Source organism: Lupinus angustifolius, chromosome LG02 (genome assembly GCF_001865875.1).
Source record: "Lupinus angustifolius cultivar Tanjil chromosome LG02, LupAngTanjil_v1.0, whole genome shotgun sequence".
NCBI classification, from domain to species: Eukaryota; Viridiplantae; Streptophyta; class Magnoliopsida; order Fabales; family Fabaceae; genus Lupinus; species Lupinus angustifolius.
The window spans coordinates 23690086-23759822 of record NC_032010.1 but is presented as its reverse complement, the minus strand read 5'-3'; the positions used below and the strand labels follow the sequence as shown (position 1 = coordinate 23759822).

At 31.8% G+C, this 69737-nt stretch overlaps 13 protein-coding genes across 21 annotated transcripts in view; 6 read left to right on the top strand and 7 right to left on the bottom strand.

The window, feature by feature from the left end:
• Window positions 1-4288, bottom strand: part of LOC109341778 (probable galacturonosyltransferase 15) — a 7241-nt gene extending 2953 nt beyond the window's left edge. For both annotated transcript variants that reach the window (XM_019579750.1, XM_019579757.1), the window contains exons 1-3: window positions 3959-4288; window positions 3070-3113; window positions 565-711 (exon numbers count right to left, since the gene is read on the bottom strand). In XM_019579750.1, coding sequence (XP_019435295.1) covers window positions 565-711; window positions 3070-3113; window positions 3959-4175 — 408 coding nt within the window. In that variant the 5' untranslated portion in view covers window positions 4176-4288. The remainder of the gene's footprint in view (window positions 1-564; window positions 712-3069; window positions 3114-3958) is intronic.
• Window positions 10359-12045, top strand: LOC109341760. Of its 2 annotated transcripts, none has more exons than XM_019579741.1 (2): window positions 10359-10483; window positions 10707-12045. In XM_019579741.1, the coding sequence occupies exons 1-2, from the start codon at window positions 10470-10472 to the stop codon at window positions 11797-11799; spliced, it is 1107 nt and encodes a 368-aa protein (XP_019435286.1). In that variant the 5' UTR covers window positions 10359-10469; the 3' UTR covers window positions 11800-12045. The 2 variants fall into 2 exon arrangements, with proteins under 2 accessions (XP_019435286.1, XP_019435281.1); XM_019579736.1 differs by lacking the exon at window positions 10359-10483 and adding an exon at window positions 10508-10617.
• LOC109341734 (protodermal factor 1-like) lies at window positions 13406-15572 on the bottom strand. 5 transcript variants are annotated; one of them, XM_019579701.1, is made up of 5 exons: window positions 15328-15572; window positions 15043-15124; window positions 14713-14991; window positions 14047-14556; window positions 13406-13944 (listed from the first exon to the last, which is right to left on the bottom strand). In XM_019579701.1, the coding sequence occupies exons 1-5, from the start codon at window positions 15509-15511 to the stop codon at window positions 13614-13616; spliced, it is 1386 nt and encodes a 461-aa protein (XP_019435246.1). In that variant the 5' UTR covers window positions 15512-15572; the 3' UTR covers window positions 13406-13613. The 5 variants fall into 5 exon arrangements, with proteins under 5 accessions (XP_019435246.1, XP_019435265.1, XP_019435256.1 ...); XM_019579720.1 differs by having other exon boundaries at window positions 14047-14404; window positions 14483-14556; window positions 14713-15124; window positions 15328-15571; XM_019579711.1 differs by having other exon boundaries at window positions 14047-14440; window positions 14519-14556; window positions 14713-15124; window positions 15328-15571.
• LOC109341771 (taxadiene 5-alpha hydroxylase-like) lies at window positions 18739-20458 on the top strand. The gene is made up of 3 exons (XM_019579744.1): window positions 18739-19741; window positions 19848-20035; window positions 20159-20458. The coding sequence occupies exons 1-3, from the start codon at window positions 18778-18780 to the stop codon at window positions 20453-20455; spliced, it is 1449 nt and encodes a 482-aa protein (XP_019435289.1). The 5' UTR covers window positions 18739-18777; the 3' UTR covers window positions 20456-20458.
• Window positions 21575-22284, bottom strand: LOC109329300 (transcription factor PAR1-like). Its single transcript, XM_019562978.1, has one exon. It carries the CDS (start codon window positions 22193-22195, stop codon window positions 21767-21769), a length of 429 nt encoding a protein of 142 aa, XP_019418523.1. The 5' UTR covers window positions 22196-22284; the 3' UTR covers window positions 21575-21766.
• LOC109341722 (mitogen-activated protein kinase 20-like) lies at window positions 27375-33065 on the bottom strand. The gene is made up of 10 exons (XM_019579684.1): window positions 32549-33065; window positions 31075-31483; window positions 30671-30798; window positions 30477-30536; window positions 30047-30196; window positions 29790-29945; window positions 29402-29613; window positions 29181-29282; window positions 28148-28305; window positions 27375-28070 (listed from the first exon to the last, which is right to left on the bottom strand). Exons 1-10 carry the CDS (start codon window positions 32573-32575, stop codon window positions 27610-27612), a joined length of 1863 nt encoding a protein of 620 aa, XP_019435229.1. The 5' UTR covers window positions 32576-33065; the 3' UTR covers window positions 27375-27609.
• LOC109341718 (protein MEI2-like 2) lies at window positions 40220-46999 on the top strand. Its single transcript, XM_019579671.1, has 13 exons — window positions 40220-40445; window positions 40964-41024; window positions 41125-41268; window positions 41361-41830; window positions 42489-42647; window positions 42736-42852; window positions 42971-43122; window positions 44319-44407; window positions 44518-45463; window positions 45574-45658; window positions 45736-45804; window positions 46039-46218; window positions 46458-46999. The coding sequence occupies exons 2-13, from the start codon at window positions 40979-40981 to the stop codon at window positions 46539-46541; spliced, it is 2541 nt and encodes an 846-aa protein (XP_019435216.1). The 5' UTR covers window positions 40220-40445; window positions 40964-40978; the 3' UTR covers window positions 46542-46999.
• Window positions 47237-50576, bottom strand: LOC109341703 (ribose-phosphate pyrophosphokinase 4). 2 transcript variants are annotated; one of them, XM_019579654.1, is made up of 7 exons: window positions 50386-50576; window positions 49548-49863; window positions 48486-48581; window positions 48258-48326; window positions 48053-48181; window positions 47621-47717; window positions 47237-47542 (listed from the first exon to the last, which is right to left on the bottom strand). In XM_019579654.1, exons 1-7 carry the CDS (start codon window positions 50511-50513, stop codon window positions 47403-47405), a joined length of 975 nt encoding a protein of 324 aa, XP_019435199.1. In that variant the 5' UTR covers window positions 50514-50576; the 3' UTR covers window positions 47237-47402. The 2 variants fall into 2 exon arrangements, with proteins under 2 accessions (XP_019435199.1, XP_019435207.1); XM_019579662.1 differs by having other exon boundaries at window positions 47237-47536; window positions 50386-50572.
• LOC109328459 (glycerol-3-phosphate acyltransferase 1-like) lies at window positions 51146-53032 on the top strand. The gene is made up of 3 exons (XM_019561934.1): window positions 51146-51871; window positions 52105-52901; window positions 53011-53032. The coding sequence occupies exons 1-3, from the start codon at window positions 51164-51166 to the stop codon at window positions 53030-53032; spliced, it is 1527 nt and encodes a 508-aa protein (XP_019417479.1). The 5' UTR covers window positions 51146-51163.
• On the bottom strand, window positions 53268-56425 carry LOC109341690 (glucan endo-1,3-beta-glucosidase 12-like). 2 transcript variants are annotated; one of them, XM_019579644.1, is made up of 5 exons: window positions 56005-56425; window positions 54381-54890; window positions 53798-53828; window positions 53524-53700; window positions 53268-53444 (listed from the first exon to the last, which is right to left on the bottom strand). In XM_019579644.1, the coding sequence occupies exons 1-4, from the start codon at window positions 56063-56065 to the stop codon at window positions 53529-53531; spliced, it is 774 nt and encodes a 257-aa protein (XP_019435189.1). In that variant the 5' UTR covers window positions 56066-56425; the 3' UTR covers window positions 53268-53444; window positions 53524-53528. The 2 variants fall into 2 exon arrangements, with proteins under 2 accessions (XP_019435189.1, XP_019435181.1); XM_019579636.1 differs by lacking the exon at window positions 53268-53444 and having other exon boundaries at window positions 53497-53700.
• LOC109341677 (pentatricopeptide repeat-containing protein At2g42920, chloroplastic) lies at window positions 58812-61032 on the top strand. The gene is made up of 2 exons (XM_019579621.1): window positions 58812-60473; window positions 60919-61032. Exon 1 carries the CDS (start codon window positions 58850-58852, stop codon window positions 60464-60466), a length of 1617 nt encoding a protein of 538 aa, XP_019435166.1. The 5' UTR covers window positions 58812-58849; the 3' UTR covers window positions 60467-60473; window positions 60919-61032.
• Window positions 60771-61867, bottom strand: LOC109341684 (AT-hook motif nuclear-localized protein 16). The gene has a single exon (XM_019579629.1). It carries the CDS (start codon window positions 61692-61694, stop codon window positions 60915-60917), a length of 780 nt encoding a protein of 259 aa, XP_019435174.1. The 5' UTR covers window positions 61695-61867; the 3' UTR covers window positions 60771-60914.
• LOC109341658 (probable WRKY transcription factor 71) overlaps window positions 69084-69737 on the top strand; it is a 2032-nt gene continuing 1378 nt past the window's right edge. Inside the window, exon 1 of the mRNA XM_019579603.1 lies at window positions 69084-69729. Within this exon, the coding sequence (XP_019435148.1) occupies window positions 69296-69729 (434 nt within the window). The 5' untranslated portion in view covers window positions 69084-69295. The remainder of the gene's footprint in view (window positions 69730-69737) is intronic.

Genomic DNA, 69737 nt, shown 5'->3' with positions numbered 1-69737 from the left:
ATATCATATCGATCGTGCCAATCCAGATTTTTGGATGAATTTCATGTGATAACTAACTAATATATAACAATTGCTAGTACGGTACTACTGAATTTTAGACACTGATTTTTTTTGTTGCTTGCCTGTTTTATCCTTTTTTTCGCAGAGTTTAAAGAACCACTTGAATTTGATTTATTCCAAGACAATGCAACCAACTTCTGGAATAATTAATGGTACAAAGGTTTTACGTTCAAGGATGAAAGCTGCTAGGGACAAAATGGTGTTGACTTGGATTCAGAGTCCAGAGCCTCCTAAGCAGAAGAGATAAAGGGAGAATTGGGAAACTTCTTTCTTGTTTTCATTCTATTTATCCCATCTTGGTATTTAACAACCTAGAGAGACAATGACAAAAGTTTAAGGTTCAATGATGAAAGCTCACATCTAGTGTAAGGTTTGGTTTGATTGTTACCCAACAAAAAAAGAATCACAGGGGAAACGAACTAACAAAACATCATTATCATTACTACCTATAAGATTAACTAGCAAAAGAAAACAGAATAAATATTGCTAAAAAAGATTATGTACCATGGCTTTGGTGTTGAAAGCAAATGCCTTAAGGTCTTGTTTTGATGCCATTACATTCACAAGCTCATTGAATGTATCTGCTCCTCTTTCATTAACATTACCATCATTTGCCTCCATTAGCGCTCTGATCAGCTCAGCTCTGAGTTTCTTCATGCATGCACACGCATTACCACCGTAAGAAAACAGAACGCATATACCAGAACATAAAATATGATAAAACTCATATACTGTCATTGCATACATTTTTTCTCATTTATTATTATTATTTTAAAAATGCCAAATAAGGTATCTTACTATATGTATTACAACTTCATTTAAAACACTGTATTGTCCTGTGTTTAATCTAGACTATTTAGTAAGCTGTGTCCATTAATCTCCTTTGGAAAGGTGGTATGTTGATATTTGATAGAAGATTTGAAGAAAACAATTTAGAAAATTAACATTAATAGGAATCTTAAAATATGAGGAAATGTGAGTGTTAGTTTTAGAAAGAATGTCAATTTTAGATGTAAAATAACTTTTGTCCTACTCCCTCTCTTCTCTTATTCTTTTCATTAATGGTATTTTTTAAAACTTTATCATGTTCTTAGAAATGTTTTATTTTAATCAAACAAATGGATAAGGAGACACCTTTGTTAGTATCAAAATAATATCAAACCTAAAAAATGTAAGTTATGTCCGTATCCGATTCTAAAAATCATGTGTGATTTATTTATTTTCAAGCATATTTGACCAAACCTGATATGTATGCATGCATACGTTTTCTATATTAAAATTTAATGTTAATTTTTATTATATTTATTAGGTAAAATTTTATTTGTTTGCTTAGACAAAAAAGTTAATAGTATACAAAATCATATTATTCCGTATAAGATAAAAAAAATAATTTTCCTTTTGTCAAATCATTCTCTACAAATTATCCTCCTCATTCCTTAGGATGTCACGTGTTCAAATATTATTGCTTATGTTTTGTAAAATGTTATATCTTTTTTTATAAATTTCTGTAAAAATCTCCTTACTTACTTTGATGGTAACATGTTACTGACAAAAATAAATCAACTACCAATGAGAAAAATGTCATTTTGTCTTATGAAGAAATGTTAAGTCCATCACTCCAAGTGTGACAGGATTTATAGACTAATATGTTAGGGAGATTTATTTATTTATTTCATTTTTCATTTAATTATTTTATTTCCATGATAAACATAAGCTGTGTGAGAAATGCTCTGCGACCTTTTCCTATTTTTCCTTTCTTTGACACTCCCATTGGAAGGCCTTTTTACGGGCCTTCAGATTAAGTAGCAGCTATAGTTACAATAATTTCATAAATTCAATATTATAATTATTAAATCCACTTGCCTTTCATTTAGTTATTTCTAAGTTTCAAGACATTTATTTTTCATTATTATCTTAATATTTCAAATTATATGAAAACTATATTTTTTTGTGCTCCAAGAATGTCTTCCTACTAATAATCAGGATTAATCACTTTCCAGGTGGAAAGATGATAGAATATTTTCTTTCGAATTATAGCAATTGAAACCACTTTTATAAAAAATTAAAAAAAAAACTGACAAAATGATTAATCAGATTTGCATTTATATTTTAAAAAGGATATAATGTGGAGAATGGTGGTCATCTATAGAGAAAAGAGCTCAAATTTAGAGGGTATTTATTTGACATAATTTTGCTAAAAAGGGTCATTAGGGACTAAATATGCATAATTCTATTGTTGATGGTGTTTGATAAAGTTTTAATCATAATCCTAAAATTGTTTTTATAAATATACACATAGTTCTTTAACTTTATTTTTTATCATTCGGACTATCTAATTATTAATAACTTGAACCAAACACGTTCTTAGTCGGAGGATTATAAAGTTTCTGGTGGTTACAAGTTGAAAATTGAGAGCTGATAAATTAGTTGATTAAATCAAACATGTTCAAAATTAGGTGACTAAATCAAACATAATGAATATTCGTTGATTAGCTTCTTCCTATGTTAAAATAAAATTAGTATATAAGTTATTGACTTATATGACTGTAACGTATTAACTCCATTTATTAAATACTAGCATATAACGTATTTATTTTTGCCACATAAACTAGTTGAACAATTTATAAGCTCCTTTGTGATATTACTAAACAAACCAAAAATCATGTTATGTGATAAGCTACCAAGGAATATTGTCAAATTAACTTTTATGTGGGGTTTTTTTCAATATCATGTTTTGTACCCGTCTATCTGAAATTTACTATCAAACAAATATTAGTAATTTTTTATGATAACTATAAATACTTTTATAATCTCTAATGAAAATGAATTTTTTTTCGTAATTCGAGTGGTAAAATCTCAAAATCAATTTTCAGGTAGAGAAAGTAAATGAATTACACCAATCATACTAAAGAGGCACTCAATTTAAGAAGAGAAAGTAATAAATGAAAATAGAATGAATTATCGCAAAATAGCATAAATGAAGTTTGTAATTGGAGTTGGAAGACTTACCATTGTTGTGTCACCATTGCTGAAAAACCTCCATCCTAAGCAATCTGCAATAAATATTAAATAAACAAAATTATAAAATACTTCAAAATTATCATCATGAAATTTTCATTCAACATATTAAATGATTTCTTTTAAAATGACACACAAAATTATTTTCTCTATGATTTAATATATATATACTCACTGTGTAAGTATTTTTTACACTATCGACAAATCATGGACAATTATTTTATTATCTACTATTGACTTTCAAAAAAAATAATACATACAAATCAATAATAAATAATATACTAACAATATAAAAAAAATTATACTACCCATTTTAAACTCTTTTCCTTATCCATAAAATCGGAACAGCCACATTTGAATTTGCCTATCAGAAGACAAGTATTGAAAACAAGACCCCACTTGTCAGTATGTGGACCCGAAGAGAAAACAAAATCAGCCACAAACAAACATCTTTTTATTTATTTTTCAGAAATAAATAAAAAAACTGAAAATAAACTATGAATTCATTTATCATGGAACTCATTTTTCTTCCACAATTTATATTATTCCATGTGTTATCAATTAAGATTATTTATAAAGATATTTTTTTAAAATTAAATCTTTACTTAAATATATATTTTTAACCGATTACAATAAATTATACATTGAATAACATATATGATAGAAATTCAAATGTGTTCCCTTTTGTATTTGGTACTCTAGCTGTACACTGAAAATCATATACCTTGTTCTTCCAATCAGAGAAAATAAAATTGACTGAATACCAAAAAGAACTTGCCACTAATTTCTATATCGGATTAATATAGCTAAATCATATCGACTTTTACATAATAATTTATAAAAAAAATAGAATTCGAAATCGAAGAGAAATGTTATTTACCGAAAGATGAACAAATGAAAGAAGAGTCCAACGCCAAAACCGCAACCCTCAAAAAGGCGAAAATCGACAATATCCCTAGCACCACCACCGCCGGAATCACTGTCCGGTTAGAAATCCGGCGTCCAGTAGCAGCAGCAGCCGCCGCCGCAGTAGCAGTGTTCTTAGGTGATCCATTTCCAACTCTCTTTATCCCCTTTGTAGATACATAGAACTTCATCTTCTGAATTCCATTCGTGTCTTTCTCCTTTCTCTAATCCAATCAAACACAAGAGATCTGAACTCTGAAGCTTCACCAATACTTTATACTTTACTGCGTCACTCACACTACTTGGATATTTATATATATATATATATAGTGAGAGAAAAAAGTGGTTATTGAGTTTGTAATGCAATGAGATCACGGGTTTCGAATTTTACTTTGGAATATATTTTCTTGGAGAAAACAAATACCTGACCCGAGATTTTGTTTAAAAAGTAATATGTAACACTTAAACCAATGACCATTTATTATGAGAATTTGATTTGATTATTTATATCATTCGCTAGTTATAAATGTATTTTTTAATTGAGAAAAAGAAAGGCCCGGGAAATGGTTAGAAATTAGATCGAGACGATACAGTGGGAATTATTCTATATGCTACGCGTTTTGTGGGGATTTAAGTGCTTCATACACGCCACTGCTTTTTAACTTTATTTACACTTTTGACACTGTCTCGCCGACACCTCCCTCAACCTAATATATACATTATTTCTCAACGTTAACATAAGTGTAAAAATATATACATAAATATTAAATCATGTCTAGTAATTCAAATGAATGATGGATAATATATGGATTGTGTATAAATTTTTACACTGATAATGTATAGATATTACTATTTGATGAAGATGTTGGGAGAAGCAAGGTCGGCTCAATTAATTTGTGTAACTATTTGGTACGGGAAATATATGGCCTTAATTAAATGGTTTGGTAAAGCAGCATAAATCTCAATGCAAGAGAGAAACCATTACATTTTTTTATACGCACATGTTATTTCATTATTAATAACCAACTTTGTGACTTTAGCGTTTGTAAGAAAACATAATTGCAGCAGCAGGGTTTATTTATTTGTTGAAAAAAAGGATTATTGTCAGTGACTGTTTGCCTAAAATGGTTCAGTGATTGTTTACCAAAGAATTGAATTGAGATGTGAAAGAAGTGAGGACTATGATGCACATCTCATAGATACAATTAGGGGTGAGCATGGAAAGGATTGGGGTAAGTTAAGGTTTATCATTACCCGATTTTAAAGGTTGGTTGGGTCATTACCTGACACTGAATATGGACTCGACCATAGATTCGAAGTTAGCCTAACCTTAAATATTGATCGAGTTAGTTTTTAAACCTGAATTTGACCCTAGACATGAATATGTAATTTGACATATAAAATGATATAGCTATATATTATTAATCATGTATTTATCATGAAAAAAGAGAATTAGTGATACTTTCGACCAAAAAAGTATTATTACTTTGTACACATTTGAATAAAGACATATACATACATTATGAGTGAGTGACTATGGATCAAGTCCGACTGGGCCATATTGGGCCATACTGGTCCATATCCGACTATAAATATTAACCGTGTCTAATTTTTGAACTCAAACTCAGTCATAGACCCGATGAGACCTCATCCTATTTAGATTCGATCATGATTGGATCGTAACGGGTGAGCGAATAAGGTTGGATTTTGTTCACTCATGTATACGAGACACTTACACAACATTTGGGGCATGAACAATATTTATATCATACATTATATACTATATGTAATATAAAAAATATAATTATTTTCCACAGGTCTTTTTTTCATGGGAGAGTGAATGAGGAAATTGTACGAATATCATGATTTGAACTTCATTATTCCCACTTTATGTCCATATTGAATATAAACATCACAACAAAAGTTGAGAATCAATATTTTCATATGATAATGTTCTATACAAAAAAAGACATCACTGTTTTGTTACTTCACAAAAAAATCACAAAACACATAATAAATATTTTTTTCATTTTTATTCTTAAATCTAATTATATGATATTTTTTGTCTAAGTTTATATCACCTTTCCATTTTGTGCCATTTATCAAGTCGGTGAGCCCAATTTTTTATACATAAGCATTTTGTCATTTTGTGTGAGAGAATATTTCTTGCATCCATTAAAAAAATTCCCATACAATAGAAAAACTAACTATTTATTGTTATCACCAAATTTTATACATCATTTCTATTTACATATTAAATTATATCCAAATTTTAGTAACTTTACACCCAAAATTGTAGACACTCTTTATTACTTACATCTACTATTTCCCTTTCCCTTGTTCTCTCATCTCCCATATCAAACTATTATCATAACATTCATCACTTCACTACAAGATACACCATTGTCACCATGGTGAGATATTAGGAAGATTTTGAAGAAACAAAATAGTGAGAAATAATGTGCAAGTGTGAGTCATCTCCTGAAAATACCTAATTAATTAAGTTTTTTTCTAACTAATCACAACTTATTATACATAAAGTAGTATAAACTATGAGATAGAAGATGTACTCTCATTTCAATTTTAACATGATTGAGCATGCAAGACTGTCAAATATGAAGACAAAAATAAGATGATAATTGCATTAGAAATGTTATCCATCATTGATACTATAAATAGAGAGAGACAATTGAAGGGAACAATAGAATTAATGGTTGTTGTTATATGCTATGCTGTAAATAACATCAAAACAAGGACAGGTTTTATCTCATATACATATTTGTTTTCCCACAAGTTGTACCATTATATATATCATAAACTGTAATTGATCAGAAAAATAATTAATTATTAATATTTTAACTTAAATATATTTTTTCAACTAATAATAAACCAATAATACATGTAGTTACATAATTTATAAGATAACAAATATGGTTTCTTTTATCTCTCACATAGAACAAATGAATATCCTTTTTCAAACTCAATCCACTTGCCCCCTTGGATCTTTTCTCACTTCCAAACTCTGAAATCTCTTCCTAAGTTTGTCTCCTGCCCGTCTACGCATACATAATCAATAATATATTAATTGTATATAAATTTTTATATTAATAGTGTATAAATATTATATTTTCTTCTATATGAGATGATTATAAATCCTTTATTCTTCTAAGTAATCATCCCAACTACTCCATGTTTTTTGTTACAGTTAATGGAAGAAGAACTGGTCCATGTTTATATTTATATGTCGTGTTTGCAGAATTTTTTTCACTTTTGTTTGTCACATTTTGAAACAAATGTGTTCTTAGTTTATTGTTATGTATTACTCTTGTGTAGGTGATAGAAAGAAAATAAAAACTATAAAGAGATAAGGGATATATTTAAAAAATTAAAATAAATTTAATATTTTTTTGGGTATAAAATAAATTTAATATAAACCAGCATAATATTACTTTTGTTAAGAACTGTATCTTTGTAGTAAAATAGATAAAATACAAGAAAATTAGATAAATGGTGATGGAGATTTGAATGTTTTATATTCTCAATTTTATAAAATATGTGATTTTTATTTAAATTTTACTCCAGAACAATTATATACCTTTATATCACATTTATTGTTAATGTTGAACTCAGCTGTATCTTTGATTCTTTGCCACTGTTTCCGGTGCTTTGATGTATTGTCTTTCACCACCAATAATAACATTGCTTGACTTTTGATGTGTTATAAATAATTATTCTTTGGACTTTATGATGTCACCATTTACCTTAGTTATTACGGTGTGTAGCTTACAATGTATTTTTTTGTAGTAACAAATGTATCATTTCACTATTTTGAGTAAGGAAATAATTCTTTTTAAGATTCGTGGTTGATCTCAGGAATCAAACTTTTGACATTTTAATCATCATGTGATATAGCAGAACTTTATATCATTATTATTAGACCGACATCTTGTTGGTTTGGAGACTTATGATTGAAGACTAAAGAATGTGAATCAAACCAAGTTTTAATAATGTCTTGACTTAAATAATGTTTATGAATAGCAGAATTAGAAGACTAAGCAATAGCAGAATTAGAAGACTAAGCAATACCAAAAGTTCATCTAGTATAGGATAAAATATGATTTTTTAGTATTGTATTTGTATAACATCAAATCGCAATTTTCAAATTTTGAAAACGACAATTATTGAAATGGACAGTAATAATTCTTGGAAGGAAATTAATCCCTCCTCCAAAAACCAAGAAATATCTTCGTAAAGACATAAAAAAAAAGACCAAACAAACAAAAAGTGAAGTTGATTTGGTGCATTTTTAAAAGTAAAAAAATATTTAATGGTTTACAATAACCACGGGTGAAAAGGGGAAGATAATGGAGGGCATAAAGTCAAAAGCAAAATTTATGAAGGAAAGGTGAAGGTGGATTAATGAAGAATGCACATGCTTGATTTGAGGTTTGGGAATCATATTTTATATTCCATAAAAATCAATCATTTCATAAATCATTTAATTATTAATTTTTTAATTTAAATATATTTTCTTAATTAATCAGAAACTATGATATATAAAGTGACACAACGTACTATAACCTATTTCTCACGAGGTTTGGTGATGTTGTGTTTAAAGAGATAACATGCCATGTCCAAGTGGACCTACTAACTCTACTCCCCCTTTGTTTGGCCTAAAAATAGTACAAATAGTACATGTTTGATTCTCGTTAACCAAGGTCTTAGATTCAAGTCTTGTGGATGAGAAAACTATTTACTGAATTAACCTCACATAGTTGTGAATGTTTCCAATTCAAACATAATTGTCTCCGATATAAGAATGCATATCACGTCCAAGTGGGCCTAGTATCTCTACTCCCCTCTTTGTTTGGCCTAAAAATAGGTCAAGAGGACATGTGGCACACTTTAGGCTATACGTCCCAAGATCAATTTAGAGATACATTTCCCACCACATTTTTTCATTTGGAAACAAAATATTTCTGTTCAAAATTTTAAATTATTAAATTTGTAAATAATTACTTGTAGTTTTTCAAAAAAAAATGTTCGTCATTAATATAGTTTACAATGGTAGGTGACTTGAATCAACGTTAATATTGGCAAAATGGTCATTTAAAGATGAATCAAAATTAGAAGTTGTGGCAATGAAAAATGTTTTAAACTTTTAATGGCAAATAAAAGGTATGTGAATGAGGAAGTCATGCAAGTATTATTGCATAGAGGAAATATTGAAAAATAATAAATTATAATTTCACTAATTTTAGAATTAAAATATCCATGAAAAACTACAAAGCCACATATCAAGAAAATGTGAAGAGACTATGAGATGATCTATCTCATGCATTATTTCTTTTGTAAGCAAATGTAATATTACTTTTACATAGGCATTGATTTCTTTTACTTTTATCGTTTCTTTAGTTTAAGTTGTTATGAATATTAGCCTCTATTAGCTATGATGTTATATTTTAATATTATATAGTATAACAGACATTTAAACATGTTAATAGACTTTAAATAGGTCAGACTTAAACTTTAATTTTTTTTAAACATGTTATACCCAAGCCCCTACATGCTATATAAGTTGGATCTGTTTATGACAAAATCTGACCTAGCCTAACCTAACTTGTTTCTACCCTGATAAAATTAATTAACAAATGATAGACTATGTATAAATATTTAGGATGCAACATAAATTACAAGATTAAATATTGGATTCATAAAAACCTAAACTAAAGAAACGATAACAGTAAAAAAAATGAATGCCTATGTAAAAGAACATGTGATATGTCTCTCATCTAACAATCATGAGAGCTTAGATACTGCCGACATTTTAAAACTTTTCTCTAAAAAACGAAAATTTTGAGACAAAACATGAAAACATAAAAAGACTCAAATTATATAATAGAATGATTGATACTTAATGCAATAATTACAATGATGAAGAGGATTTGAAATTCATTTGTGAAGAATATTGATAGTTTGACACGCATAACATGATGTGTTTCTCTTAAATATATAAAAGTAAAAAAGAAATAGATATTTGAAATATCAACCATTAATATAGATTATTGGATATTTGATAGCTTAATGGATTATTCGAGTCATGGGATACTGACCTTTATGGGGAATCAAATACTACAAGAGTATTTAAGCTGATGGGTCGCATGTCAGAACTGAAGATGTTACATTAAAAAACTACAATATAAAATGACTTGAAACGTAGGGCAGAGCCCAAAATGATTTTGACCATGTGAGGCCCAACAAAGCCCAACCCAAAACAATTTTTTGATCATTTTTTCTGAAACTTCCATTTTCCAAATGGCCAAGCTTTGGAGTTCGAGTCAAAATTCACAAAATTCTGATTTAACTTACAAACTTCCATTTTTGATCAATCCACAAAATTCGTTGATTAAGATTTAACCCACTGAATTGTACTTTGAGATTCAACACTCAAAAGGGCCAAAGTTGAAATTTTTGAGTTCGCCCACATGATCCCAACAGAGTATGTTTTCAATTCTGATTTGAATGGTGCAATGCTGTTCCATAACATCAACCCCTTATGTTTTTTCATGTTTTTTTTGCTAAAAAAATGATCTTTTCTGCATTCATAATAAAGGGTTGTGTGACACATTCCATGTAATTAACTCATTCAGTTCTATTTTCCATTGCTCTGTTTTATAGCTTAAATGTCTAAAGCACTTTATTTTATATCCCTTTTTTTGCAGCATGTTGAAGCGTGGACACAAATCAAATCCAAGGAATGGTGTTCAGAATTGCAGGGTTTCGGTACTTGTAATGTCTTTTACATTGATGCTAATGCTAGTGTTTGTTTATTTATTACTTAAGACTGATGGTGAAGAAAACTACACAAAAACAAATAATGATAGTGAAAAACTTAGTTTAGATCATGAACTTCCTAATCCTAAACAACAATTGAATGGTTTTGACTCTTTGGTGCAATTTCATCCAACAAAAGAATTCCGGAATGGAACAGATTTGATTTGGCAAGTACCCGAATCGTCACCTAAGGGTGTTCTTTTTGTAGCTCATGGATGCTATGGTAGGGCCATTAATTTTTGGGACCGGACCCCTGAATGCCCTGATTGCATTGGTTTGCCTGAAGAAAGATTACTTGTTCTTAATGCTCTTGCACGAGGTTTTGCTGTTATTACTATTTCAAGTGCAAGAACATGTTGGACATATGGTAAGGAATTGTTAGTTGTTAAAGACATTATAGAATGGTGGATTAGTAAAAGGAAGCTCGAGAAACTTCCTCTCGTGGCTTTAGGTGCATCTTCTGGTGGATATTTTGTATCTGTGCTTGCTAGTACTATGAAGTTTAATAGTATCGTGATCATGATTGCGGAGGGAATGTTTGAGGAAATGGATGTTAAAAGGGACTACCCTCCTACCCTCTTTGTTCATATGCCTAAAGATTTTGGAAGGAAGCAGAAAATAGACGAGTATGTGGAGATTTTGAAAGACGTGGGGATTGACGTTGGTGTTGTTGAATGCATTGAGTTCCCATTGTCAGCAAACACTTTATCTGATAGAATTCCAGGTCTCGATCAGAATCTGTCTGGAAAATTATTTGAATTCTTGAAGGGAAAAGGCTTTATTGATAAAGATGGATATATGACGAGAGATGGGCGTGCGATAAAATGGAAAGAGGTTCTTGAAGAGAAGAACACTGTTTCACTAGATAAGCATCTTGTTCCTCATATCCAGGAGGAGCTAAACCTAGCATTTGCTTATCATGAGATGACTAGTGTGCATTCTGACCAAATTTTTAAATGGTTTGAATCCCATATTAGTTGATTAGACCTTACTTGTGATGCTCTTGGTATTTAAGTTCTCATCTGCTGTAAAATAATTGTAACCAACAGGACATGTATGCCATTCAAACCATTTGTATTCAAAGAGATTCAGTGAGCACATGTAAAATTGGCTATAGTGGTTACTTTATCATACAAAGGTTCAGTCTCAAGGGCTGGATTTTCTTGATTGAGCATTTCTGTTGGAAGATATCAAATTAAAAGGTAAGCCTATGAACTTTTGCACCAATATCTTATGTGGTTTAGCAATGAGTCTGATGTATGATATCCTAAAACTTTCTTAATATGTTTTTATCTTTCTATTGTTTTTATTTTGCTTTTGAGAGTTGAATCACAAAATTAAACATCGAAATTTGAATACCATGTTTTTTTCTCTTTCATCCCAATGACCAACATTCTAAAAAACTGATCCAACATTCTATGGCAAGCCCAACACTGTCCAAAAAATACAAAACGAAGTATTCCTTAAAGAAACATGTCGGAATTTATGAACAAACCCCATCCAAATCTTGCAGTGCAGGAGAGTATGCTGATTTTCTTCATAAGTGGACTTGATACCACTTCTTAACCCAAAACCTTAAGGCTTTAAGTTTATAGGTCCATACACTTATATACTCCTCATTTTGCTCATTTCTTCTCGATGTGAAACTTCTTTCTCTTTCAACAGAACATCTACAGAACAAATAGGAACATCACTGCAGCTAAACATTTCTTTTCTCTTGGATTCTTCCTTTATGGCTCTCCTAAATATCACTGCAGTTAATATCTTGCTCATATTTTGAAAGTTTGGTAAGCTGAGGGTGTGAGTTGGTGTGTTTCTTTTCAAGCTTTAATGCATGTTCTGACTTTCCACATGAAGTTCTACTCTAGAGTCTTGATTTATTGGGTTTCTTTTTAGCTTTTATGGAACTTCTGTCTTTCCACGTGAAGACTACTCTTGATTTATATGGTTTAGCTATTGATATAATTGTTCTGAACCAAAGGACAGCCTTGTATACTTCCTGTTAAGGGAACTTAAATATGCAATGACTGCACCATCTATGCCAATGCTCTTCAATACATACTCTTCCACTATATTGCTTGAACACTTCCAATTTCATATAGTGACACACACTCTACCACCTTGGACCATGTATTGTCTTTGTTTATATTTACATTGACAACAAAACCATTCCCTTGTGTTTTACTAGGAAAGAATACTACAATAGTAGACAACTTTTAAATCTTACTGAAAAGATTGAAAGAATTCTACTATATTAGACAACTATTTAACTTTTGATAGTGTGGACCTTGCTCATCATCTTAAATGCAGTTCATGTAATAGGACTCATTGGGCATTTAATGACAAAACTTACCATAATTCAATTATCAATAGTCTGATGTACTGAAAACTTACGATAATTCCTCTTGGTTTTAACTTTTTGTTTTGGCACTTCATGTGGTGTACCTAGAACCATTGTAAGTTTTTGTTTGACAAATAATATCACAGATTCTGGTTTTGCTTACCATTGTAATGGAGTTGGAGGGGTTGTTGTATAATTATAAGAAGGATTTCTGAATGAGAATTTACATTGCAACAGTTGTAGGGATTTATACTGAAGATCTTATGTTAACTTTATTCTAAAATAAGAAGCCATAAAAGCTCACATTAACTTGTAAAGTAACATGGTATCCATATTAAGTTAAACTAACATAATAAGAAGCCAAATAACACACTCATAACATAAGTCTTTTCGATATAATAATTTTCTTAAATCTTAACTAAACAATAAACTGACACAAATTGAATTAATCATATCACACTAGTGGCTTCATTTTCCCCTCATTGGCCATCCTGAAGAGGCGAGCTTGTGCTGCCGCCGCCTTGTTTGAGCTAAGTGATGCTGCAAACCTGTCTCTGACTTGCTGAGTTGTGTAAGGAAACTTGTTGTTTACCAAGGAGTTGAGAAAAGAAGCAGTTCCTTCTCTATAGAGTGCTCCAAGCCCATCAGTTCTTGTGTTGGAAAGTGCTTGTGGCAAAGTGAGACTGGAACCGAACCCTGGCATACCAGGGACAGAAAATGCGTTCCCTAAGGTTCCCCACCACCCCAGCAGTCCCCATATTATTCCTGGGTGATTCCTCCAGTAGCTGAAGTTTAGAGGAAATTGTCACAAGGTTAGTTAACAGTGTGGAAAATATGTCATTATATGGTAGTTTAGTTTACAGTGTAATGTAGTGAAAGGAACTTACTTGCATGTACCCGTGAACGGAGATGGTGAAGGAAGGAAAGGTGGTGTGGAGGGGGTTCCTGGGTCAATTGGAGTACTTGGTGGGCTCACAATGATTGGTGTTGGGGGACTATCACCTCCAACAGTTGGTGGAGAGTTATAGTAACCTCCTCCTCCTGAGGGAGGGTTTGACGGTGTTGTTGGGGTTGATGGTGTTGTTGAAGGGTCTTGTGGTGGCGATCCACAGTTGCTACCTGAGGGTGGTGATGGTGTGGGGTTGTAACTTCCACCACCCGAGGGTGTTGATGGTGTTGGATTGTAGCTTCCACCACTTCCACTACCCGAGGGTGGTGATGGGGTTGGATCATAACTTCCACCACCTGGGGGAGTTGATGGGATTGGATTGTAACTTCCACCTCCCGAGGGTGGTGATGGGGTTGGATCAGAACTTCCACCACCCGGGGGAGTTGATGGGATTGGATTGTAACTTCCACTCCCTGCACCTGAGGGTGGTGTCGGGGTTGGATCATAACTTCCACCACCCGGGGGAGTTGATGGGGTTGGATCGTAACTTCCACCACTAGGGGGAGTTGAAGGGGTTGGATTGTAACTTCCACCACTAGGGGGAGTTGATGGGGTTGGATTATAACTTCCATCACTCGGTGGAGTTGACGGAATTGGATTATAACTTCCATCACCAGGGGGAGTTGATGGGGTTGGATTATAACTTCCACCACTCGGGGGAGTTGATGGGGTTGGATCATAACTTCCACCACTCGGGGGAGTTGACGGGGTTGGATCATAACTTCCACCACCCGGGGGAGTTGATGGGGTTGGATTGTAACTACCACCATTTGGGGGAGTTGATGGGGTTGGATTGTAATAACCACCACCTGAAGGTGGTGATGGAGTTGGATTATAACTTCCACCACCTCCATGTGACGGGCTTCCATGAGAGGGTGTATGAGACGGAGTTCCATGAGAAGGCGTATGAGATGGAGTTCCATGAGAAGGCGTATGAGACGGGGTTCCATGAGAGGGTGGTGTGCTTCCATAGCTACCTCCAGAGCCATGATGAGATGGAGGACTGCTGTGTGAGCCTTCAAGAAGTGAAAACAATGTTTATACTATTAGTTTGAGAAAGTAAAAAAATAACATCAAAATGCTTCTTTAGAGACTTTCATCTTTCACACATCAAATATGAAACTGCATGGCAGCTAGAAAAGTTCAAATCCTCATCAATAATAGTATCCATTTTGCATAAACAATGAAGTAAAAGAGATACTACAAGTTAGAGAATTACTATTGTCACACAAGGAGCTAGCTAAACCAGTGTGAGAGGTTTCTGCATGTGGTGAGTTTGTAGAGTAGTAGTTTTTCTTGTCTTCAAGGGTGGTGGATATTACAGGGTTGATAAAATTCTGAGAAAGCAATGCCAACAATGTGATGATGGTGAGAAAAACAGCATAACTTCTTTCCCTCTCCATTATTACACTCTGAGAAAGAAGGGTAGAGAGGAGGGTTTTGAAATGGTTAGAGAGGGGTGTGTGAGTATAAAATGGCTCACATAGTGAAGTAAATATAAGCAGGTGAAGGAGTATACGTGTTAGATGGTTGTTGCAGTGGTGCATTTACTACTATTTACTACATCTTCATGCAATAATGCATGAGTTTTCTAAAATAGTTCAAAAACATAAATATTGAATTGAATCATTGTTTTCATGTCTACCTTTTACTCTACTTAAACTTTGGTCAAGTTTCCTATTGATCATAAGTTTAAAGCTTGTGTGCCATTTGGTATATTATTATATGGTTCTAGTTGCAATTACTCATGTTCTTTAGTTAATCTACAATTTTGGATTCTGAAAGCTAGTGTTACACATCTTTTTCTCCTTCAGTACATGCATCAACATTATAACAAGGGAATCTCCAACACTACTACATTTATAGGGGTTAATGAAGACATGTCTCAAGAAATATATGTGAATATAGCTACATTATGATCATATATATATATATATGTGTGTGTGTGTGAATAGCAATAATAATCTGCAAATGCAAGGTTGGTTTAACATAGAATTAGCATCATTTACCAATTGTTTCCCACCTTTTTGTTGCTTGAAATATATTTCTAGCTCTCATTCATTTTTGATTTATTTTCTATATAGACATTGTTTTAATTTTTGTCTATATTCTTTTCAATTTGGTCTTTATGGTGACCAAGTCATGGAGAATATACAAGTCAAATAGAAAATAAAGTAAAAATATAACTATAATAATGATGGATGATAGTGAACAAATTGAAAAGTAGTGTTTATATAGGGACTACTTTTTTTTCATTTATAGAAACTAAATTAAAATTTTGCTTCACTTATAGGTACTAAAAATGTAATATTTCAACAACTTTTTTTATTATCTTTCTTTTTCTCACACCAGCCTATGAGTTTTACTCATTTGAAAAAAGTCTTAGGGTAGTTCAGTTTTGTATTTTTCCTACTCAAATGTATTTTTGCTTCTTAAATTTCTCCTCATCTTTTTTTAATAGAAGAATAAAAATTGAAATTTCACTTAAAAGTATATTTTAAAGTTTAAACAACTTTTAGCATGCAAGTTCAATATTGGAGGAGAATGTTAATCATTAACAAGTGACACAAAGATATTATTTAATGAGGAGAAAATGGAAATCTTATATTGAAAAATGAATAATTTATATTTTGAAATGAGTCAAATTTAGTAATAATGCCTTTAAAAACTTTTAAGTAATTGCCACATTTCACTAAAATAAACACACATTAAAATAGGAGAATTATAAAAAAATTAAAGGGACCCAAATCTGTGAAATTAGAAGTGATAGTAATTGGGAAGTAAATAAGATTGACAGAGGGTAGGTGAGTCTGCATTTCTTTGACCCTCCATTGAAGACCATGTCCATAAGGTGTCCTCCAATAAGGAAGAATGTGGGTTCAATTTTGGTTTCAGCTTTATCATAGCCACAATTATGAATCTACAAAATTTAATTTACCAAATCAGATACACCTTGTGTGGTCACATAGGATTAGGTAGTAGATTTGGTAAGGTTGTTGAGACTTTCACTAGGACAAATTCTTACACTATTTTACTACATGGTAATAATAATTGTTGCAATAAATTTCAACCAACAACATATATAAATGTATGAGTTATGTAAAAAATATATTGACAACTTGCTTAAGAAAATCATTTTTTTGCAAGGGTGGATATAGAAAAGATGTATACTAAGAATGTATATTACATGCAAATCATTCACGTGTGTTCTTTATGAAGAAACATGCATGCCCACCTCACTTTATAATAAAGTTTATATACACATTCTTTAATTATTCTTATGTTACTTTAATTTTTTCATACTCCACATACATATGTTTTGGATTTTTGACATGTTTTGTAGTAATCCTATTAGAAAGTGGATATGGACTAGTTTAAAACACCACATGGGGTTGGAACATAATACTATATGTTTTTGTTCCATTTAATTATGGTGAAAGTCATATTACTCTTTAAGTTTATTGAAATCATCAAGAAAAATGGAGATGTAAATTGTAAATCTCTCAAAAAAATTGTTGATTATTGAAACCAATTACATGTCATTAAGGCTGATATAGTGCAACCTTTTTTAATACAATTTGAACAATAATTTAAGATTATAAATTAATTCTTCAAGTGGTAATATATTTTCTAATATCCAAGAGCAAATATTGAACTTATATTACATTTACTCATAATAGTACTCATAGTAATATGGAGTTGATTTAATAGTGTCCAACTAAATCATCAAGATGACTAAAATGTTCGATTTTTAGAGTATCAGATACTTATTGGGAATAGCAACTATACACCCGAAAGGGATATGAAAATATCATTTAGTACCAAAAATAATATTACTTCGTAAAAAAGAACAACTGTATACAACCAACTCTTTTTATTTCTTCTGACATGTACAATAAGGAAACATTTTATTATGTTAAATATTAATCCTAGCCAGCAATTGATTCACAAAGTTCCAGCTTTCTAACATGATTATGAATCATGATGCTGATTTATCTTCATTCTGTCTTAGGCGGTTGCAAACAATATTATCTCAAAGATTTATCAGCCAACCTTTTTAATTACTTTAAGAAGATATTGTAAAGTTGATAGTCAAAGACGGTTGATTCTACAGCATTAATATCTACTTCTATTGCTGCAAATATGAGCAATTAATGGTGGCTCAAACAAGTTCCTAAGTCATACAAAAAACTAATAAGACTTTAGTACTTCACCAGATTTTTTGGGATTTCTTGGATAATTAAAAATATATCCTAAGGTTGATCCTTATAGAGATAAATGATGTTTTTCGTTATAGATTTCTCAGGTACTACAAAATGATGATTATTGAGTATTGACATTCTTTTGGGTCAACTAATATATTACTATGAAGAACCATGCATATATATATAGTATTCTTTTCACAAGCTCTAGTGTTATAAGCTTATAGCCTATAGTATTCTTCTGTTTTATTATTGGTTGACCATATCACAGGCTTTCATATAAGAAATTTATTAGTAATGAAGTGACTTCAAAAGCAAGAATGATTAGAATTTTTTTATAAAATTCAATTGGTTTGACTTCATTCATAATCATCCACCTATAAATATGTGAACCAGCATATGATAATAACATCAAGTTAAAGTTGATTTCAAAGTTTTCTAAGTCCTTTATAAGTACAAGTTTACAAATGTTTGTTGATACTAGCTATAATGTTCTATTATGGGCCTTATTTCCCTTGATTGCACTAGTTTCTTTCAGTTTCTTGTGGCACAAGCAATGCTGCAACAAAGAGAAAAGAAAGCTTCCACCTGGAGCCATGGGGTTTCCATTCATTGGAGAGACCAAAGAATTCTTCAATGCTCAGAGTAGAAACCAATTATTTGAAGAGTTCGTTCAGCCTAGAATCCAGAAACATGGGAAGATCTTCAAAACAAGGATAATGGGGTCGCCAACCGTGGTTGTGAATGGAGCTGAAGCCAACAAATTTATACTGTCTAATGAATTCAAGTTGGTGAAAAGCTCTTGGCCTTATTCCACAGTTCAACTCATGGGAAGTGAGAGTATCATGGAGAAAGATAGTGACAAACATCGATACCTTCGCGGCGTTATTGGCACCACCCTCGGCTATGCTGGACTTGAGGTTCTAGTTCCAAAGATATGCAGTTCAGTTCAGTTGTATTTAGCTACAAACTGGAAGGGTGAAGAAAATGTTAGTCTTTATCGTTCGACGAAAGTGCTTACATTTCGCATAGTGTTCGAGTGCTTGCTAGGAATCAATGTGGAGCAAGGTATGCTAGATACATTTGAAAGAGTTCTGGAAGGAGTGTTTTCACCAGCAATTATGTTTCCAGGTTCTAAATTTTGGAGAGCAAAGAAAGCAAGGGTGGAGATAGAAAAGATGTTGACCAAAGTGGTGAAAGAGAAGAAAAAGGAAATGGAAATGGAAGGAAATTTGTTAAGAGAAAAAGATGGAATAATGCTTCTGTCTAAATTGGTGCAAGGAATGATGCAAGGAGAGATTAGTGAAAAAGAGGTAATAGACAATGTAGTTTTGCTTGTTTTTGCAGCTCATGACACAACTTCTTTTGCTATTGCCATGACATTCAAGATGCTGGGTCAATATCCTCATTGCTATAGTAAACTTCTTCAAGGTAACATAGTTTTACATTTTCATGCAGATCAAAATCATTACCCTTCTTTAAAACTATCCAAAGTTTTTTTAGTGGATACTTACAAGTACTTGAACTTTTCATGCAGAACATGTTGAAATAATGAATAATAAAAAACATGGTGAGAATCTAACAATGGATGACATAAAGAAAATGAAGTATACTTGGCAAGTTGCTAGAGAAAGCATGAGAATGTTCCCTCCTATCTTTGGTTCATTCAGAAAGGCCATTACTGATATTGAATATGAAGGACTCACTATACCTAAAGGATGGAAGGTGAATACTACTTACCCTTTTCCTTCTTGAACAAATTGGAACCATGCATATTACTACATTTGCTAATATATGAATTCAACCATATAACTAAAAACTTGGGGTATTTTTTGTGGGATTTTTTAGGTGCTATGGACAACATATGGGACACATTACAATGAAGAATATTTTAAGGATCCTCTTAGTTTCAACCCAAGTAGGTTTGAGGAAGCAATAACACCATATGCATTTGTTCCATTTGGAGGTGGACCAAGATTATGTGCAGGGTATCAATTAGCTAAGTTGAATATCCTCATCTTTGTGCACTATGTTGTGACCCAATATCATTGGTTCTTACTCCATCCAGAGGAGCCAGTTACAATGGATCCTTTGCCTTATCCTTCACTAGGAATGCCCATCAAAATTTCTTCCAAGTATGCATGAGATTATGACATAAGGATTTGTTGTCCCAAACTATGTCCCAAATCATATACCGGACCAATGAAAACATATCATATTAGTTAAAAAATAAAATATTCACTATTTTTTCTATTTTTGCTTCAGTATCATTAGTGCAGAACATGATTCGTAACATCGTATCTTTGTCCAGAGATTATGACCTTAAAATAATTTGTTTTTCCACAATATAAATTAAACCATCTTTGCACACATTAGCAATAAAAAGTGATTAATCTTATTATGTCTCATCTCACCTATGCTGTCTATGAATCAAGGCAAAAGCACATGTTACTTGGACATGAATCAAAAAAATTATTTAATGTCTGAATGAAATGTGTGCAAAAAATATAATAAAATATGTAAATGAGCATGAACGGCTAATTTGAGATCAACTTTTATTTGCATTGTGGATATAAATGACTTACTATAGCAAAAAACAAAAGAATTTTAGTCGACATTTATTCTGAATCATAAGAAACGTATAATTTTAAACAAGTATAAAGAAGAAATTAAATTTAAAGTAGACAAGACCATTTTTTGTATAAGCAATATTATCCATTAGAAATTAATCTCTTTTAGATATATAAGTTCCTATTTAACTTACATTTAGTCTCCACCAAAACCCTTCATATTTCGAAAGCAAAGTTTTCACAACAAAATAGAGAAGAAAGTAACCAATGACAACATTTGCATGTGCCATGTTGCTTTTGACAATGTCTTATCTCATCCAGATTTTTTAGACTCAATAAGCTGGCCCACTAGACCAAGATGAAAAACACTCAGTTACAGTAACACCAAGAAATCCAATTTTTCCAATACTGAACCCTTTAGTACTACAATGTAAATAAATACATATTTTTATAAAATTTAATTTTAATCTAATTTAAAAACAATAAAAAATCTAAACCCTTAATTTTTTTATCACATGTTAAAATCTAGACTAATACTCACTCCAAAAAGTTAAACCACATAGAGATTGATTCCTAGAACCAACTACTCAAAATTCATAAGTACTTATGTAATACTAACCAAACTTCTCTTCATGCAGGCTAAGAATATTAACTATCAAGATACATATAGATAAAATAAAACATAAACTTCAAAAGAATCTAAGAAATGGGAAAAAATTTCCTGGATCCAACCAAAGGTACAAGAACAATAATAAAACCAAAAAGAGGTAATTAAATTAATAAAAAAATCTAACTAATGGGTTTATGGTGAATAATAATGAAACCAAAAGAACCTAACCTATGGTTCCAATGTTTCATGTTGATATTGATAAAGCATGCATATTTATCAACCTCCAAGCTTTGTTTTCTCTTTCTCCAAGTTTTCAAAGAATCCAGCAAGAGTTTTCAATGCTTTAAGCTGAGACTGCAAAGCCATTATATAACCAGCAGTTTCATCAAAAAGCTTATCTATACAAAGTGATTCTCCATTTGGCACAATCTTCTTCAATGCATCAATCTTATTCTCTATCTCTTCTTCTTCTTCTTCTTCTTCTTCTTCTTCTTCTTTGACAACACAAGCTTTGTCATTATTCTCTTCTTTCACTGTCATGACTTCTTCCTTCATCAACTCTCTGGTCCCGCTTCTCCGGCACAGCCTCCGGCTGCGGCGGAGGACATGCAGAGACTTGTGAACACCATGAGGGAGCATAGAAGAATGGTGTTTGAGAAATGTTGGTGTTGGTGTTTGTGTTGTATCAGGGTTTTCTTCTTCCATTGATGAGTGAGAGAAACAAAAGAGAGTTATTATTATATGAATGAAGAAAACGAGGGACAAAAAGGTCAATGCCAACGAAGCTGGGTCCCACTGTCTTTGGATTGGAGTAAGTAATATAGGCGTTACTTTCTGGACAAAAATGCCCTTGCTTTCTATGTTTTGTGAGAATAAATTAGTCATCTCATCAAGAACTTAGTGCCTAAGTTTACATTTAAGTATTTAAGTAAATAATTAAATTCACCCTTATATTCAAGGATCTTATGTTATAAATATTAATGAAAATATATAATTTAATTAAAAAATTAAATAGTCAATATATTTTTTATTTTTCTCTAATATCATTGGTCTAAGACATGATTTAAGACAATAGATCATCGTCCTCTATTCATAAGTTGTTTTCATAATATTAAATGAGTGTTTTAGAAATTATTTCAAGCATATTTTTTGTCATTTCCATGAGATACAAACTCTTGTCTTTTTTAATAAGATATTTTTGGATGATTTTATAAGAGATAAGAAATATGGTTAATATTATTATAAGAGAAAATATATACACCGATAATATAAGAGTTTTATATATTGTTGTTATCGCATTCATTATTCATAATAAACATTATTATTAGGTACTAAGACTAGAATGAAGTTATGTTGGGTTTTGGGTCAAAGTAAGAATGGTGGGATATGGTAGAGTTAAAAGTGAATTGTATAAAGTAAAGAAAATGTGATTGAAAACTATATAACCCCGTTAAGAGGGTTAGAGTGGAGATGTGAAAAAATGGTCCCACAATACACAAAACAAAAGGAGAGAAAGCACATGTGATCACATGAATTTCTTCAACTTAACACCCACCCATGTGCCTCTCCACTCTCTTCTCTTTCCTATGCAAATTCTTATCTCTGCCCATTGCTCCACCCGTATAAAATTTATACATTGTTAATATAAAGATTTATACATAGATAACATATTATTAACTATTCATTTAGATTATTTTTTCAAAAGAGTTAATGATGACTAAATATAAATAGTGATGATACAATGACAGTGTATATATTTTTTTTTCTTCCTTAGTTTGTTTATGGATTTTTCATTTTTTAATGTTTTTCTAAATGTTTTTTGTAAACTCAATACAAATTTATTTTACTTTACAATTATACCTTATTTATAACTTTTCATTTTCACTCCTTAATTTTTCTTCATTTCATTCTAATTCAATTTCCCATATACATTGAATGATGTTATTTTAGTCAAATTGTATTTAAAATTTAGCATTATTTATTGACTTCTTAAACTATATATATTATGTTAAACATCAAAAGTTTTGGAATGAATAGAATACATGATATGCCTAACCATTATTCACATGAATGCCAACGTCTTTTTTTTAAAAGAAAATTTACTCATTTTTTATCCTTCATCCTTCTACAAAACCTTTTTTAATTAACTCTTATTATTCCCTCCAAGATATCACTTCACTTTACAATATACACTCGTAACCAAGCTGATACTTATATTAATGAAGAGACAAGTATTTGTTTCATTTTTTTAATAATAAAAATATAATTTTATTAAAATGATAAATGTATCATTAAAAATTATATTTTTTTATTTTTTGAAACACTAGTCTCTTTATTAATGAAAAGGATTCAAACATTTATATTTAAATATACTTATATTGGTTTTTTATATTGTTACTAATGTTTTTCCTGGTGAATAGTGATTGGCAAGCAGCTTTAGTAATAGTGAACTGTAGTGATGGGAGGCCCTGAGAGAGTGTGGTGGAAATTGAGAGAGGGGAATTTGTGGTGTTTCCAATAAGGAAACCAATCTCCTGATAGGGTCATTGGGATTCTATCACACAGATTTAGTTTTGTTGGACATATGGTACTCACATTTGTTGTTTCACTCTTTTGTGTCATAAGATATGATCGGTAAAAAATATATTTAATAATTACAATTTTAACTTAAATATTTTTCAACGAATCAAAAATGTACATGAAGTGATATAAAAAATTAGACAATAAATGTGTTTCCCCTCTATCTCCTCACTCCCAATCATTTTTTTCTTTGTTCTTGTTACATTCATACACTACATGTCTACATCTCTTTTTTTTTATAAATTAAATTAGAACAATTACAACAATCATGTTTTTAATTATCACACTAGACATAATCTCCAACACAAATCGAATCAAACGACACTATAATATTTTATCATAAATTATATTTATTGACAAAATATTATTCTATAAGTTTTTCTTAATCATTTCATTTGTGATTTTTTTTGTCTCTCTTCCTCTAGAAATTGAACTAACCTCCATTTAGTTTACTCTTTACGAAATTCTACAAATCTTGTCTATATATATCCAAACCATATGAAGCACGAGCCTACAATCTATTCTATAATATGAGCTACTATAAACTTCTTCCTAATGCAATCATTTAATTTAGTACATCCCACTCCATACTAATTTCCAATTTCTTCATTTTTCTTTGTTAATATAATAGGGATCCGTACCCCCAAATTATAGGGCATTGGCACACTATATAATTCAATATGACATATATAATGTAATTGCTTTTGTGTGGAACCCACGTGAGTGTTTCTTTGTGTTCAAAATTTTAGAGCATCCTTTGTTTTTCTGTTTATCTTTTGACCCTTGCTCTTGTTTGAACATGCAAAGATGCCAAAACCATCTTTTGACGCAAGGAAATGAAAGCCTCTCACATGGGAACAGGGATCACCTGTCTCAATTCCCTGTTCCCGCCAATTAAAAATTGACACATAAGTAAATAATTTTTTTTAAAAACAAAATGATATATTTTTATATTATTTGTTTACAATTGATTGGAGCGGGACAGATTTTGGGATAGAGGATATTCGTCCTCACATGGTAGGCCTCTACTCATGCATAATCACATCTTTCTATTTTTTTTCACCATCACTGCAAGGTCATGTGAAGCTAAAAATTGTAATAAAAATATATAATGAATATCTAAATTTTTGTTATAAAGAGCCTTATTTCAATTGAATAAGTTCTAAAATTCACCATGTGTAAATAAAAATAGAGGGCAATATCTCTATGTTATGAGTATAAAGATTTATAACGCAATCAATATTATTTATCATTCATTTGTATTATTTATATTTAAAAAATCAATGATGTGGTTGTAAAAATCTCTTATATTGTTGATGCATATGTTCTATCTATTGTCTTAGTAATGTGTGTCACTTCATATGTCATAAGTTGTGATTGGTTGAAAAATATCTTGAAGTTAAAAATTTAATTATTATTTTTTTAACCAATCACAATTATATTACATGGAGTAACACAAATTGTGGGACAGAAGATTTGCTCATCCGGAAAAAGTTTTACCCAGGTAAAACAAATCTTTAGAAGTTGACTCAAATTAATGGGGGTCCAATGTGACTTATGACAGCAAGCAAGAGTGTTAGACAAAAATATCATTAATATTTAACTTGTTTAATTAACCACAATGTAATGGTTATAACCAAATCATGATATATAATTATGGTGATTAGTCTGACACATTATTTTTGCTAAAGCATTTTTCCTTTTCCACAGTCTACATGGAAAATAGAGCAAAGCTGAATTACTAATCTTTAATCAAAGAACATTCTCTGTATAAATGAACTAGGCATGGACCACAAATAAATTTCAAACAACAAAATGTAGGAAATGTAAGTTTTGTTTCATATCTTCATTTTTTATCCGTTTTCGGGGTACTTAGGGAAATTAAAAATGAAACAAGAAAACCACTTGAGACCCAAACTCACTGCAACAATATCACTGATCAACATTTATTTCCTAAATATATGTACATAAAAGAAAATTAAATGCATGCAGTAGTAGAGTAGGTGAGGAATATTCATATATATATATATATATAATTTTCTGGAACTGTTTAACTTAAAGATAGGCACATGAACTGACTCAGAACTTAAATCTGTGAGCCCCCACTGTGTGCAGTTTGCAGCTATTGTGCTTGCATATGGCAGTAAATGCCAAATAATATCCACAAACAGAAAAGGATTCAAATGCATTATCTCAATCATGTGTTTTAATACCAACAATATGTTGGTCTAGTAGTATAAGACTTCGTTATTATTACCCTTGATAGTACCGGAAAAAATCATGGGTTTCGATATTAGTTTGATATGGTTGTGGCAGCTGGAGTGATTCATGAGGTTCTTTGGTGAGTTTGCATCACACTTTCCACTATGTCCAACTCAATACAGATGTAATTTCATCAAATATGTTGCATCTATCATGTACTTCTGTGCCAGCAACTTTTGTAGTTTTCTACAACTTTGAGTTGTATAACAGTCACATTTTGTAAACTTAGTTGTACAGAATATGTTGTGCCCATAATTAGGAACATTTTATTTTAACAGCAAAAAACTCTGTTTCATAAATTTAAAAAGTTATATGTAAAGTAAAAGATTGTGATGGGTCGATTTGTTTAAGCTTCAAGAAAAAAATGATTCTCTAGGAATATTTTTTGTGTGGTAAAAACAATTTATTTATGTAAAATCAGAAGCTATTTTCCATTTAGTTACAAGTTTGAAAGTGATTATATTTTGCATATGACTTTAAGTTATTTGGCTGTAAACATTACAAGAATGATTTTTCTTGTAGTGAAATTACCATAACAGACATAACACATTTTATGTTTGGGTAAAGAACAATGTTTTTAACCATAAATAATGTATAAGCATGTGATCCTATTTTATAGAATATGGGCCATTGAAAAAGAGGGTGAAAATAAAAGTAAATCTAGTTATTTTAGATAAGGAAATTATTTGTTTAGACTCTAGATAGTGTTACTCAATTCACAAGCCTTGTTTTTGTAAGCAAATTTTAAATAAAAATTAAGAAAGCAGAGACTATTTATCCTATCACTTAACTATTGCTAATGCTATTTGCACTTAAGGTACAAATTATATACTCATATAAGGAATCATGTACTATTTATATTGACCAATAAAAAATGAAGATTGGAAGTTGGTTATAGGAGTTATTATGAGCAAATGACATTATTGATAGACTATAGTTCTTATTTTGTCAAATGTTTTGCTCAAGTTTTGCACATTAGTGCCAAATGATGAACCATCTCTAACTCAATGTCAAGACATTATATAGGAACACAGAAAGATGGAAATTTGATGTTGATAGAATTACAACATAGGACTCAATTTCACTTGTACAATTTCTTCATAAGTTGTAACCAAAGTTAATAGCTGTTAGACCAGAGAAAGCTAGCTTTTTCTGTGGAAGCACCAGCTCATGTCATTTCACACAAGCACCAATCATCAAAGACTACAGCATTTTTCTCTATAAGAATTTGCTCCACCCTGGCCAATCAATATTCACAAACACAAACACTTGTTCCACTAGAACATTCTTGTTGTCATACCATACTGAACAGGTCCCACTTTTCTATGACCAGTGGCTGCAGCAGCAGCTGCTGCACTAATCGCACCATATTGAGACTTTGGCTGCAGCAAGTTTGTGTCGATCGCTATCCGATCGTCTTGTTCTATCTTGTTCACTCCTGCCCTTGTCATATAAAAGGGGTTGGAATCAATATTGATAGCTATATCGGGTACTATTTTGGCATTGGCACCACATTGCTGTTGAGCATGCTTTGCTTGTAAAGAGACACCCTTATCAGCTTCTGTTGGTGCTGACCTTTCTTGACTCCCAGAGGTAGATCTTTGATAATAATATGTCGGGGGCATAGGCTGAGTAGGAAGAACAGAACCTCTTATAAATGTCCTTGGATCATAAGAATCCTTGACGACACTCGCATACTCGTATGGGACAACTGGTCCAACAACTTTACCAGGTTTTGCTGAAAATAAAAATGTTATGTTGATTACAGATGTGATGCATATTAATTTGAAGAGACTGATGATAATGATAACATACCCAGTGGAACTCTTTGCATTCCATGAATGGACCTCACCACAGGGTTTTCTGCATCTCTGAGATTGTTATTATAATCTTCAGCTGTTTGTCGGTTTTTGGTGGAAGCAATATTTGATTGCTGTTTTGGTGGTACCATATTCGAATGTACAATTGTTGACCTGTCAATAATACGAAAAATATCGGTATGATATAATCTAATTATGCTCCTTAAAACAGTGATAAATCATGGAAGCAAATGCAGCTTGGAATATGTGAGAACTATTTTGGTCCCCTACATGTGATTTCATCTCACCATGCTAAGACAGAAGAACAGCAAAATAAATGGTTGGAAATAATTTAGGAAAAGAGCTTCATAGATAATAATTTACCACAATAACTTGGAAAAGGACTATCAAGTAAATATTGCGAAAAAGGGTATTAGCAACTCTTCCATGTAGTGACTCATCCACTACAGTTGACATTTTATGTAATTCCATCATAGAAAGATCTAAGGTGCCAACTACGTACAATAGTGATATGACTACAGCGTATAAATACTACTTCAGTACTTTGGCACTTATCCTATGTAGCATTAAATGGATTAAGAGTGTGCTTATTTGTCTTATCACTTGTTTGGTTAGGATTTCAAAAAAATGATTCATACAAAATAAACGTTTTTGAAAATCGATTCTGGCAAGAGAGGAGAGAAGTTAGAATCACTCATCAATCTTGCAACCAAAAACAATGGTTTCTGATTTTGCAAAAATTGTTTTTGTCAAAAAGATTTCTGGAAAAAAAAAACATTTTTTCAAAGCCTAAACAAATGGGCCCTAAATTAGAACTAACTTTGAATCACCAGAATCAGCTGCTCTATACCATTTTCATTTCACACATGCATAATCTCGATGCATCTCATATGCACATATTTAGCATTAATCATCGAATATTCAATCCTATCTTAGGTATGATACAACTAAAGTAACCTTCTGCCGACAATCTATGATTGCAGCAAATGACAAACGAAATCCATAGAGATACTACATTAATCAATTACCTGGGAAGTGATACATGCTTTCTTTCCAGTGGCATGACTGGACTGCTTTTACCACCATTTTCTTCAAGATGGGCAAACTGTTTTTTGAATTGATCAACAGCACTGTAAAAAACAAGCAAGGACGAAGGGTAAGGGGGATAATAAAATAGAAAATATGAATAAACAATTAAGGGAAAATAACAAGCAGTCGAAACTCGAAAGTAAACCAAAAAAATAAAAACCTTGGATAAAGAAAATTAGTTCTCTCTGTTCCATTTATATAGTCTTTTAGTAGTTGAGGGTGGAACTCTAGAATCTCTCGGAAAATTAGTTCTCGAATTTCTTCCTTTGTGACTCTTCGCCTTTCAAATTCAAACTCCATTTTCGTAATAGGCTGGCAGGATGGTTCCCTCTCAACTCTTGAGAGTCCCTTGAAGTAAGGATCAGCTAATGCCTGAAAAAACCAAATATTTCAAAAATTGTTGAGCAAGGGGTAACATTCTATAGCAATATACTTGCTCTATGATTCATTATACCTTCTTTTGTCCAAAGGAAAAGTTAACTATGCAATTCAAACTAATATATTTTTCAATATTAGATAAATTAGCCATATAGTACAATATAACAAACCTCTTCGGCGGTAGGCCGGTCTTTTGGATCAAAAGCAAGCAACCTTTCCAATAGTTGTAGTGCTAAAGGATCTGCATTAGGAAATTTTTGTGCAAACGGTACAGGTTGCTTCTTCCTCATGCTAGTTAGGTATCTCCTCGCCTTATCATTGCGTACCTGCATCAAACAAAATATTATCACCAGCAAAACCATGGTGTTAGTAGAATTACGTTAAGCAATACAAACATTTCCCCATCTATAGAGGAAAAAATTATTACCCGGGATATTGTATCCAGTGAGGGAGTCCCGAGCAGATCTGTCATCAAATCTAACTGGTGGACAACATTTTTTCCAGGAAAGAGTGGCTTCCCTATTAAAACTTCAGCAAAGATGCAACCTATGCTCCAAATATCAATTGCTGGTGTATACTGTGGTCAATACCTTAGAGTTATTTCATCAACATATATAAAAATAAAAGTAGCAGATATAACTAGTAGAATAAAAATAACTAATAGATTGGTCCTAGGTTCTGTGTTCAGCTATTGATGGGAAAGAAGATAACAGAAAGAATTTATCATGGATTGACATGCAACTTCTACACACAACGCTGATGAGCACTAATTAGCATATGGTGAGTCAAGATCATACATATTCAGGATCTTTGCTACTTAAATAATATCCAAAAGAATCTTGAACAAGTCAGCATACCTTCGAGTAAAATGATCCGCAGAGCTCTGGTGCTCTATACCACCTTGTAGCAACATAGTCCTACAGATGTGCATTAAGCAGGGAAAAATCAGCCCCGACTTTCCCAAAGATTTTGATATGAGAAACTAAAATAGTATCTAGCTATGCTGGGAAATAGGTAGATAGCAGACAGAGATAAAGTTAGAATGGAATACCGTCCAAAATACAGTTGTTGGTGTGTCACTGAAAGCAACTCTAGCTAACCCAAAATCACAAATTTTAAGTTTACAGTTTGCATTGGCTAATATATTCTTAGGCTTCAGGTCTCGATGATAGACATTGGCTGCATTGAGTTGATAAGAGTGTTAAATATGAGCCATGTTGATGAAAGGCAAAATAAAATGCAAAAATAACAAATGAATGGGTGAAGCTTTTGAGAAAAAGTAGTATGCAAATTTAAGAACCAAGAACAAAGCGCGAAAAAAATTAACAATGCTGATAATCATGCAAAATCAATTATGACTTATGAAGTGACAAACACAAGGTACAGCCATTAGCAACACAACATATATTCAAATATGATATTCACAAGGAAGTAACTACTTATATTGAAGAGTACCGGTGTGAATATACTTCAGTGCTCGAAGTAACTGGTATAGAAAAAACTGATAGTGCTCTTTCGTTAGGTCATCATTGGCTTTAATGACTTGATGCAGATCAGACTCCATGAGTTCAAAAACAACGTAAATATCTTTAAAGTCCCTCCTAGAAGGAGGCAGCATAATGTGTTTAATTTCAACAATATCAGGATGGCGTAGAAGTCTAAGCAACTTTATTTCTCGGAGAATACGAGCAGCATCAGATATATGCTCAAAGATATCATGAATCTTTTTTATGGCTACTTTTTCACCAGTGTGAGTGTCAATAGCTGAGCAAACAACGCCATAACTTCCTTTCCCAATGACTTCTAGAATTTTGTATCGATTGGCATCACCATATTCGGAGAAAAATTCCATCTCCGTTGAACTCTGTAGCAAAGATAATATAATTATTACACATACTAAAAATCAGGCAAGCTCAAATTTGATTGTTTAGGAACATCAAAAAAACAATCTAAGAAAACAAAAAGATAACAATTTTTCATTATTGATAAAGGAAATATATCAATTCACCAATGAACTGACCAGACATGACACAAATTTGTATGTTCGTTAGAATTTACACTATGGAACTATCAAGGTATTAGGAAATCATAGACTCCAAGATAAAGGGTAGATAAGATGACCAAAAATCATGTGTAGATAGATTGGAATAACACAAGCAAACAGGAATAATAAACATAAAAGGACAAATTGTCTTCATGAAAGGCCTCACACCGCAACTTCGGTGGAACCTCACTACGAGAAGGAGAAAACTAAACATCCAATACCATTTAATAATGTACAAATCTTCTTCTGACAAATCAATCAACACTTCAAGATAAAAGACTTACCTCTTCTCCAATTCACCATTTCTTCTTATTGCACCAATTGAAAATTACATTGAAACAAATTGATATTTTTCTAATTACTTCTGAAACACACAAGCAAATGTACCAAGTAATGATATTTTGGTGATTCAACCATGTACAATGCACCTAAAAGCGTGCAAAGCACACCTCATAGATGAAACCTAAAAGGGTACAGTGGGGTGAAAAAAACAACAGAGAAAATGCCATCTACTGCAGTTAAAAGACAAAACATGTCAATCAAAACAACAAATGAATTCCAACACTATATCCCTCCAAAAAAACGGTGAAAAGGAAGATCTTGTCAACCATAACTGTTATCCTACATAAGTAACAGAAATTTGGGGAGAGAAATCACATCATGTGATGAACTAAATATCAGGAAAATGTTTAAAGTGGTCCCACTAAAGTTCAATTCATCTCACTACTCGCCAACACAAACAACAATTCATCATTCTGTTAAATCAGTTACTTACAAATGGGTACTTTATTTCATCATTCACTCACATGAAAAAGCAATGATTTTTCACAAACAAATACATGATTCCAAAGAGGGTTTGGAAATGGAACAATAAATCAAATCCACCTTTTTTCTCTGATCTGGCTGCTGCATTATGTGGCAATACTTACAAAATCTCCAAAAGGTTCTTACTGAATGAAGATCAAACAAAAGTTCTCAGTTTTCCCAGAAAATTTTCAACCACACTTTCCCCACCTACCCCTGCTCCGTATCAAAAGCCCACACTCCGATGAAAATATTATCTTGCGAAAACTCTTGAAGAAACAACATAGAAGAATAATCCAAATGAAAACCCACATGCACTTCTCGTCCAATTCCAAAAGCACCCAACTTTTGCACAACCCCACAATCATGAAGCGAAAAAACTCCAACCCAGTGACAAAAAATCACTCATTTTTCAAACCCCACCAAAGATCTGAAACTTCTCAATGCTTTGATTAAAGTTGCAGCTGAATACTGCAATGAAGTGAAAAATGAGAACCCAATGGTGCAGAAAAGAGGAAAGTGTACACCGACACAGAGAGAAAGAAGTTATATAAGTGAAAAAGTATTTGAGAGCTTTTTAAGGATTAGATCTAGCTTGTGTTGCATTTCTTCTTATCCAAAATGTATAAAATACGGATACGGATTGAAGTGGCGTATATGTTAATTTTGAAAAGAATGAGGGTGTTTTTGTAAATTGCAAGTTGTGTCATACGTGAGAGCTTGTGTGCCACACACGTGGCATGTTTTTTTGAAAGGTAAATGTCAACAACTTACCTTATTCAACTTGGAGTGTGTATTGGTGTAGTAGTGTAAGGTTCAACAGCTTTTTAAGATAATAAAAAAAATTAGTAATTCAATTTTTATGAGCGATACTTATTGGGATATGCAGTCATGTATTCAAAAAAAGTTAATTTCTTACCCAAAATAGTCAATACATACTATTGATTACCAAAAAAGATTCAATGGTTCTTTGCAAAAACGATTTATAATGGAAACATGAGTATATGGATGGAAATGAGTCATTTCTTACGATTCTTGATTTTATTTATTATGATTGTTTTCACTTTATAGCTTATATGTGATGTTGTTGTTTAAATTTGTGCAATTCATAACAAATAATATGGTAAAATAAGTTGACTTTTATGAACTAAAAGGGTTGATTATTGAACATTAAATAAACAATTGAAATTAAGTTAAATATAATTCAACTCATTAATTAATAATATGACTTGACTATATATAAACATATAATTAACTAAAAGTAACTATATAATACATAACCTATATATACACACATTTTAAATATATGTTTTTATCATCGTTATATATTATTTTTATATTAATATAATATATTATCAATATATTAATATTATATTATATATATTAACTAATATTTTCAAATCAAACAATTTTAAAAGTCCAATTTCCCTTTATATATTTGCATGTATGTATATAATGATCATCATCCTACCTAACAGGCAATTTAAATTTCGAATATGTTTATATGATAGAACAGAAAATAAACTGGAACACAAAAACAAAAACTTTGGAACCAAACCGAACCTCAAAACATGATTCGGATTATTTTCACAATTTAGTTTATTTTTTGGACTATTTAGGTTTGGTTTATGATTTTGGGAATTTATGAACCTTTGAAACTGAACTATATATTGTTTTTTTCTATTTTTATATTTAAATGACTATGATTTAAAGTTAGTAAGATAGGGTTAAGATTATCAACATCCAATACTAATATTATCCACCTCCAATATTATGCAATACACTATGTTATAAATACTAATATGCTCCCATTTAGGTTTGTGGTTTATACACTATGTTCCCATTTGGGTTTGGAGTTTATACACTATTTTTAGCCTCTTTTAGTGTTTTGTGCAATATAATTAGATCCAATTTTATTTTAACTTTGTATTACTTTTTTTTGTCAAGTTTCTACATTTGATTTATTTTGACTTGTGTTATAGAATTATGCATGTTAATTGTAGTTGAAATGGACAAACAATACATTATGTAATACACTTTGAATTGATGATTTTTTTTTAAAGTATGAAAATTATGGAACTGAACCGAATTATTTATTGGTGATTCAGTTCTTATAATAAAATTTACGATTAATTAAAATGAATTGAATCATATTTTATGTTTGATTTAGTCATTAAATTATCCCAAAAATAGAACGGAATTATTCTACTCAACACAAATGCTTACGCAACAAATCACGTGCAACAATGTGTTTCACGTTGAAGCTAATCTTGCATCATAAATCATGAAAGAGTAATGTTATATAATATATCATCTTAATAAATCGAATTAAAAATTATCTATTGGTAAACGCTGTCTTATTTTCAACCTATATAAAATTAATATGTATTAATTCAAATAATACATCACTTTTCATGGCTATAATTTTTTTAAAATGACTCATTTTCACCCCCAAAATATTATTTACTAACGGAAAAAATTTATGCATTAACAATATATGAGTTTTATATATAGTTATTGCATTATCTATTATTCATGTTTTATTATCAATGACTCTTAAAAACAGTAGTACAAATGGATGGTGAATGACATATTGATTATGTATAAATATTTACACGGATAATGCATAATATAGTTTTATTTATTTATTAAATGAATTATCCTTGTAATTTTGTTTAAGTCAGATACAATCATTACCAACGAGAAAGGTTATGTACCAAATATCTAAAGCATCTCCATGTTAATTTATAAAGTCAAACCCAATAGCTCTAGTTAAGCTACTTCCTTAAATAAAGGTTTTAGGTTTTATATCAAAAATAAAAAAAATTGGTACAACATATCTATAATTGTATTTATAACGTATATGTAATTATATTTATAGCAAACGAGGAAAGTGGAATAGTTGTTTTAACTTTGCTTTTTATTAATCCTCCACTCATTTATAGGAAATGGATGATGATTCAATTAGTACATGTTTGATTCTCCTTAAGCAATGTCTCGAGTTCAAGTCTTGTAGACTACTGGAAGAGTTAGCCCCACGTACTTGTGAATGTTTCTGATTTGGATAAAATTGCCTCCAGTGCGAGAATACATGTTGGAAACCAAAAAAAAAATCCTTCCGTCATTTAGTGGTCTTGAATGCTTTCACACAGATAGTTTACCTATACTTCTTAGTTTTTGACATTTTAAGTAAATGATTTCTCATTATATTTATCAAAAAATAATGTATTTTCTTATATTACCAGATAAGTTATTCGATGATACAAGGAAATATTTTCTTATTTATAATAACATATTTAGGTGAACATAAATGTAACTTCCTAGAAACATGAGAAGAATAAAGTAACCTTTGTGTTTGGTTGCATGAAAGGTTGTCCATAACCTCCAACATGGACATTTTATCTGTCTTGACGTATTGTTGATGAATCATGAATGTGTCTTCTTCTCATTAAACTATATTTAAATTCACGCCAAAACTAGCTTCCAAATATAAACAAAATAATACTAAATCAAGCTTCAATGCTTGGAGGTTATGTGACGTAACAACGCCCCAAATATAGCATAATAAACTATTGATTATATTATATTGTAGATCACGAATAAGTTCATCAGCAATTTTTATCTATTACTATAAGCATTAAAAACATTGCATACATAGAAAAAAATTACACTTGTTGTATATGCCAGCTAGAACTTACAACTAAGATTATTGGTGCCAGCTAGAACTTACAACTAAGATTATTGGTGCCAGCTCATGAATAATATCTACTAAAAGGACAATGATCTTCTTTCGCAAATGGTCTCTTAAATCATATATCAGGCTAATAAAAATATGTTATATTAATTAAAAAAATTAACTTTTTTTCCTATTTTTACTTCAATATCAATAATTCATGATATTGTTTCAGACATAATTTGAAACGTAGAGTTGATAGAACTTAGATGAATTCTTGGGAAGATACAATTTCAACCTATTGATGACTTTTGGGGTACATATTTGCTTAATATATTTAACCCATAGTTTATATAAATAAGTCATTTTGATTCTTTTATGCACTTGCCATTTTGAATCTTTTAGTTACTTGATTTATATAATGGAATGGCATTTTAAGATACTATTTTTAACATCAAATTGATAGCACTTGACACCATTAGGGAAAAAATCTATAACTGTTGAAGGACCATTTGACATTCTAGAGTGTATTTAGTAATAGTATTGAGTAGATAATAAGCTATTTAACTAGTCTATATCACTAAAAAGGTAAGTTATATGTAAATGTTTAATGAAGGAGCGTATTTAAAAAATTGTTATATACTTTTAAAGACATTGTGCTATTTAAACTTATCAAGTAATGTTATCCATATTTTTTAATAATATTTTTCTTTTAAAAAAAATAATATTATCCATTAATATTGATTTAATAGTTAACTTATTATCTCTCAATTTTTTTAAATGATACCTCTCTGGATCTTGTTAGTAAATCTTACTAGAATACTCTTTAAATTAAAGGACATAAAAGAAGTAATTCTGCACGTAAATCAAAGACTAACAATTCTTTTTATATTATATATACACATCACTTTCGATATATAACATTAGTTTATGATAACAATTATTAACATTTCAAAAAAAATAGTTAATTATATTATTCACTTATTACTTCATTATAATTTTTAGTCATGTAACATGCTACTGTAGTTATTAATTTTTTTTAGTTTTACTAAATATATTTTCCTACATTTTTGGTAAAAAACTAATCTTTTTCGGAGTTCGTGGTTGTCATTCCCAACAAGTATCATTCATAGAAATCAAATTATAAATTTTAGAGATTTAGTGAGGTCTTACACCATTAGATTAATACATTGTTGGTTATAGTTATTAATTTTGGGTACACATCTAGTGATTTTTGCCATCATAAATAAGGACAATGATCACATGTTCCCAACCGTCTCTCATTCTCTGTCCAAAGTTTATCACAATTTGTCACATAAATAAAAAAAAATCACATTTTAATTGTTTGAGACATGAAATAGGACACCGTTCCAATTGACCTGGGTCCTATAAATAAATGGATGAGGTTAACAATCACAAAACTGCCAAAATATATACTTGGAGTGTCTTGTACGGATCCGTGAGTTGCCAATCTTCATTCCATGTTTACATATTTGCCCCTCTCCTTGTTAAACGCTTTTATAATTGTCCACTTTGAGTATAAATACAGTTACCGTAGCGTAACGTATAGAAAAAGGACACATACATGTATAATACAGGTAAATGAGAAAGAGAGAGAATATACGGTATTGGGATTGCCACGTCAACAAAAAGTGACACTGTCGTGGCTCTTTCTCCATTTGAATTTTGAACTGGACCATGACATATAGTTTCACCAATAATGTGCATTCGTATTTACAAATATAATAACTACATTATTATATAAAAATGTTAGCATCAGAAACATTAATTTTGTATTCAGAAATTATGAATTTATAAACTTCAAAAAGTAATGAAGTCAACTTTTCAATATACATATTTATCTCATTATAACTTTTCTATCATGAGCTCTAATGTTTGATGTTAAAACAATCTTGATGGAATAAAATTTACTTTAAAAAGCTTATAATAAAAGTTTTTGTTACGTGTAGCTCTTGGGGAGAATTTAAGCAATTCAGAAGTAAAATCATAATATTAGTTATGTTGGACGTACTTAAGTAAGTATAAAAAATATATATTAAGCAAAAATTATACATTATCTATAATTTATTTGTATTACTTTTTGAAGAGTCAATGATGATTAATTATATATGATTACACTACTGGACAATATATAAAACTCATACACTATTAGTTAATACATGTTTTTCTTATTATAATTGCTAATGTATAAAACTCCAAAGTAGGTTATTATTTAATATTTTGAAGTGATAATGTGAAGAATTTAGATATATAATGGTATAAAATATAGTAATGGAGGGACCTAGGATTTAATTCGAACTTGAAGCAGCCATTTTCCAACATAGTAATTATGATATGAATTAGGATTTAATATATTTATATTAATAGTGTAAATGTTTTTTATATTGTCAGTAAATCATTCACATCTATCATTTATATATTAACCATTATCTAATATTAAATAAAAGTAATACAAATTAACAACAAATGATATGCGAATACTGTAAAAACTTTACATTAGTATATTTTGAACTTTATGAATTATTGTGAACAAGGTTGAAGAAGTTGCATTGTTAATAACTTAATATGAGAGCTAAACAAAACGGGTGAAATGATTAGGATATGCACATGACGCGGGAATAGCGAAGTGAAAGAACCTGTTAGTTTATGAATGTGGACTAGTTCATTGGATGGATTCGTAAAATTCATTTACTGATAATTTTGTCCAATTCCAAATGGAAGGGGATTACGTGTCCCATTTAGTATTCCATTTGATGTTCATATTTAATTAGAAATTCTCATTTGATTAAAAGTAAAAATTATAATAACATAAATTAATATTTGTATACTATTCTATGAAATTTGATTGACTTGATACATGAAAACAAAATCGAAAAATTGGATACTTGTCATTAAAGGTGCCCCATCTCCTACTAAAACTTGTCGGTCACAGAACAGTATATTCTATTAGTTAAATTATAAGAAAGTTAGGTCTTTAAATTATATACATAAAGAAAACTTCATTAATTTTGAGGATAAAATATGCCACATGACACAGGTCTTCATCAAGTCTATATGAGAACAAGAGATAAATTCTCTTTTTGACAACAATATCAATTAATCTCATTTGGGTTATGTAATTGTTTCTTCTAATAAAAGTTGTTTATACGAATCACATTTTTTAATTTTTAATCTTCAAAGATCTACTAGAATCTTATACCATTAAACCAAACATTATGAATCTAACATTAATATAAGAGCATGCCAAGTCTTTTAAGTTTCAACTATAAGAAGAATTGATTTTATTGAAATCAAATTTTCCTATTTAATATTAATAGAATTTGTGATGGTCCGAATCTCACAAAGGACTTGATCCCCACTATTTTAAATCTGAATTCATATGAATATCGTGCTTAGACATATATGAATCTTAACAGAACACTCATACTCCTCCTTATATATGGGATGAAGTTTATACATTATCCAATATATATATTTATTATATCTTCACGAGGTAATGGCATGCCCTAAAATAATTATATAAAAAGACATTAAATGTAATTATAAAAATAATAATATCACACATGGCGCATATTTTTTGCCCCCACTTAATTTTGTCTCATAAAACTAGAGTTAACAATGAATCAAACTAATTCGATAGTCATTTGAAAGTTAACTTATTATTTAATTTTGACAAATATAATTATTATATATGTATATATATAATATTTAAATATATATATCTTAAATAAATAATTATCATTCAAGATGATGAATTAAGTTATTAAGTTAATAATTTTAACTAAATTATTTATGAGTTCTTGAAGAATTAAACCAATTCCGACCAACGAGTGAATTCGAACATTTCACAAACTTCGATAAATAAATTTCAAATTAGAAACATATTTTTTAGTTCGAGCTAAACATATACTTATCGAGCTGAGTAAATAAAGAAGACAACGGACGCCAGCTAAGATTCCAATATGGCACAATTTGAGAATAGAAACACAGATAAAATAATCATAAATTTTACTATCAACAATCATTGTTAACAAAAACAAATAAATAATTTGCTACGGTTTTTTTTCCGTGGAAGCCTATAATAATTTTGTGGCAAAATCTGTTTCACTCTCACTCTGCTTTCTCAGCGGCACAGAAGGAAACGAAGTAATAATTGAGTGAAAGCAATAAACTTCTCTGCTTCTACGAAACTCTCTGATCATCACAATTCTTACCATAATAAACTCTACTTCATCGTTTTTTGAATATACTTCTCTGTTTTCTCATGATTACTAAGTATTCCAGGTAATTCAAACTTTGGTATTTTGCTTCAAAATTTGGTTTTTTATACATGATCGGTTTATCTATTATCTGGGTCTTCACTATTTTCTCCAATAATGAGAGGATTTGAACTGTGTTGTTAGACATAGCTAGGGCTTGGTGCTTGTTATGGATAATCTGACATTAACTGTAATTTGTTGAAATTCTCATGCTAGGGTTGAACCATTTTGATTGAATTTAACTGGGTCATTTTGGTCTCAACGTTAACATGCATGGGCTAGTAAATTATAAAAAGTGTATTTGATCAACATATTGTAGTGGCTATAGAAGTTTAACCCTTGCTCCGTTAGGTATTCAAATGATTGCTTGTGAGTTTTTTTAACCCTTTTCTTTTTTGGTTAGGATAAAATCTGATTAATCTTCATTAATTAAATGTGCAAGTTTTATTTGTTATGGTTTGCGAAGCATTTGTTTCACAATTCATGGTATTCTTATATCGTATTCGAAGTCTTACCCTTTCACCTTTTGTTACAATTATGTAGATAGAAAGTGTTTGGATGGAAAAACATTATAGGGATTCTATGCCAGCTTATGGTGCTGAAGGTTCTTTCTCTTACTTCATGTGTTATATGTATACATTATTGGTTGGGCATACAGAATTTAGAAAAGACCGAGATAATAAATTTTAAGCTGTTTTTTATAGGTTCGTCTGAGATTTTCTCACTCAATATTGCGAAAAAAGTTGGAAGCAGCGCATGGGGAATACCAAGCATGGCTGATGCATTTCATGCTTCGAGTGATGTTAGCTTGTTTTCTAGTTCACTTCCTGTTCTTCCTCATGAAAAGCGTAAGCTTGAGATGTTTTTACTGAAATGAGATTCAAAATACTCAAAATGATTATTGAGACCTTTTTGTTTCCTTTTTCTTCTTAATATGCAGTAAATTTTACTGATTCTGAGCACTATGGTCAATCTGCTGATGATAACTTGCCAATATTAGACAAAGTTCACAAGGAGGGCGAGGGACAAGATCCACTTGAAGACATTACAACCAATGCAATGGAAAACATGCTTCCTGATGATGAAGATGAGCTGTTAGCTGGGATAATGGACGATTTTGACCTGAGTAGGTTGCCCAACCAGCTGGAGGATCTGGATGAAAATGATCTTTTTGGTAGTGGAGGCGGGTTTGAAATGGATTTTGAACCCCAAGAGGGCCTTAGTATCGGTATTTCAAAGATAAGCTTATCTGATGGAGTCCCTTCAAATGGTTTTGGTCATTTTGCAATCCTAAATGGCACAGGAGCGGTGGTTGGGGAGCATCCTTATGGAGAGCATCCATCAAGGACATTATTTGTGAGAAACATCAACAGTAATGTGGAGGATTCTGAATTAAGATCACTATTTGAGGTATTTAACCTTAGCCCGATGCTCCAATATAGTTATGCTTATCATTAAACTCAATATTTGTTCATGTTTTTGACAATCATGCTTTTGTTCTTTTAGTCATATATTTAGGCCCCGTCTTTGAAATATGATCACTGTCCATTGTGTTAAGCCAATGCTTCAATAGAGTAAGGAGGCATAACTTTGTGGCAATGTGAGCTTGATGCTACTCTCTACCATATATGTTTGGAGAGGAACATGTGCATTTAAGGGCGTTTCTTTTCATTTTAATATGTTGTGGGATATGGTTGTGTTTGTGGACTCTCTTTTGTGGTCTGCATATGATTGAAAAGTGTGACCTTGTCTAATGTGGAAGAGATTGGATAGCTATGTTCATTTTTGAGGCTGTTAAATTCAATGTTGTTTAAAGTAATTTATTCATTTATTTATTTCTCTATTTATTTAGTATTAAAAACTATAGAATGTCCTATTGAAGTTTATATGGAGAGCCTTGCTTTACCCATTTATAATGTGATGATTTTTGACGCATGGATCTAGGAGAGTTGGTGAGAAAAGATGGTAGTTGGGGCTTAAATAGTTTGTTTCCCAATTATACAATTTATTCGTGAAGCTCTTTCTTCTCCCTTTATTCACTGAAGTTAATTTGATTATCTTTTGATAGCAATATGGAGATATCAGAACATTGTACACCGCATGCAAGCATAGAGGCTTTGTGATGATTTCTTACTATGATATTCGAGCTGCTCGCACTGCAATGCGTGCTTTACAAAACAAGCCCTTGAGACGAAGAAAGCTTGATATTCATTTTTCAATTCCTAAGGTTTGATTTATATAGCTATCACAAGGTTTGACTAATTATCATAATTGACATTCTTTGCATTATTTAAAATTTATTCTTCTGGTTTCAGGATAACCCCTCAGAAAAGGATATTAATCAAGGAACCCTTGTAGTGTTCAATTTGGATCCATCAGTATCAAATGACGACCTTCGTCAAATATTTGGAGCTTATGGGGAGGTCAAAGAGGTAAATATTTAATTACATACATATCTTTATTGTTCATCTCAATGTTTTTTATTTGTTATACACTTAAAGTTGTGTTTATTGCCAGAAGTAGTTGTAATTTTTTATCTTAAAATTGCAGATCAGGGAAACGCCTCATAAAAGGCACCATAAATTTATTGAATTTTATGATGTTAGAGCAGCAGAGGCTGCACTTAAAGCATTAAATCGAATTGACATTGCTGGGAAACGCATCAAACTTGAACCCAGCCGCCCTGGTGGAGCACGTCGAAAGTAAGTTGGATTTTATCTTTGTTACTATATAAATAGTTTTCCTGTCAGTAAGTAAATATTGTTCACCTCTGATGAGTGTCTTAATACTTGTTAGCATAGTAGAAAATAATGACATTGGTTGAAGCTATGCAAATCCTGCAAGTAGCCAGTTAGAAAATGAGAACCCCTTTACCTTCATCTTATTGGCTTGCTTGCCCAATAACTGGAAATCAGTGAGCATTTCCAACAAAAAAGGGATCGTTTCTTGTATTTTTAAAAACTATATGACATGAAGTTTCATGAGCACGATTACACTGGTGGGGGTGTGGAGTCTGATGGTATGAGCGAAATGACATGAATTGACATTGCTGACCAATAATTTCATGCCAAACATGCTTATAGTTTTATGATGTGCACCTTGTGAAAGTTGCTCTGTAGGTATAAAACAGTTTAGATCTGCACCAAAGTCAATAACCAATGCTAGCAAAAGTGTTTAATTGAGATGCTTTTTAACACACTTTCTATTATTGAATGGATTTCATCTGGTACCTACCAAATAGAGAGTGAAACCATGTGATTTCGTAGCTCCGACATAAAGTTCATCCTATAATTGAATGTGTTGCTACTTACAAGCATTGCTTATGTCAATATGCATAAAGAAGTAATGTTACTCTTGTAAGGCATGCTTCTATTATTTTTATTATTATTCTTCCAGCTTTCTAAGGAACTATAGCTAGGCAATTACATGTCTTTTCTTCCTCCTTTTCTTGTGATTATGTAAAGTACATGTAATTCTTGACAAACACTGATGCATTGGATCCCATTAGAACTCCGTAGTTATGCATGTTTGAGTGAGAGTAGTGCTAGGATGGGTAACCTCTTGGTAAGTCCTCGTGTCGCACCTCTTTTGTTTATAAAGAGGGTGAGCCTTGTCACAAAGTTAAGCTTGATGCTTAGTGGCCAAGAGATCACGAGTTCAAATATTGGAAACAACCTCTTCGCTTTCGAGGGTAAGACTGCGTAACCTGCCCTCTTAGACCCCATTAGATGGAACCTCGTGTATTGAGCTGCCCTTTTATTCTCATTTTATCGCTGATATTTCTTTGGTATGGCTTGGGTTGAGGTAATATCGTGTAATATATCCTTATATAAATGTCAATGTTATATCTACCTAAATGATCCTATAAAAAATTTGGCCATACATTTTCAACTTTTAGCTTGATGCAACAAATGACTGAGCTGGAGCAAGATGAAACTCGAACTTTTAGACATCATGTGGGTTCACCTATTGCCAATTCTCCTCCTGGTAAAATATCCTATCCCTTAATTCAGTCTTGTTTCTATTGTACTGTTCTAGTTGTATCATTTTAGAAAGGGAACTTAAGTTGCAAGCTAAAGTTAGTTGGTAATTTTCAGGAAATTGGGCACACTTTGGGAGTCCAGTTGAACATAATCCATTAGGTTCTTTTAGTAAATCTCCTGGTTTGAGTTATGGCAGCCCTATGAATACCAGCCATTTGCCCGGATTAGGAGCAATTCTTTCTCCACATGCGTCAACCTCTCCAAAGATTGCGCCAATTGGTAAGGACCTTGGAAGGGCTAATAATGCAAATCAAACTTTTTCAAGCTCTGGTTCTTCACAAGGAGCGGCTTTTCAGCCTTCTATGTCCTTTCCCGAGCATAAAGTAAATTCTAGCCCTAGGCCTATATCTACTTTTGGTGAATCAAAGTCAAGTTCTTCAAGTGTTGGAACACTGTCTGGTCCTCAATTTCTGTGGGGAAGTCCAACTCCTTACTCGGAGCATTCAAACACATCTGCCTGGTCTTCAACTTCCGGGGGGCTTCCATTTACTTCTAGTGGACAAAGGCAGGGTTTCCAATATACTAGTCGGCACAATTCGTTTCTTGATTCTCACCCGCATCATCATGTTGGATCCGCTCCATCTGGCCTTCCTTTTGATAGGCATTTTAACTACTTTCCAGAGTCAGTCGAAACATCTGTCAAGAGTTCAGTTGCATATGGAAGTTTGAATCACAGCGATGATAATTATTTTATGAACATGGGTGCTCGTGCACCTGTAGGAGTTGTTACTGGCTTTCCAGGAAATAGGACTGAAATTAGTTCACCTAATTTCAGAATGATGTCACTCCCTAGGCATGGATCCTTGTTCCTTGGAAATGGTTTGTATTCTGGACCAGGAGCAACAAACACCGAGGGATTAACTGAACGTGGTCGAAGTAAGCAACCTGACAATAGTGGGAACCAAATTGATAGCAAGAAGCACTACCAACTTGATCTAGACAAAATTATGAGGGGAGAAGACACAAGGACAACATTAATGATTAAAAACATTCCTAACAAGTAAGAACTGCACAAGCTTCCATGTGAAGTTGTCACTATAGTAGCAAGTTGAGTCGTGTGGTAATTGTAAGCCACAAGTTTCTTAATGTCTTTTACCTATTGTGATTAAGGTACACTTCAAGTTTGCTGCTTGCTGCTATTGATGAGAATCACAAGGGTAGTTATGACTTCCTCTATTTGCCAATTGACTTTAAGGTATAGACAACCTTTACATCTGCTTCGTGAAGAGAATACCTTTGATTCTTTGGTATAAGGTTGTTTTTTGCTTGCAGAACAAGTGCAATGTGGGCTATGCTTTCATCAACATGGTGTCTCCTTCACACATCATCCCCTTCTACAAGGTTTAATTTCTGTAGCATATCCGAGGGCATATTCTCTGCTACTATATTCAAAACTTAGTTTGTGATGCAATGGTCTTCTTATTGTGATATTGTATCTTGAGGACAACGGTCTGCAGTTGTTTAGTTCTTTTGGTGGAAAGTATTTTCATTAGTACCTTCAGTAATGTGCTAGTATTTAAACTTGTACTGGTCTGAAGTCCACTTTAATGAGTCCTACCATTACCATTTATGCAGGCATTTAATGGGCAGAAGTGGGAGAAGTTTAATAGTGAAAAAGTTGCTTCACTGGCATATGCACGTATCCAGGGGAAGGGTGCCCTTGTGACACATTTTCAGAATTCTAGCCTAATGAACGAGGATAAGCGGTGTCGACCAATTCTCATTCATTCAGAGGGCCAAGAGATTGGTAACCAGGTACATTTCGATTACAGTTATTTATAATTACAAGATTGCTGGTTGGGCACATAATTCTGACTTTAGAGGTCTTTCATATTTTAAAAATGAAAAGTAGTTTCAAATCGGATACCATCTATTATACATTTTCACTTTCAAGAACCTGTTTTTTTGTTTGAAAGTTACATCAATTGATTCTTTCATTTAATATTTTTCTCCCCTAGAAGGGCTTTTCTGACTATGTCTTTCTGCATTCCCAGGAACATTTCCTCTCAAGCAATTTGAATATATGCATTCGTCAACCGGATGGTTCTTACTCAGATGAAAAGGTTGAGAAAGATTGACCCGCTGTTAGATATGTTGTTCCTAGCAATGATGGCTTGTAGGAGTGCTAAGCTAACTAGTGCATAGTTAATCTGAAGGTGTACAAAGCAATGAGTCTCAATATGTTAATAGTCCATAAGAATGATCAAAGGCAAATAAGTAAATAGTATTTAATGTGTAGAGAAGCAATTATCATTTAACCAGCGGAAAATAATAAGGTTGGATGGGTGTATTGCTGGATTGTGAATTCTACAGCAGCATGCATGCATACATGCCAAATTGTGCAGGATGATGATTCTGACTGGGATTTGTTGTGGCTGTAATTGGGCCATTGCAGATATAACTAATGTTTATATTGATGGGATTATGATGAAAAATGTTGTATAGAAGGTAAACAAGGAATTAATGTTTTTCAGTGTTGTCATGTTAAGCAAAAAAAATCATGAATGACTGAACAGATGTTAATAGTTCCTTGTCATTATATTTATTTCATAATATTGTTACTTAAACTCTAGATACTTTGATAATAGTTGAAGTATTTTTCCCTTTTCGTTGACGTATGTTAGCTTATCTGCTAGGATTCATCGATGATTCATAAGAGAATTTGTATGAAGATTTAATAGGAGAATATATCATTACGCTTTTTCTTAATATAGGTTTCATACCAAAGATAACCTCAAATACTGTTGCCTCTTGATGAAACCATAGACAAGAATCCTTTGAATGACAGTGTCCTATATTAGAGTCATCATTCAGAAATCATAATTTCAGAGTACAGTCCAGAAAAAAAGAAACTAATTTCACATATTCACTGCACTAAGCTGAAATAGCAGAGCTCAGCAAAAGTGAATGATTTATTTTGCCTCAAGTATTATTTGCCTTCAAATTTGTAGAGCATTAGCAATAGACCCAGCTAGACTCAATACTTCAAAAGGAGCTTTATTTCCTATAGCTTTCACAGTAAGTGGGCAAGAATCTGTAATCCAGAAGTTGGCAAATGCATTCTCCAAGCCATCTGCATCTTAAATCATAAGGCTATTAACATTCAAATGTATTAAAATGTATAGTATGTGACAAGTGATATGAGGCAAAGACTAACCATTTTTATGCATGAATCGCTCCCATGATTGGTTCGGGAACACACCATGGGTCACATAGGCACTCACCTTTGCTGCACCATGAGCTGCTAAAACTTTCTAAGGAAAAGGAAAAGGAGAAATGTTAAGTTGCATTAGGATGCAGACACATGTTTTGACTATAATATATAGGATTCTAACATACAAGATTATATGTTGCTTAGTCTTCAAACAAACAAGTTTTTAGGAAAACAGCATCAACTCAGAAGGTAAAAAGATAAAAATGGGAAGGTAGAAAAAAAAGTTCAGGTAAAATGAGGCCTGCAACTCACTAGATTGTAAAAATATTATTCAAGAGAAAGAATGAGAAGAGAGGAAAACATTGCTGAAATTGAAACAAGGGATGACAAATTTCATTCGAGTAAACATACTGATATATGAATTGAAACATTTACCTGACATTCAATTAGGGTGCCTCCAGATTGGACCAAATCATCAACAATAACAACATGTCGACCAGAGGCATTGCCTTCCTTGATCCGAACTATCCTCTTATCACCTTCACGAACCTTGTTACATACCACCTATCACTTCAAAAGTCAGATATTCCACCCAAAATGAATTACAACTTAAACAAAGGGATATTTACAGGGAGCCTACAACTGAAAATTTATCAAATTGCTTGTGGAATCTCTTCCAAGCACCATCATCTGGAAATGCAATAACTACCTGAAAATAACAATTTTAGGACATGAAACGAAAATGAGAATCGCAAGCACGACAATCACAAATGTAATACAACCATAACTGCAAAGGTTCATGAAGGAACTTAACATCTGAGAAAGACAGTGTGATTGAAAAGGATATCAAGGAATGCAAAATACTCACGTTATCAGCATCAGGAAGCTGACTCAAGCGTTGCTTTAGGAGAGGAATCCCAGTCTCGAACAAGGGCAAAACCTCATCACTAAAATAAAACCTTTCCTGCGTAATTTTTAAATTAAGAAATCATAGAATGCACACACAACATATAATACATATGAAGGCAAAGAAAAAAAGCAGAAAGAAAAATGATGCAATGTCCTAAAAAAGCGAAACAAGTTTCTACCAAGAAGCCATGCTCTCTTAAAAGGGGGAAATATCTAATAAATTCATTATGTGGTTCTCATTATCACTTACATGTAAAGGGCTTTAAAAGTTTAGAAAACATTTCCCTTCAGAGGAAGAATAGATTTGAAGTCATCAGTATCTAATAAGTTCATTATGCGGTTCTCATGATTGCAAAAACTGAGTGTCAAGAACTCGATGATGCAGGAATTATATTTCAGTTCACAATCTGAGAGGAAGCATAGATTTGAAGTCATCAGTGTCGAGCTCGGCTATATGTAATCATACAGATGTCTTGGATGTCATCTATGAGTATCCTAATACACAAGTATTATCTTTAAAAAAATCACCAAGACAAGTTTTCAACTATGTCTAAGATCTGATTACATGTTCTCTGCACAGACTCTTCACATCTGTCAGGGATTGACAAGGGTTGACATTCGATGTTTTATTTTGGTTACATATCTCTTTCTCCTAATCTCCCTGAAGAAAGTACTTCCGGGTAAATCATTATTAATGGTTTCACTTATAGTTCTCTTGGTCTCCCTCCGCTTCTAGGTATTAAACTACCCTCCATCTGACCCAGCCTACTTATTGGAGCTTCTACACTTCTTCATACATGTCGAAACCACCTAAAACGATATTCTGCCGTCTTTCCTATAATTGGTGCTTCCCTAACTTTATTCCCAATCCTAGCTTGTTTAACGTCTCCATTCATCTAATTAAAAATATTCTTATCTCTGCTACATTGAATTTACTCTCTTGTTGACCTTTTACCAATCCGCATACACTCCGAAGCAACAAAAAAAATACATTTCTTAAAAAAATAGTAGGTAGACAAACCTGCAAAGCATGAATGTCATATATGAGTAAACTAGAAGGGCCACCTCTTGAGATAGGAATATTGGACAACATTCTAGCAAGGGTGAAAGCAGTAGCAACATCTCCTTCTTCTTCCATACGCTCAAAGGAACCAGTTGGGAAGAAAGGCAATACCAATGTGAAGGAAGCAACAAATAAACGAGGCAATGCATATATCACTGAAAGCTGTTCAAATACATGTGCTGGTGAACTGAATGATGCTAAAAACGCAACATGTTGACCTCGAAGTTCTTCTGCATTGTCTATATATATGTTTGGAAACCCATCAGCAAAAGACCTGAATAATCATAAAAATCATCACTTTTTCCGATTTTGATGTCCAAATGATAAACCCCATCATATGAATCAAACAGATTTCACGTGATATGCATAAAGGTGGTAACTTTGAGTCAAAGTATGGCAAAAAATGATAAGAAAATGTGATTTGAAAGCAAATGAAGGTAGGAATGACAATGAAAACCGAACCCGTACTACCCACCCGAACCTAACCCAAATTTAACCGGGTTTAATTCCCGCATTCGGATTTGGTATAGCAAAGCCTATTTTAACCCGCCAATGTAATTCAATTTAAAATTGGAAGTATATGCGTCCATGTTTTTAATTTCTAATTTAAAATAGAAATACTAGAACAAAAATGAAAAAAAAAATGATATATGCTTATACATCTATTATTTTCGGGTTTTTTCGGATTCGGGTTACCCAAAACCCGATGGATTCGGGTATGTACAAATCTGATCTCGATCCACCCCGTTGCCATAAGGAATGAAAAGAAAAGAAGGGATTGTGGGTAGAGAGAAACCTCCATTTGATGCTGTGGAGAATGATATGGTCGCAGTTAGAAGCAACATTGAAGGCAAGATCTTTGCAATCGAGTGAGTAGAACAAATTCACTTGCTTCTTTGATTTGGGAACATTCTCTGATGACATTTTACACGATGATTTCAGTGACACTATGACACAAACAAATGGGGAAACAAAAGTGGCGAATTTCTAGTTCAGAAAAGAATACATGTGTTAACGAAGTTTTATATTTAGTATATGGGTGAGAATTTATTTATTTTTCTTAAATTTACTTTCCATCTTATCCATTAAATTTATCGACATATAATAATTTAGATTTACTTAGACTCTTGAACTATATTTACTTTAAATTCCTTAGATGGATTCTTCATTTAAGTAATTTTTTTTTGTTTTGCAAAACTGTTTTCCTCAATATAATGTAATTTCTCAATATCATTCCTAAACTTTATTCACATTTAAGTAGTTGATGATTAATTAAACTCTCATATTAGTCCTTTTGTTATATAATTTTTTCAAACAGTGAATAAGTATTATAGGTAATTATGACTTTGTTAATATAGTATAGTCAACAATTCACATCAAAATGTGAAAAGTAAAGTTAATGCTAGCAGTGTGGTTAACCAAATGTTACAGTCAACCTTCATCTGCAACACCCTTTTAATGACTATAAATATTCTCTGCAAACTTTCTCTTCACCACATATAGAAAGCACCACCCTTCTCTCATTATCAACCATAATATCATTCAATAGTGAGAGAAATTTGAAGGAGTTCTCAATGGTGCTCCTAAGGTTTGTAAACTTGGTCTTGTATAAACTACTTGCTAACTCATGTTATAAAGCAGCAAGGAAAGTGAAAAGTTATGGCTTTTATTTAGGCTATTTATCACCAAAAACACCACACAAACTTTCTTTTCCTAGTGTTACTAAATGTGTTTTGGAGGGTAGAGTGTCACAAACACTTATTTGTGACATTCATAATGTACTATTAAGGTCTCACTCTTTCTTTCCTTATTTCATGCTAGTTGCCTTTGAAGGTGGTAGCATTTTCAGGGCACTTCTTTTGCTTTTGTCTTGTCCTATACTTTGGATTCTAGACTATGAACAAAAGCTTAGACTCATGACCTTTATCACCTTTTGTGGCTTAAAAATAAAAAACATGGAAAATACTCCAAGGGCAGTTTTGCCCAAGTTTTATTTGGAGAATCTTAATCTTCATGCTTATGAGGTTCTGGCTTCATCAGGCTCTAAATTTGTATTAACAAGTGTGCCTAGAGTGATGGTAGAAGGGTTTCTGAAGGAGTATTTGAGTGTTGGTGATGTTATAGGCACAGAGTTGCACACTGTTGCAGGTAGCTACTTCACTGGTTTGATATCTGGTTCTGGCTTACTTGTGAAGTGTTTATTTCACTATTCAGTAACTTTGCACATTTGGCAATTGTTCATCACCTTATTTTTCTGCTTCTATAACTCACTAATCCACTATGTACCAAACACCCCTGGTTACAAGCCAAAAATATTTGAGACAAAAAAGGGATTATGATTATAATGACTTGTTTTAATATGGTGTGTTAGTATTATTTCACCTTTTGAAATGTTACTTTTTGTCAGTAAAGCATAGTGCATAAACTTATCTGAATTTGATTAAAATTTTTAGACATGTTATAATTCAACTAATGTACTATGTTGTAACTAATTCCAGCTACATGATAATGATAGGAAGCTTATATGGTGAACAATGAAGAAGGCAAGAACAACAACCCAAGTTCAGTGATGCCAAGAGAAAAATATCCAAAGCCTCTAATATTTCATGATGGAAGACTAGCATTCTTGCCTACTCCTTCAGCAACTTTCTACATGTTCATATGGCTTCCATTTGGAATCATTTTAGCTATTTATAGAATCCTTCTTGGTATTCTCCTTCCTTACAATTATGCCATGACATTAGGAGTTTTGAGTGGCATAGTACTAAATATCAAAGGCTGCATACCCGAAAAATCAGAGAAAAACAAAGGGTTGCTCTATGTTTGCACACATAGGACACTCTTGGATCCTGTTTTCCTAAGCACAAGTTTGGCAAGGCCTTTAACTGCAGTCACATATAGTGTAAGCAAAGTTTCTGAGTTCATAGCACCAATTAGAACAGTGAGACTAACTAGGGACAGAAAAAAAGATGGTGAAACAATGCAAATGTTACTAAGGGAAGGTGATTTAGTAGTGTGTCCTGAAGGAACAACTTGTAGGGAGCCATATATATTAAGGTTCAGTTCATTGTTTGCTGAAATGGGTGAGGAGATTGTGCCTGTAGCTATGAATGTTAATGTGAGCATGTTCTATGGTACTACAGCTAGTGGACTTAAATGGTTAGACCCATTTTTCTTTTTTATGAATCCTAGGCCTAGTTATCACATTCAAATCCTTGAAAAGGTTCCTAAAGAGTTTACATGTGCTGGTGGATGGTCCAGTTTTGAAGTGGCAAATTATATACAAAGATTGTTGCTGATTGATGTGGATATGTTACTGTTTCTATTCATCATTTTAAATTATGTTCATTTTGTTTTTGTACACTTTTTACTACTTTTTTTATGGTTGCACTTATGATTTTATTTGTTTGTTTGTTCTTAGTGGATATGTCATTTATTTATGAGTCTGTGATTTTAAGAGAATAACAGTGTCATTTATATCTATGAGATTAGACACTGTTTTATAAAATGGACTTTTTAGCAATTCACAAAACTAAGAAATACATCTACCATGACAAGTTGTTGGATGGAACAATATCCATAAAAGAGGATATATTTTTGAATTTGATATCATAGTTAAGATTAAGTTTGGCTTTGACAATAAATTTTGTCCTAGTCTATAAAATTCAAGAGATGAAAGCAACCTCAAAGATGATATATTATTCTCCTAAGGTCTAACAATACCAAAAAAAAAGAAATACAATAAAATTGAACAATACATAGAGGTGAAAAATGCATGTACATCTCTACAAAAACCCATAAACTTGATTGCTTTTTGTTTCTAAGAAGTTTCTCTACTGCCATGTATGTTCAGTTCTAGGTAAATGCTTTTCAGTCACCCAAAAATCCACTAAAAGGAGCAAAAAAATTGTGAGAAGCAAAATCTAAGCCTTATCCATATTAGAGATAATTATTTTCCAAAATTGCTAGTGCCCAAAGAATGATACAAATATGTGCTAATCTATTTGATATGTCAGGTGCTGCAGAGGGAAAGGGACTTGTAGGTACTGGCACTGAACCAAAAACATTTGCTCCACTTGAGTTTGTTGTGTTCAGCACTGATGAACTAGTACTGCAATTTTACACACCAAATTAAAAATCAGATTTTTCTGTTCAAATTGTGACAAGAAAACAAATAAAAGCATAGATATATATAGGTAAAGGTTTACCTAGTAGATTGATATTGGCATGTTCCTGTGCCTGCAAAGCAGGTAAATAAATAAATAAAAGGCTAGATATATATATATAGGTAAAGGTTACCTAGTAATAATACCATTGGAGGAATCTAGCTCTTAGAATTTGTAGAATATTTTATGAATAAGATACTATATTTTGAATTTAAGTGCTCCAAGTTAAATATTATTTTGAATTTGTATGCACACTTTATGAAGAAAAAACAATTGATGAACAGAAATAGTTCTAGGGAGTAGTGACAATAGTCAACAAGATTAAGGAAGCTTTTGAGTAGCAGCTTCAAACAAAGTAGAAAAAGAAAAAAATATTGACTTTTGCATCACCTAGGTGGTGCTTTTGTAGCTTATGTATCCCACAAGCCACTCTAAAAATCTATATTCAAAGATGCAATAATCAAAGTTTAATATCTTATGTTAGTCTCTTCAAAATGGAACCTAATAATCTTCTACATGGATACCATCATAGTGTTATGGAAATATTTGGTTTAACTTTAGAATGCATGTAATAAACATTACTAAGAAAGTTGCATGAGAATTATAGCATAAAAAAAAGCCTTACTTGGGTTAGTGTTAGTATTAACAGCAGTTCCACCAAAGTTGCAGCTATTTGGAACAGGATTCTTTTGATAATACTTATTGAAAGCATAAGAAGCATGATCTCGGATAGAATTCGGATTGTAACAGCTTCCACCAGATTGAATTGCTGAACAATCAGCACCACCATAGCCACATGCATAGTCCAATGCAACTTGTAAAGCAGTGTTTGATGCAGTTGGACTTGCAATGCAGTAGCTTGCACCTGAAGACATTGGTGAATTCACTGTAGTTGGAGTTGTGATTGGTAATGTGGAGGATGGAGATTCTGTATCAGGGTTGGAATTAGGATTCAAGAATGGAGGTGTTGTTGTAATGGTTGGAATGGTTGGAACCAAGTTTGGAATTGTTGTGATAGGAGTGGTAATATCCTTTTGTGTGGTGGAAAATGTGGATGTGAATTTTACTTGTTTCACTTCATGTACTAGTACATTCACATGTCTAGTTACTTCCTTTTCTGTCCTACTACTAGAACCTGTATTTGAAATGTCAATTGAAGTAAGCTTTTTACTTTGTTCTGTTCTCTGTCTATAGCATGTGAAGCTAGAAACAAAATCTGGATTTGAAATCACATTTTAACCCTTTTCTTCTAGAGTGGCAAAACATGAAACTATATGATTATTACTCTCATCTACATAGTTTTTACTATATGATTATTATATACATAAACTCACTACCTTTTCTGCATACTTATATTTTGGTTCTGACACATAAGCAAATGCTTGAAGAAATTTTCACATTCAGTTAACATTTTTGCTATTCATTAGAATAGTGCAAGAAATTATTATTCAAATTTATTATTATGATTATGCCTTTAGACCCTCTTCTACATTGTTTCAAAAGACAACAACTTGCTATAGTGCATCTAGAAGTACTATGTATAGACATGTAGGGTATCCTATGTACAAAAACCCCATGTAATGAGTCAAAGTAGTTGGGCCCTTGTATCTTTTCAAGAAACGGTGGAACTGGAGAAAAGTTAGATGCAACTATTCTATGTGATACCCCTTAAAGATGAGGGTAAAAAAGTACTAATTTTTCAAGTTTTTTTATGGTATAGATTGTTATATAGTTGCTTGAAGGAACTGGTTAAAATAACTAACCAAATAATAGAAGAGACAATATTTTGATCTGGGATAATTTTTATCCATTGACAAAAAATCATGGACAGAAAAATGTGATTTGCACCTAATTGGTCTAACTGCAACATGTATATCCATACTAGTTGAACTAAAAAAGAACTAAAGAGAATAGATCCATGGAAAATTTGAAATGCCAAACTTGAGTGAAGGAAGAACATTTTTGAGGTTTCACAATTCAGAACATATTCAAGTGTTCCAAAAAATATGTATTAGTTAAAGAGAAAAGAAGAGAATCTATGCAAAAGAAACAAAGTATACAAAGGGAAGCAATTGAAAACAGAACATAAAAAAAGGAAAACAAAGTGAGAATTAAGAAACAATATCTTAAAGCAAAAGCAACTGAACTACCCTTATCAGAATAGAACTAAACAAGCTAAACTAAACAACAACAAAAAGAAGAAGGAAGAAGGGTAGAACCATAGAACAAATGTAGAGAAATGAAGTTACCTGAACAGAAGAATTGACAAAGTAGGAGCAATATAACATAGCAAACTACACTCCTTTCCATCTTTAATCTTCTCTTTCTTTGCCACTTCTATCTTTCACTTCTTATTCAATGTGTTCTTCCTATGAGTCAATACAAGATAAAGGAAAGGAAAATATAATGAACTAAATATGATGAATGAACTATAGAAAGAAACAAGTAAAGATAGAAAGAAAGAAAGGAAGGTGTTTTGTTTTATAGGCTAATGATACAAATAAAAGTATACATATTGGAAGAGTATGAATGGTGAAAATAAGAGAAGGAGCAAAAAGGAGGGAATGAGGTTTGGAATATAGGTTTGGTGTGTGAGCTTGTTGTTAGTGATGATTATAATGATGGTTCTGATGTGTGTATTTAGCCTTTTTCTTTTCTCTCTTTTCACTGTTATAAGGACTTATTCTTCTTCTCTTTCTTTTCCTTTCTTTTCTTTTTCTCCCTTTATTCTTGGCAGGGTGTGAAACTTAGAAATGTAACCTATAACCTTCTATGCTTGATGAGTAACATCAACTATATATTTTGTATATGTCTTGAATTATGCTAAAATGCAAATTGTAACTAGCTTATTTGGAAAAGATATAAGCTTTTCTCTCCAAAACATTAAAGAACTCTTAAGTAAAGAATCACATAAGTATACATGATATTGTATCTTAACTTCAAATCTTATACTTGGAGCATTTAGTGTCCAAGTTTTTTTAAACTTATATAAACATTCATTTGTCTATTTCTTTTTAATGTGACACTTCTATAAAGTATAACTTATACTTAAATTTTGTAATAGTTTATACATATAGAAAAACAAAAAAAATAGAATCTTTTTGAGTTATTTTTATTAGTGATGTAGTTGGGTTGTTGTTGAGGGGAATGTGACTTATATGTCCTGGACCAATTTAATTTGAGTTAGTGAAAGTTCAGATCAATGGCCCAAAGGTAACCTTTGATAATTCTATGCCTCTATCCTAATGTGCACTTTAGAGCAATTGACTCTGAATGACACCCATAGTATATTATAATTATGATCCATCCTAGTGTATAATATAACTATGGTCCATCCTAGTGTATAATATAATCTTGGGCCAATTTTAGTTCTTAATAAAGGCACTTCTTCAATGTATAAATTATTCTTTTGTTAGTGAATTTGGAGAGAAAACTATAATTATTGGAGGTTGTTGCATCCGAATCAGGATTGGTCAAGGTCAACTACTTAACATATATGATTAGGTTTATGTGATTGTCGGTCATGCACGGGCAGACGAGATTCGGTTTATATGATTGTTGAAGGCATAGTTAGCTAGGGGAAAGGAGAAGACGATAAGACAAACATATCAATGTTTGCTACGTCCAAAAATCTTCCTTCACGCTAAAGACAAGGACACATCATCTAAGTAGTTGACAGATTTACGTTGTCCGAACGACAAATGTAATCCAAATTCACATCATTATCGGTCTAAGGCTGTAGAAATGACAATGCAACATAACATATCCATTTTACCCCACTGTCTAAATAGAGAAGAGCATTATCTAAAGATCATCTTCCACATCTATCACAAAACCCTGGATTGCAGTGAGAAATTTGTGCAACAGCTTGAATGGAATGATAATGCATGATTGATTATTAGTGTAAAATTAACTTTTTATATTAACAACGTGTTAAATCCTTAGATTTCATAAAGCAGTAAAGTTTGAAATTTAAACCTAAGTAATTTAACCATACAACTATTATTTTTATTTATCTTTTATAAAGACACAAACAACTAAATATTTTGAACTGCCACTTTCTAGCTCAAATAATACAATGACCCTTTATATTTATTAATATACAATACTTTAAATCTCTTGTCACTTTAAGCTCGATTACAATATTTGTTCACAGATACATTATTTTGATGTGACTTCCTATTCATTACCATCTAAACAAAGAAAATTTGTTGGACGTCACATTTTTTTCTTCACTTTATATTGTGCATATAGTACCTCACATCTAGACACAGATAAATTAAAATATGTAGTAAAGTTTATAAAGAGACAATTATACCTAAATAGTTTGTGTAATGCAATCAATTTTAATTAGTCAAACGTACGTGAATCTTACCATAATATTTCAGATTTTTTTATTATAAATATCGCTGAAATTTTTTGGTTCAAATGGTACATACTTGATTATTCCTTTTAAGCAAGGTCTCGGGTTCAAGATTTGTGGATGAAAAAAATAGCCGTTGACAGAGTTAACCCATATACCTTTGGAAGTTCCCGGCTCAGACAGAATTACCTCAGATGCAAGAATATATGAGAACAAAAAAAGAAAGACTCTACTAATCAAAATACATCATTGTAGTTTGGTTAAAGAATTCAAAGAGCTAGAATTGCAGAGATTGGAATTATTTCCAGAAATAAACAAAATAAGGCGAATCAAATTGTTTATAAATTTTCAACAAAAAAAGTGGTTCTTCTTTATAGGAACAAGTTTGAAGATAGAATCATGGTTAGAAATATGATTAAATTTCAAATAATGCATGAACTGTCTACTAATCCTAATATGGTTGTTAATGAAGATAATATGAGCTAGGATGACTAATAATAACAAGTGTTGAATAGAACATAGATCTGTTGTCTCAAATTCAATTTTGTATAATATATTGGTCCAATGAAAATATGACTATCGATGAATTTTTTTTAATATTATTTATTGTTTTTATTTTATTATCATTGATAGGAGACATGGTAGAGTTTTATTATGTGACTCTTGTTATAGATACCTCATCCACTTCACTTTTTCTAACTCTGCCTTGTTCTCAACAAGGACCACAATCAATGAGAACTCTTTGTTATGCACTTTCTCCATCACCACCACCACCACCACCTTCCATATCTAAATTCATCTCTGACCATCCATGCCTAACCATGCTCCAAAACAACTGCTCCACCATGAAAGACCTCAAAAAGCTTCATGCCCATGTTATCAAAACTGGTCTTGCTCTTGACACCATTGCTTATAGCCGTGTCCTCACCTTCTGTGCCTCTTCTTCTGGTGACATTAACTATGCTTACTTGGTATTCACTACAATGCATAATCCAAATCTCTATTCTTGGAACACTATTATAAGAGGTTTCTCTAGGAGCTCAAATCCAAAACTTGCAATTTCACTTTTTGTTCATATGTTGTATTCTGAAGTTCACCCTACACACTTGACTTACCCTTCAGTTTTCAAAGCCTATGCTCAGTTAGGTGCTGCCCATGATGGGGCTCAGCTACATGGGAGGGTTGTAAAGTTGGGCCTTGAAAAGGATCAGTTTATATGTAATACTCTCATATATATGTATGCTAATAGTGGATTGTTGATTGAAGCTAGAAGAGTGTTGAATGGGCATGTGGAATTTGATGTGGTAGCTTGTAATTCAATGATTTTGGGACTTGCTAAATGTGGTGAAATTGATGAGTCAAGGAAGTTGTTTGATGCCATGCCTACAAAATCTGAAGTTACTTGGAATTCTATGATTAGTGGTTATGTTAGAAATGGGAAGCTAAATAAGGCATTAAAGCTCTTTCACATGATGCAACAAGCAAGGGTTGAGCCAAGTGAGTTTACAATGGTGAGTTTGTTAAATGCTTGTGCTCACTTAGGAGCACTTCAACTTGGGGAATGGGTTCATGGTTATATAAAAAAGAATGATTTTGAGTTGAATGCTATTGTTGTTACAGCATTAATTGACATGTACTGCAAGTGTGGGTCTATTGAAAATGCTATTCAAGTGTTTGAGGCATCTCCTACTAGAGGATTATCTTGTTGGAACTCCATTATAATTGGTCTAGCCATGAATGGCCATGAAAGAGAAGCAATCAAGTTATTCTCTAAGCTTGAGTCTTCTTCAAATCTAAAGCCAGATAGTGTAAGTTTCATTGGTGTTTTAACTGCTTGTAAACATTTGGGAGCAATTGATAAAGCAAGGGACTATTTTGCTCTAATGATGAATAAGTATGAGATTGAACCATCGATAAAACACTACACTTGCATGGTTGAAGTTCTAGGTCATGCTTCACTCCTAGAAGAGGCTGGAGAACTAATAAAGGGTATGTCTATAAAGTCAGATGCTATTATATGGGGATCTCTGCTTTCATCTTGTAGGAAGCATGGGAATGTAGAGATGGCAAAACGGGCTGCACGGAAAGTTCGTGAATTAGATCCAACCGATGCAAGTGGTTATATACTTATGTCTAGTGTACAAGCTGCATCCAATCAATTTGAAGAGGCAATGGAGAGCAGGCTTTCGATGAAAGAAAGATCGGCAGAGAAAGAACCAGGATGCAGTTCAATTGAAGTATGTGGAGAAGTTCATGAGTTTCTAGCTGGAGGGAGACTACATCCTAAAACTCTAGAGATTTACTCTTTACTGAATGACTCCAGTTTTGCACTTCAAGAGATTGATTAACAATGAAGTAATGAAGTAGTGAGACTTCAAATTTAAATTTGTATATATTGGAAGTGACTTTAATATAGAGAAAATTTACAATTACAACAGATGAGAATCACACAATCCAAATCGATTAGTCATTTTGCTTATAATACAGTTAATGACAGCATCCAATGTTGCTGAGATTTATATATTTATGTCTAGTTAAGGAACCTTAACTCTATGCTGCATGCATGTTTTGCTTTGATTATTAAACTCCTAACACTAGATCAGTTAATTAGCTATGTATGCAGTATTGAACTCTCAAAGATAGACTTTAATGTATTTGATATCATAATATTCATTGGTGTAATTTGTTTAACACTTAAACCAATTATTAATAAGCAACATATCATGTCTAACATAATAGGTGTATTGTGTGGATGTGAGACAACTAGTGATAGTGACAAATAGCACTTTTTAAGTTTCAGGTTTTTGACAAGTTCCTTGGTGGTGCCCAAGAGTATATCTCAGGGGCCAATGCATCATTGGTTAGAAGGTTGTGTGGCATTGCATATAAATCTGAGATATCATGATGGTTGCTGCTGCTGCGGTAATGCTGAGCCTGATTGTGCATTGCAGCAGTAAGTTCATGATCATCTTCCAACGGCAAACGATCGAAATTAGCATGCATGAATGATGCAGCCATGATAACAACAGGACCAGACGCAATCAAAGCACCAACAACAACACCTCCAACAACTTGACCTTGAGCACCAGCCAAGTAAATAGTGAGACCTGTGATCCCTGGTGGTGCTGGTGGAGGTAGGATTGACCCCAACAATGAGAGGATCTCAAACCTTCCATGAAGGGTCACAATGGAACCATTTGAGGCCGGTTGGCGCAACGTTACATTTGTTACACAGCCAGTACTGCTAAGTATGCAAAGGCCGCGTTGCCTCCTCCTTGCAAAGTTCAACAAACTCTCATTCACATCACAACCAGAACTCACTTCCATTGCATGAGCCTTGAGTGCATTAGCACTATCCCGTGTCACTATAATTGGCGGCTTTGGCTTGTTTTTCGACCCTGCTGGCCGGCCGCGAGGCCGCCGCAAGGTTTCACCCTCAGCTGCAGAAGAAACTGGCGAAACAGATTTCGGAACTTGTGGAGAAATTAGAGTAATATCATCAATGCCATTACTGTCACACCTATTGTTCTGGTTCACCTTGTTCTGTTCTTGCTTTTGGTCCATTTCATCAAACATATGCACACACTTTTGAGGTTGTTGTCTCTTGCAAATCAAATGATTGCTGTCTTATGCTACATGCAACCTTAAGTAGTAGCTTTATTACAATAAATATAATAGTACCCCCAAAAGAATGATTGTCTTTTAGGATGGAGTTAAGTAACACCAACTTCACTATAAATTCTAGTTTTTTGCATTACTATCTTCCTAACTCTGACTAACTTTGCCTCATGTCAATTGTCTCCTTCAACAGATATCTCATGCCATATAATTTATTTATCACTCCTTACTTTCCAATCATAGCCATATACTATTAGTTTTATGGGTCCCATCTCAGGTGAATTTAATAAAAATGTTAGTAAATCACAGCCATATAGTTTGGTATTGGAAATTTACATTTTTCTTATACATTATGTTGTGATTTGTGTATAGATTATGCCTACGCATGAGAGTTTTGTTCTCTGGTGTGTATGCATCTTTCCAAAGCATTGCATGTCATTCAAATTATACTTCAACCACTGGTGGTATTTGCATAATGTGTCTTAACCCTGTCATTCAAATTAGTTGAGACTCTAGCTCCTCTACTTGATTCCGATGATATGAAAATTGTGAATAATAATAGCTTGCAGGGTACGGAACCAGGGCCTAAAGAGATACAGGTACTGACAATATCTATTGTCGTAAGAGAGTTCGTAGAATCTTCTCTAAGATAAGAAATGATGAATTGGTAAAACGTTTCGGGTGCGGAGTCGTCGAAAAGGAAATAATTTCTAGATGATAACAATAGCACACAAGCATTAACAAGGTGCATAACACATGCTACATTAGTATAAATGTAGTCTGTCTAACATGAGTATTGACTAACACGTATAGGGTGTAATGTGTAACACATATAAGATTAGTTGCAAGGTGTGGCACATCATTAGTTGGCATTGAAGTAAGGTTTGTATCGGGTGTATTCGTTAAGGTGAAGCATGATAGTTACGTTATTTTGAACTGTAATTGTTGGTATAAACAATTAGGACAACTATTTAGGCTTATCAATGAAGCTTTATGGTTTAGTTGGTATTAAAGATGATGATTGTTGATAGACTATGGTGCAGAGGTTTCCCTTTGTCGAAAAATTTCCTAGTAACGATAGCTAGGAGGCATGTTACATTATGGTGTACAAGTTTGAAGAAGCTCCACTAAAAATTTAGTTAAAAAAAAAGGAGTTCAATGCAGTCTGTTACTTAGTGGAGTTTGAGGAGAGTAGATATACGCAACCTTCCTCTCACAAGCGGATATTAGGAAATTATTATTATACATTGCCCTAGTTAAAAACACTCCATGTGGCCCTCACACTATCATACTGAATATGAATAGTAGGCTATATATAAATATGTGTGTTCTATAAACCCTAATACAATAATAAACTAACCTAAATAAATCACATTCTTTAATAGTCCTTCAACGTTAAAAAAAACCTAAACACAATTAGTTAAATCTCATTAAAAATTCCCTCTATACAAAGAAAGAAACAAGTAAGCTCAGTTGATCATAGGACATTATTCATAAATACTTGGGTTTTCAAACTACCAATAATTACATCCTCCCCCTCTTTAAATAAAACTAGCTACTTATATAAAAAAAATCAATGCAAGCATCATTTATGCAAGGAAAATAAGTATAGTGGGAAGAAAAATAGGTTATTTCGTATAATATGAGTTTCCTATATATGGTTATAGTCAATATGTTTGAAGTTTGTAGGTATTATTATTGCATTGTACTGCTGTAAGGTCAGAGTAGGTGAGCTGCATTAGTTATTGACTAATAATACTGGAGTACGCATAACGTTAGACTCCTCTCCAGTACTGAAGATAGAAGTGATGTATAAAATAAGACAAAAAACTTAAAAAAATAACAATTATATCATTCTATTTATACTTGTAATAATGTTTTTATCGTAAAACTATTGTAAAAATAATAATCATATTTAGTAATGGAGAAGATTCTTACATGCATAAAGTCATTTGCCTAACATGCATGACCAGAAACAAGTGCCATTTAGACAAGTATACTAAAATACGATACTATCTCAAATCCTATAAATTTGTCCTATCCACATGTTCTTTTCATTATATACCAAATCACTTTAACTACAGCACTTTGTACAGATTAAACATTATGACACATGCATGTATGAAATCTTAGTGGCACTTGTTACTTGATCTGTGCATGGCAAAAATAAAAATAAAATTTAGATCTGATGCTAATTATTAACCTTTTTTATTAATTCTTATTTATTTATTTATTTATTTATACTGCTTTTTCAGTTGGGACGTCTTTCTTCATAAGATTCTTGGTACTGAGCAAACCTAACAATCAATCAGCCATGATTAACAAAACATAATTGCCAATCAGAGTGCAATGGATGATGTTACTCGTAAGAAAATACTATATATGTTTTTTTAAGAAAAAATAAGAATATTTAATTGTTACTTTTATTTTTTTTATTAGTTATTAACTAATATTTATGATACACATTATAATGTGAGTGTTTTTCTATTAAATCAACTGAACTCACATTTTATTATTTTATATGTTAGTTCTGTCTCACATGTTAGTTTTTATTGGAACTAACCAATCCATATACTAGTTTTGTCTCACATTTTAGTTTTTATCGTTAAGAATTATACAATACATAATTCACCATTCATTTATATTATTTTTGTAAGAGTTAATAATGATAAAATAAAATATAAATAATAAATAATACAACGATAGTATATAAAACTCATATACTACTGACATATCCATCATAGTTTTCATGTTGTTATTTCAAAATATTGTAATGAAAAATGTTACATACTCCTAAAAAAAACAAGTTAAAAAAAATATTATGTACCACATTTTTATTGATTCTTAATTTTAACCAATCCGTTTGGAAATTGGAACAACAATGATGGTTTTATCTCACTTTTGTGTGCAATATTTTACACTATAAAAGACACTCAATTTTATTATGGGTTAGTTTGGTTTGGATCTATCAACTACAAATAACCAAATAAACTAATTTATTTGGCTTGAAGGTATGTTTTAAAAGGAATATCTACCCAATCAAACTCATGAACCCTAATTTTTCTTCACAGAAATTAACTTTATAAAGTTTATATATACCAAAACTAATATTTATATATTCCCCCTTCCTCTTTTAAGTTGTCGGCTGAGTTGTATATAAGATTAAAAATGCAATTCCTAAAAATAAATATAATAAATAAGTGCCTTATTGGTTGCCATAGATAAAGGACAGAAATATGTCAACAATATCATACTCCTCATATTTAGTTTCATTTGTCAATAAACAATGATCATGATGAACCCACCACATTAATCTAACAGTTTCTTAACGAAAATTATAAGAATATAGTATTATTTTTAAAACGTTTAACAATTAAAAACTTTCGCATTTATGCTCTTTTATTTAAATTATAAAAAATATCAAAAATGATGAGAATAAAAACATATAAGACTATTACATATACATGGTTAGTATAGATTAATTATACAAGTTTACTTTTTGTTCAACAAGATCACGTGTCCGTGTCACAAGAAAAAACTCAAACTAGAAGACACTTTATTGTAAATACTTTCGGCTCAATTAAAATTACATCCCATAAAAAATACTCATTGCTAGAAAAAATATACTCCTTAAAATTACAAGACACCACTAATTAATATACAACATTATTAAATGTGGTTTTCCTTAGCCACCAAAAATTGTCCTTTTCAATGAAAAAGAAGTAATTGTTCTCTTGTTATTTTTGAATAATGTGTAATTGTTCTTGTTCTTGTTCATAATATAGGTGTTGGGTTTGCACCCACACAAGAAAAGTCTTTGGTTATTACCACTCCTCATAATTATGATGTGGCTATGGAAGGTTAACGTTACTTTGAGATAGAGCATGACATTGTTGATGCACTATCTTTCATTTTTCATTGATGAATGGCTAGCTACTTTGCTGAGATTGGGCAGAAAAGATTGGCTTTTTGAATAAAAAGGAGCTCCCATGTTTGTTATTAAGGTAACAAGAAGCTTGAGTTTGAGGTTTTTTGTTTTTCATGTTACTACATACATTGAGAATGTCATAATGTTAAATTTACACTAATTTCCTTGTAAAAAAAGTAAAAACACAAGATGAAATAGGAATTAAGACCATTGATATATTAGTACTTGATGACTAAAGTAAAATTTTATTAGAAAAAATAAGAGTTACAAAAGAGATAGAAGAAAAAGCTGAACAAAAATAGTTACAATACAATATTGAGACAAGTTTGGGGGTTAACAATCCAGTCGATTGAAATAGAGAATTGAGTTTTCCTCTTATTGGTCATTCATCCAAATCTAAGATTTCATCATTGCTGATTTTATAATCTGATCAAAAGATAATTTAACTAAGTTAAAGATAAATTCATTCTTAACTAATATTATTTATGTATATTATGTGTGAGTAACTGAGTTCAAATATGGGTAATAATTGCACAATTTCTCTCTTGCCGCTCTATGCCAAAAACTTTTTCTATAAAAATAAATAAGTATATAAATCTATGTATTTGTTTAGGGAAATATTAATAAATGCCTTGAGACATTAATTTTCTAAGGAGTTCAAAGAATAATTTATATTGAAAAATGATTTGTTATATGATTCAGATATTTAGTACTTATTTATAAAAAGAGTGATGAAATAGAAAAGTGAAAACAATTAACATGTGCTATAAAAAAGCAATCCGTCTAAATTGGACCAAGTGTGTTTTTACTCTTTTTGACCATTATATAACAAGTTATGTAACAAAAGCACTGAACAAGAAATCGAGAATTTTCCATTTTAACAAGAAAATGAAAATTATGAGAGATAAATCTTCACAAATTTATTTTTATTTTTTCTTTTTCTAACACGAAAAGTCTATTTTTCAAAATGCTGAAAAGAGTAATCAATATCGTTAAACATAATTAACTCAAAAATGTTCAGGCTATTCTAAACAATTGTCTTTAAAAAATGTACCTTTGACTAACGAGGAAAACGTGCATGCTATCGTCCAAATTGTAGTCATGGTCAATTACCTAATTTTTTTTAATTCACTAACGAGTTTGACCAACATGCTAGTATATTTTTAAGAAAATAATCGTAGATTTACCAATATATAGTCTTGGCTCGTGAGTTTTTTTAGATTCTTGCACATGAAATAATAAGAGCCTAATAGTTAAATTAAATTATTTTTTGAGTTATTATATTGTTAAAAGAGTCTAATAGTTGGTTAAAATATAAGATGTTTGGTGCGCATATAAAGAGAGAGTAGGGTAAGTGAAAAGGAAAGAGTAGTGGGGTATATTACATTTTGACCATGTTGTTTGATTTGATAGTATTATTATATCATTTATATGATAATGAAGCATATGATAAGGGAAATGAAACTAGATGTGTGCCACAAACTTAGGGCAGTGAGGAAAGGAATAAAGGAAGGTGACGTGAAAACACACTCAATCATAGACCTAGGCGTGACAAGGAACAGGATATATATCTTATCGGTTTTATTTTTTGTTCGTATAAACAAATGTATCCATATCTTATGAACGAAGATGAAATTGATGGTTATATCTATCATTAAATGTTGTTTATAGAAATCGAACATTTGATTTTTTTTTATTATTAGTTTTACTTCATGTATTCTTTTACATGCAACGTTTTAAGTAAACAATTAACTACATTAGATTTGTAAGGCAGTTGTTATTTAAATTATATATTATTAATTCTTACCAAGCTCTTAATTACTATCATAATAAGGATTCAATCTTTATTAAATGTGTGGGAAAAACTTTACAGAGAGAGATGAAATCAAAATTATGATGCATATAAATTACAAAATATTTAATTATTTAATAGTGATAACTTTCAACAAGAAAAAAACAAATATAATTGTGCCAAAATAGGCTTACAAATAAGTGAATAACTATTTTACTTGTCCTAATATCTGGAAATAAATTTAGCTAGGCTATATTTTTGTCTAAATAGGGCTACGTTAATTATAAAAAACTAAAAGTGTTAATCATATATAAATATTAACTTCAAACACTACATGATTAAATAAAAAATTTCCTAACTGTTTAAATCTAAATCGGTACCAATAATATAATGAACGAGGAATGATGAAGCACAAAATAAAGGGAAATCTATTAAGTGAGTTTAGTTTTTTACCTATATCTACATTATGTAATCACTATGTAAGCAAAAGACTCAATAATATGACATAAGGGGTGTCAACCCAAATACAATGAAAATACACTCGAGAATGGTAAAAGCATGATTAGTACAAGACTAAGGGTCTAAATACCATTGATAAAAACATAGGAATTTGGACCAATACAAAATCAAAATCAAATCAAGATCTAATATGAATCAACAATATAAATTTAACATAACTAATTTATTAATCTTAAGGTGTTAAATTTATTAATCTTCATACTTATAGATACCAATTTAAACTTCCCACATGTTGAACGCCCTTAATATATATGATCTCGTCATCCTACAATCATAATCCTAACAAACCATTTATGTGGAGCTCAAATGACCACAAAAAAAGACAATTTTGAGTTCAATATTTTAAATTCACTTTTATTCTTAAAATATTATACAAAGCCAGCTAATCTTATTAAATTAAATATAAGTGTTACCATCTTATAACACCAATTATCAATTAGAAAAGGAAAGAAAGAAATCCACCTACACATGCATGTATTACCCAATTTGTTATTTTTCTTCAGATTCAAAACGATCAAATAATTAATAGATGAGTCCTTTTAATTATTTCGAATTGTCACTATCAGGAAGATAGTTAACAAGCTTTTCAACCAAATCACTAATTGTAATAATTATGAGTCTTGATATTTATAGATTAAGTTTTCAACATCATATTTAAAATCACATATATCTAGTTTTATCTTTTACTATTTTATATATTCTCTCTCTATACAAGTAATTTTATAATATGCATTTTTTATTTGATGTTAGAAAAACATTTTCATAATTCTTAAAAAACAAATTAGGTTTGAGGATATATGGTGTAAAACTAATACATCAACAAGTTACCCAAAAGCAGATATCACCATTATTCATTGTCCAAGAAATATAAAATAATTCTGCATAAATTAAATTATTAAATCAAACACAGGGTATCCTAAGAAACATGTATTTTTTCGACACTATCAATGATATTTTCTCATTTTTTTAGATAAACATGTTAGAAAAACATTTTATAACATGTATTTTTGATCTTTCTGAGAATCTAACATGGTCTTACATCATTAGAATAACTCTTATTCTAAGATACATGTATTAAGGTAAAGAGAAAACATTATGCTCAATTACACCTCCAAACACTAAAGAGAGAGAGTGCAAAAGTAGAAATAATAAACGCAAGAAGAGAAAAACAAAGTTCTAACTTATAACTCAAAATTAAAGCTTCCTTTCCCATAAGAAGCAACCTTCAACTTAAAAGTTTTAGCTGAAATTTCACTCTCAAAGCAACCTTTATTATTATTTTTTTCTGGCCCTTCCTCTTTTTCTTCCTTCTTCTCTTCCATGGAGAATGATGACAATGATCCTTTCTATTACAACAACCACCATGAACTCAACCACTCAAGCTTTCCTTTCTTCAGAGAAGACCACCACTCAACACTTGAAAACTTTCAAGGGTTTGTTGATCCATCTCATTCTAGTTTCACTGACTCATTACATGGTAATTCCATGGATTACAACACTCTTTCAAGACCCTTTGACTTGTCTTGTAATTCATCATCTGAAGTGATGACCTCTTCCATTGATGAAAACTCCAAGAAACATAGTAGTGCAGGAGACTTAACAATGATCAGTGAGAACCAATCAACACTGAATTCCTCAGTGTCTTCTTCATCTAATGAAGCAGATCAAGCAGTAACAGAAGAAGACTCAGCAAAAAGTAAGAAAGATAAGCAGCCAAAAGAGTTTGAAGAAGATCATGGAAAGTCTAAGAAAGAGTAGGTTT

Coding starts and splice junctions, on each gene's coding strand:
- LOC109341760 (XM_019579736.1), top strand. CDS start 10,541: ATGTTTTTTCATGTTTTTTTTGCTAAAAAAATGATCTTTTCTGCATTC. Junction 10,618..10,706: donor GGTTGTGTGACACATTCCAT/GTAATTAACTCA, acceptor CTTTTTTTGCAG/CATGTTGAAGCGTGGACACA.
- LOC109341734 (XM_019579695.1), bottom strand. CDS start 15,511: ATGGAGAGGGAAAGAAGTTATGCTGTTTTTCTCACCATCATCACATTG. Junction 15,125..15,327: donor TAGCTCCTTGTGTGACAATA/GTAATTCTCTAA, acceptor CACTTCTTGAAG/GCTCACACAGCAGTCCTCCA. Junction 14,557..14,712: donor ACTCCCCCTGGTGATGGAAG/TTATAATCCAAT, acceptor GGGTGGTGGAAG/TTATGATCCAACCCCGACAC.
- LOC109341771 (XM_019579744.1), top strand. CDS start 18,778: ATGTTTGTTGATACTAGCTATAATGTTCTATTATGGGCCTTATTTCCC. Junction 19,742..19,847: donor CTATAGTAAACTTCTTCAAG/GTAACATAGTTT, acceptor CTTTTCATGCAG/AACATGTTGAAATAATGAAT. Junction 20,036..20,158: donor CTATACCTAAAGGATGGAAG/GTGAATACTACT, acceptor GGGATTTTTTAG/GTGCTATGGACAACATATGG.
- LOC109329300 (XM_019562978.1), bottom strand. CDS start 22,195: ATGGAAGAAGAAAACCCTGATACAACACAAACACCAACACCAACATTT.
- LOC109341722 (XM_019579684.1), bottom strand. CDS start 32,575: ATGCAGCAGCCAGATCAGAGAAAAAAG. Junction 30,537..30,670: donor CAACAACTGTATTTTGGACG/GTATTCCATTCT, acceptor GCACATCTGTAG/GACTATGTTGCTACAAGGTG. Junction 29,946..30,046: donor CACTGGATACAATATCCCGG/GTAATAATTTTT, acceptor TGTTTGATGCAG/GTACGCAATGATAAGGCGAG.
- LOC109341718 (XM_019579671.1), top strand. CDS start 40,979: ATGGAAAAACATTATAGGGATTCTATGCCAGCTTATGGTGCTGAAG. Junction 42,648..42,735: donor TTCATTTTTCAATTCCTAAG/GTTTGATTTATA, acceptor TTCTGGTTTCAG/GATAACCCCTCAGAAAAGGA. Junction 44,408..44,517: donor TATTGCCAATTCTCCTCCTG/GTAAAATATCCT, acceptor GGTAATTTTCAG/GAAATTGGGCACACTTTGGG.
- LOC109341703 (XM_019579654.1), bottom strand. CDS start 50,513: ATGTCATCAGAGAATGTTCCCAAATCAAAGAAGCAAGTGAATTTGTTC. Junction 48,327..48,485: donor AGCTTCCTGATGCTGATAAC/GTGAGTATTTTG, acceptor TGTTATTTTCAG/GTAGTTATTGCATTTCCAGA. Junction 47,718..48,052: donor GCACCCTAATTGAATGTCAG/GTAAATGTTTCA, acceptor CCTTTTCCTTAG/AAAGTTTTAGCAGCTCATGG.
- LOC109328459 (XM_019561934.1), top strand. CDS start 51,164: ATGGTGCTCCTAAGGTTTGTAAACTTGGTCTTGTATAAACTACTTGCT. Junction 51,872..52,104: donor ATAACTCACTAATCCACTAT/GTACCAAACACC, acceptor TGATAATGATAG/GAAGCTTATATGGTGAACAA. Junction 52,902..53,010: donor TTGCTGATTGATGTGGATAT/GTTACTGTTTCT, acceptor GTTTGTTCTTAG/TGGATATGTCATTTATTTAT.
- LOC109341690 (XM_019579644.1), bottom strand. CDS start 56,065: ATGGAAAGGAGTGTAGTTTGCTATGTTATATTGCTCCTACTTTGTCAA. Junction 54,891..56,004: donor TTGTCAATTCTTCTGTTCAG/GTAACTTCATTT, acceptor TTTCAAATACAG/GTTCTAGTAGTAGGACAGAA. Junction 53,701..53,797: donor TGCCAATATCAATCTACTAG/GTAAACCTTTAC, acceptor GTAAAATTGCAG/TACTAGTTCATCAGTGCTGA.
- LOC109341677 (XM_019579621.1), top strand. CDS start 58,850: ATGAGAACTCTTTGTTATGCACTTTCTCCATCACCACCACCACCACCA.
- LOC109341684 (XM_019579629.1), bottom strand. CDS start 61,694: ATGTTTGATGAAATGGACCAAAAGCAAGAACAGAACAAGGTGAACCAG.